At 44.1% G+C, this 71705-nt stretch overlaps 4 protein-coding genes and 2 non-coding genes across 7 annotated transcripts; 3 read left to right on the top strand and 3 right to left on the bottom strand.

Annotated features, from left to right (window-relative positions):
* Positions 1 to 725: 725 nt before the first annotated feature.
* Positions 726 to 1400, top strand: LOC123413115 (ubiquitin-like). The gene is made up of 2 exons (XM_045106065.1): positions 726 to 855; positions 939 to 1400. Exons 1-2 carry the CDS (start codon positions 753 to 755, stop codon positions 1256 to 1258), a joined length of 423 nt encoding a protein of 140 aa, XP_044962000.1. The 5' UTR covers positions 726 to 752; the 3' UTR covers positions 1259 to 1400.
* Positions 1401 to 31270: 29870 nt separating this feature from the next.
* LOC123407484 (serine/threonine-protein kinase STY13-like) lies at positions 31271 to 34035 on the bottom strand. Its single transcript, XM_045100624.1, has 3 exons — positions 33903 to 34035; positions 32052 to 33080; positions 31271 to 31969 (listed from the first exon to the last, which is right to left on the bottom strand). The coding sequence occupies exons 2-3, from the start codon at positions 32987 to 32989 to the stop codon at positions 31630 to 31632; spliced, it is 1278 nt and encodes a 425-aa protein (XP_044956559.1). The 5' UTR covers positions 32990 to 33080; positions 33903 to 34035; the 3' UTR covers positions 31271 to 31629.
* Positions 34036 to 49624: 15589 nt separating this feature from the next.
* LOC123407482 (probable serine/threonine-protein kinase PBL17) lies at positions 49625 to 54176 on the top strand. Of its 2 annotated transcripts, XM_045100621.1 has the most exons (7): positions 49922 to 49985; positions 50094 to 50567; positions 51185 to 51504; positions 51781 to 51916; positions 52446 to 52582; positions 52955 to 53078; positions 53204 to 54176. In XM_045100621.1, the coding sequence occupies exons 1-7, from the start codon at positions 49937 to 49939 to the stop codon at positions 53869 to 53871; spliced, it is 1908 nt and encodes a 635-aa protein (XP_044956556.1). In that variant the 5' UTR covers positions 49922 to 49936; the 3' UTR covers positions 53872 to 54176. The 2 variants fall into 2 exon arrangements, with proteins under 2 accessions (XP_044956557.1, XP_044956556.1); XM_045100622.1 differs by lacking the exon at positions 50094 to 50567 and having other exon boundaries at positions 49625 to 49985.
* Positions 54177 to 54529: 353 nt separating this feature from the next.
* Positions 54530 to 58076, top strand: LOC123407483 (tRNA pseudouridine synthase A). Its single transcript, XM_045100623.1, has 9 exons — positions 54530 to 54892; positions 54987 to 55104; positions 55472 to 55656; positions 55785 to 55930; positions 56418 to 56509; positions 56709 to 56953; positions 57222 to 57291; positions 57476 to 57538; positions 57660 to 58076. The coding sequence occupies exons 1-9, from the start codon at positions 54747 to 54749 to the stop codon at positions 57846 to 57848; spliced, it is 1254 nt and encodes a 417-aa protein (XP_044956558.1). The 5' UTR covers positions 54530 to 54746; the 3' UTR covers positions 57849 to 58076.
* A 1430-nt stretch (positions 58077 to 59506) lies between these two features.
* On the bottom strand, positions 59507 to 59579 carry TRNAF-GAA. Its single transcript has one exon. It is a non-coding gene; the product is annotated as a tRNA-Phe (tRNA).
* A 3178-nt stretch (positions 59580 to 62757) lies between these two features.
* On the bottom strand, positions 62758 to 62830 carry TRNAF-GAA. The gene has a single exon. It is a non-coding gene; the product is annotated as a tRNA-Phe (tRNA).
* Between the last annotated feature and the right edge of the window lie 8875 nt (positions 62831 to 71705).

Here is a 71705-nt window from a genome sequence, read left to right as displayed (position 1 = left end):
AGTGTGGTGTGCATGAGTAGGGTTACCCTCGTTATAGCGTTTGCGCTATCAACTTTCCTTTCCAACAACTATTTATTTAGCGAGTGCATGGCAGCAATTACACTGGATGTAGAACGGTGAAGACTGAAACACACGTATGTAAAGGAACCAATAGCTGTAAGGCACATGGGAATATGTACGTGCAAAAGGTCTGCAACAGGCCTGCAGGGCCACATATGCACGCAAAGGAATCAAGCTATATAGACCAGAAAAGGAACGATGCAGAGAGAATCGGGCGCCCAAAGAATTCATGATTGGACAATCTAACGATGGGGCGTTAGAGAAATCAGCCGCCTGATTTTAAGAGTTTTATTACAAAGTATATTGATCACTGAAAGTATATTGGATGTTTAAAATCCAGAGGGTTTGGCACTGTAGGCAAATATTTCCTTTGGAACACGAGGAAGGGAAGAATTCCTACATGAACAGTGTTCCTCTAAAATCCCCGCAGAATTCCTATGAACCGAACGCAGCCTACATTTCCTATGTTTTTCCTTCAATCCAGACAGTACGTACCCCGCCAGTTTCCTTTTCTCCCTCGACAAAACTACTCCACGTCGGTTTAGGTAGGCTGTCGTGGAAGAAAAGAACTCCTGTCCGCATCAGGCATCTTCCGTAGCGGCCGCGTTTCTTGTTCGCTATATATATATAGGCCGGCCGGTGCCACCAGATCAAACAAGCCAGGGAGCAGTCGATCAATCGGCCAAGAAAAGATGCAGATCTTCGTCAAGACCCTCACCGGGAAGACAATCACGCTCGAGGTCGAGAGCAGCGACACCATCGACAATGTCAAGGCCAAAATCCAGGACAAGGAAGGTATGTACCACCATCCACCTCATCCCCGGCGGCTGGCCTTCACGTATATGCTAGCTAAACTGTTGGTTATCAATGATTTTCAGGCATCCCTCCGGATCAGCAGCGTCTGATCTTCGCCGGGAAGCAGCTGGAGGACGGGCGCACCCTGGCCGACTACAACATCCAGAAAGAGTCGACGCTGCACCTGGTGCTCCGTCTCCGGGGCGGCAGCCGGGGCCAGTACATCATCCTCGACCCCAACCTGCTGCAACTCGCGCTCAAGTACAGGGAGAAGAAGATGATCTGCCGCAAGTGCTACGCGCGCCTCCCCCACGGCTCCAGCAACTGCCGCAAGAAGAAGTGCGGCCACAGCAACGAGCTCAGGAAGAAGAAGAGGTTCATCGACAAGACCACCATGATCTGAAGAAAGAAAGCACAAGATAGATTTCGTTCCATATATATATTAGCTAGCTTATTACAGTACGTTCTATAGCAAGACTTTTTTTTTGTTGACAAGACTATTTGTCTAAAGTATTGGACCTTTTATAATTAATAAGTACAGTATAATTTAGTCACAAAAGAACTGTATTTTGTTTGTCTGTTTTCATTACCCAAACGCAATTATGTTCTGAATGCCACAATAGTAATCTCTCGAACAACTTCAACAATGACGCAAAGGAAAAAACCCAAACAGCCCTACAATGGCCGGAGGCATCGAGGGGTGTATTTTTAAGAGGGGGATATCAGTAATTCAGTACTAGATATTTTGCTCAGCTTGTTGCCCTTGAAGACAGATCTTTAGTCCTGGTTTGCAATTTCCAACCCTGTTTTCTACTAGGGGCGACAGCCGAGGCCAGTACATCGTAGACCCCAGCCTCCTGCAGCTCGCCCTAAGTATAGGGAGAAGAAGATGATCTGCCGACTGCCGCAAGTGCATTACACCACCTTCTATCACAAGATATTTTTTTGAAGTACTAATCCGCATCGATTTGACGCGTGTATTAAACCATAGCCAATTTCTTTATAATTATAATGAGGATAATTTAGTCGCAAAAAAACTGTATTTTGTTTGTGTGTTTTCTGAACGCCATAACCGTAATCTGTCGACCAACTACAACAATGACACAAAGGAAAAAAACCAGTCCTACAATCGTCGGAGGGAGTGAGTGGTCTATTCCATACAAGGGCAATATCAATACACTAGTTAGTTCAGTGCTGCAAATTTTGCTCAGCTTGTTGGGCTTGAAAGGTTTGATCGATGGGCTGTCCAATGACAGAAAAATCAACCAACTTTTATACCCAAAAGGCGCTGTGATCCGTTGTGTTGCATAGCAAGGCAGGTGCCCTAGACATTGATTCAAGAACCCTCTTAGTTTGTTTTTGGTGGGAAAATTTCCAATCTATTCATCTTTCATCATAGTAATACAACGAACACCAGAAATAATACAAAATTACATCCAACTCCACAGACCATCTAGCGACGAATACAGACACTGAAGCGGACCAAAGGCGTGACACCCTCGTCGACGCTTGCTCGTCGGAGCCGGACAAAACTTGTTGTAGTAGACAATTAAAAATTTGTCGTGCTAAGATTCCATAGGACCAACGCACTAGAACAAGTACCGCCATCGTTGAAGAGTACTGTAGTAGGAAGATTTCAACCCGAAGATAGACGAACTAACATAGACAAACTATGATCAGATCTGAGCAAAACCGTAGAAGACACATCTTCACATGCCCACCGACAATGATAGGCGCACCATCAAGATGGTGACTAGGCGGAAAGAACCTTATTAAATCTTTAGGGAACCGGCACTGTCTTGTCTTGCTGAACAAGTCATAAAACCAGAACAAAACTTGAAGAACTGTCTAAAAACGAAGCCCCCTGCCGGCAAGGGCCGGGATCCACCGCGCCGTCATGACCGTTAAGCCACTGGAGACGAGGTGGACCGGCGCCGGCGCCGACGAGATGCAGAGGACCCCTAGATTTGTGTGGGGAGGAGGCGACTGCGTGAAGATGATTTAGCCTCCACGTATTCAACAACTCTCCTACTTACCGTCCATAATGTCGGATGATATTACACACGGATCCGTTTGAGCGACAAGTGATATAGACAGGAGGGAGTAACAAAATTTTAATTAACCAACTTCTTTTCCTTTTATAATTTTTTTCTCTATCTCTTCCGTTTTCTTTTATATTGGTATCAATATTGCAGCAGGCAGGCAGGACAACTAATTATGTTATTTTGTTTGCAATCAATAATTATTATTTTTATGATTCAATCTGTGATTGGGTGGTTAGAAAAACAGAGGTTACTTTAATCCATCAGGATTTAAGTCCTGATGACTGAATTTATTCTGAATTATTTTAGAATTTCCTACAATGAACGTCGAGTGAGTGGAGATATTCTCGTCGACTACGAGGCGCATACCACGATTTTGTAAAATCTCAAGATGACATTGCCGGTTCGGTCTCTGAAAGATGTTCATAAGGATAGAGTGTACATGTGTACATTTATACAGATGCGTGTATAAGCATATATATATAAACACTTGCATCTATAATGTATTCAATAATGATCATAGTTTTTAAAATTCTTCTAGGGAATGTTTGCAAGCAAGTCATAATTACAAAAGCTTTTCTGGTAAATCTGAGAAACCAATAGGTCTGCGCGCTGCTATAACGGGCTATGGCGCAGATGGAACCTAGTCTGATGGCAAGGGCCGGACAACTACTCCACGTCGGGTTAGGCTGTGTCGTGGAAGAGAGGACAAATACTATCCGGGTTACGTTCGTAGTCGTTGCGGGCGCGTTTCTTGTGGTTCGCTCTACATATAGGCCGGTAAGACGAGGCGATCCGCCACCAAGATCGAACAAAGGAAGAGAGAGGGAGCAGTTGATCAACCTGCTAAGAAGTGGAGAGCAGCGACACCATCCGCGATGTCAAGACCAAAATCCATGACAAGGAGGGTTTCCCGCCGGAGCATCAGCGGCTCATCTTCAAGGCAAAATGCCTGGAGGAGCAGCACACCCTGGCGGACTTCAACATCCCGGACGAGTCGACGTTGTACCTGATCAAGGTGCAAATGTAATTTTTAACTTACATTTGATGCTTGGTTAATACGATGAGATCTTTGCTTAAGAACCTCGTATCCAGAGCAAGGTGCATTTTTCCTGGCAAGATGATTACTGATAACGGCGTAATGGCTTTTCAGTGAATCCGCCACATAAAACAAGAAAACGCTAGTAGAAAAACTGGCATTAGCAGCTGCCTCTGAAAATAGTTGTGACCAAGTCGATGATGTACCTGATCATCCGCCACCAAGACTAAAATATGCTGTCATGGTAGAAAACAGGGCATTGGTCCAGGTCTGAAACTCATTAATTTCGGTTCACTCACGAACAGGGACACATGGGACATCGGTCTTAGTTCGTGAGGCCAGGGAGCCGGCCAGGCCTCGTTGACCATTGGTCCCGGTTCAAGACAAGAACCGGGACTAATGGACCTCGCTCCTGGCCCACAACCATTGTTTCCGGTTTGTGGCTGGAACCAGGACCAAATGATGTCCTTTAGTCCCAGTTCCAGCCACAAACCGGGACCAATTGTTGATCTATATATACCCCCTGCCCGCGAGCAGAGCAATGCACTGCTCTGTTTTTTAGCCGGTCGTGGGAGAGCTTTGTGGTGCTCTAGCTCACCTCGTATGCACATGAGCTGTTCGAGCCACACATAAGCTTTCTCCTCTCGAAGCTCCTTGTCCAAGCTCCATTCTCCTCAAGATTTGTCTAGGTTTGGCGGTCCGTCCTATCCCGTTCCAGTCCTCACCGTCGTCGATCTCCCGCGCCCATCTCGGCGCCGGCACCACCGTGGTTAGCATCTTCTTCTTATCTTCTTTCTAAAAGAAAAAAAGTTCTTACTTATATGATTTAGATATATACTTGTGTAATTTTCTTACTTTTATTATTGTTTGTTATTATATAGTGCGATGGTTTGGTATCCACCTCCGTCGGTCCTCGTCCTGTCTATGATTCGGATGTGGTATATATAATATCTTTTATAACTATTTGTTTTATTTAGTGTTTATGACAATTATGTCGACCAACGTGACATAGATTGTTTAATCTAGGACGTATGTGAACTGGAAATTCCAAGCGACATAGAAATTCTTGTCGAGAAGTTAAATTTGGTTGAAAAAGAAAACAATTACTTGAAAGAAAAATTACAAAGAGTTGAAGAGGAGAAGATGAAATTGGAGTTGAATGTTGTCGATGTCGTCGACGATCACAAGATCAAGATGGATGCATACGCTTGAAGATTAGAAAGATTAGAAAATATGACATTCATATTGAGGCTTGTTATCATTATGTCGTTGGATCAATTGGTACCTTAGTTGCGGTTATGGTCGCATTTGTTGTTGCATTTTAATTTTGTAGTTTCAATGTATGTTTTAATTAGATGCTCTAGAGAGGTATATGTTGTTCAATAATGAGAACTATGTATGAACTTTATGTATTTATTTTGGTCACTACTGTACTTTGGCTTTAATGTGATGATGAATTTCTATAAATTTGGTCTCTTCTCTATTCATGATATGTTGTAATGGTTTTTAATACATTTTATTATATAATGCATGTAGATGAACCGACAATGGTGTACGGTGACCGACGCACCTCTGAGTATATTAAGGGCCGGCATAATTTTCTCGAAGCGGCTGAGGCAAACAAGCAGAATGGTGTTATGCATTGTCCATGTACTGTCTGTGAGAATACGAAGGCTTTCTCCAACTCTAAAACCCTTCACTTCCACCTACTTGAGAAGGGTTTTATGCCACACTATAATGTTTGGACCAAGCATGGAGAAAAAGGGGTTATGATGGAAGACAACGAAGAAGAAGAGGATGATGAAAACTATCCGCCCCCTGAATACGGTGATGCTGCAAAGGGGGGAGCTGAAGATCAAAAGGAACCAGACGATGTGCCCGATGATGATCTTCGCCAGGTCATTGTTGATCCACAGAGAGAATGCCAAAGTGAAAGGGAGAAGTTAAAATTCGATCGCATGTTAGAGGATCACAAAAAAGGGTTGTGTCCAAATTGCGAAGATGACAACACAAAGCTCGGTACCATACTGGAATTGCTGCAATGGAAGGCAGACAATGGTGTATCTGACAAGGGATTTAGTTCGCTACTGAAAATAATGAAGAAGAAGCTTCCAAAAGATAACGAATTGCCCGACAGTATGTACGAAGCAAAGAAGGTTCTATGCCCTCTAGGATTGAAGGTGCAGAAGATACATGCATGTCCTAATGACTGCATCCTCTACCGTGGTGCGTACGAGGATTTGAACACATGCCCGGTATGCGGTGCATTGCGGTATAAGATCATAAGAGATGACCCTGGTGATGTTGAGGGCCAGCGCACCAGGAAGAGGGTTCCTGCGAAGGTGATGTGGTATGCTCCTATAATACCACGGTTGAATCGTCTGTTCAGTAACAAAAGGCATGCCGAGTTGATGCAATGGCACATAAAAGACCGTAAGAAAGACGGGAAGTTGAGAGCACCCGCTGACGGGTCGCGGTGGAGAAAGATCGAGAGAAAGTGGAGCGACTTACAGGTGACCCAAGGAACGTATGGTTTGGTTTAAGTGCAGATGGCGTTAATCCTTTTGGGGAGTAGAGCAGCAAGCATAGCACATGGTCTGTGACTCTATGTATGTATAACCTTCCTCCTTGGTTGTGCATGAAGCGGAAGTTCATTATGATGCCAGTGCTCATCCAAGGCCCTAAGCCCCCCGGCAATGACATTGATGTGTACCGAAGGCCATTAGTTTATGAATTTTTACAGCTATGGAATGGAAGAGGTGTATGTGTGTGGGATGAGAACGAACAGGAGGAATTTGACCTACATGCGTTGTTGTTTTTAACCATCAACGATTGGTCTGCTCTCAGTAACCTTTCAGAACAGTCAAACAAGGGGTACCACGCATGCACACACTGTTTCCATGACACTGATAGTATATATTTGGACAAATGCAGAAAGAATGTGTACCTAGGGCATCGTCGATTTCTTCCGACCAACCATCAATGTCGAAACAAAGGAAAGCATTTCAAAGGTGAGGCAGATCGCCGGAAGAAGCCCGCCCTCCGTACTAGTGATCACATACTTGATATGGTCAATGATTTACAAGTAATCTTTGGAAATGGTCCTGGCGGACTATCTGTTCCGACTGACGATGTGGGACACGCACCCATGTGAAAGAAGAAATATATATATTTTGGGACCTACCCTATTGGAAAGACCTAGAGGTCCGCTCTGCAATCGACGTGATGCACGTGACGAAGAATCTTTGCGTGAAGCTGCTAGGCTTCTTGGGACTGTATGGGAAGACAAAATATTCACCAGAGGAACGGGAGTAACATCAATGTGTGCATGAAAAAGGCGGCATGCAACCAAAGCAGTATGAAGGTCCTGCCAGCTACGCTCTTACAAAAGAAGAGAAGAAAATCTTCTTTGAATGCCTGCTCAGTATGAAGGTCCCGTCTGGCTTCCCGTCGAATATAAAGGGAATAATAAATATGGCAGAGAAAAATTTCCAGAACCTGAAGTCTCATGACTGCCACGTGATTATGACGCTTCTGCTTCCGGTTGCATTGAGGAGGCTTCTACCGGAAAACATTCGATTAGCCATTGTGAAACTATGTGCATTCCTCAATGCAATCTCTCAGAAGGTGATCGATCCAGAAATCCGGCCAAGGTTAAGGAGTGATTTTGTGCAATGTCTTGTTAGTTTCGAGATGGTGTTCCCACCATCCTTCTTCAATATCATGACGCACGTCCTAGTTCATCTAGTCGACGAGATTGTCGTTCTGAGCCCTGTATTTCTACACAATATGTTCCCCTTTGAGAGGTTCATGGGAGTCTTAAAGAAATATGTTCGTAACCGCACTAGGCCAGAAGGAAGCATCTCCATGGGCCATCAAACAGAGGATGTCATTGGGTTTTGTGTTGACTTCATTCCTGACCTTAAGAAGATTGGTCTCCCTCAATCGCGGTATGAGGGGAGATTGACTGGAAAAGGCACGCTCGGAGCAAACTCAATAATATGTAGGGACGGGCATTCTTGGTCTCAAGCACACTACACAGTTCTACAGAATTCTACCTTGGTGACCCCGTATGTCGATGAACACAAGAATATTCTGCGCTCCAAACACCTGGAGCAGTGTGACGACTGGATTAGATATGAACACATCAGGACTTTCGGCAGTTGGTTGCAAAAACGTCTCATGGGTGACAACACTATTTCTGATGAGTTGTACTCATTGGCCAAGGGACCATCTTCGACTGTATTGACTTACAAAGGGTACGAGATAAATGGGAATACATTTTACACGATTGCCCAAGATCAACAGAGCACCAACCAAAACAGTGATGAGTCCCTTATGGCTCACAGAATACTACAACACTAGTTGCAGGTATAGGTAAAGGGTTACTTGACGCGAGCGCGTTGATTGTTCATTTGGAGTTTCTTCTTCTTCCTCTTCGTCGATCTAGGATGGGTTCCGGACCGGCAGCCTGGGATAGCAAGGATGGACGTCGTTCTTTTCTCGTTTGTTTTCATCCGTAGTCGGACCCTGCTCTTCTTCATGATATTTATGTATTGTACTGATGTGACTCTGATGTAGCATGTGGCGAGTGTAAGCCAATTCCATATACTCTTCTCTTTAGTACATGTACTTGTAACGATATCCATTCTCATGAAACGACGAGATGCACTTCTATCCCTGTCAAGGCCCTCGCACCAAAATAAGGATAGGATCGCATCTTGGGCGTTACACAAGGATCAGGTTCACTCCTATCTTGTGAATCTTCTGCTTATGTGCATCAAAAATAAAGGTCATGATTCTTCTTTGGATGTTTCCCACATCATGTGGAATGAGCTTCGGTCTGCGGTTCTTGGCAAGAAAGTGCCTCATGTCAGCTGTGCTTCCCCGACAACGGCGACAGGAATAGTCGTGTCGACGGCATGAGGAATCCTTCTACTACGGCTATGGAGCCTTGTGTTGGTGTTCCCTCGAAGCGGAAAGGGTGATGTAGCACAGCGGTGGTAAGTATTTCCCTCAGTTTGAGAACCAAGGTATCAATCCAGTGGAGGAGTATCACAAGATCCTGCACAAACACAAAAAGCTTGCTCCCAACTCTATGAAGGGGTTGTCAATCCCTTATAGATTGTTCGCCAAGTGAGAACTGAAAGCAACAAAGTAACAAAGCAAAGTAAAAGCGGAGGTGTAAACGATAGATGTGAATAGACCCGAGGGTCCTAGTGTTTACTAGTGGCTTCTCTCATGAAAGCAAGTAGACGGTGGGTGAACAAATTACTGTTGAGCAATTGATAGAACCGCGCAAAGTCGAGACGATATCTATGGCAATGATTATATCTATAGACATCACGTCCAAAACAAGTAGACCGATACTGTCTGCATCTACTACTATTACTCCACACGTCGACCGCTATCCAGCATGCATCTAGTGTATTAAGTCCAAAAGAACAGAGTAATGCCTTAAGCAAGATGACATGATGTAGATGGACAATCGCATATCAACGACAGAGCCCATCTTGTTACCCTTGATGGCAACTACTCAATGTGTGCCTTGCTGCCCCTACTGTCACTGGGAAAGGTCACCACATGGTAAGAACCCAAAACCAAGCACTTCTCCCATTGCAAGAATCATAGATCTAGTTAGCCAAACAAAACCCAAGACTGGGAGAGACTTACAAGGATATCAAATCATGCATATAAGAAATCAGCAAAGACTCAAATATATATCATAGATAATCTGATCACAAATCCACAATTCATCGGATCTCGACAAACACACCGCCAAAGAAGATTACATTGGATAGATATCCATGAAGATCATGGAGAACTTTGTATTGAAGATCCAAGAGAGAGAAGAAGCCATCTAGCTACTAACTACGGACCCGTAGGTCTAAAGTGAACTACTCACGAGTCATTGGAGGGGTGATGATGATGATGATGAAGAAGCCCTCCAACTCCAAAATCCCCTTCGGCAGGGCGCTGGGAAGGGTCTCCAGATGAGATCTCGCGGAAACGGAAGCTTGCGGCGGCGGAAAAGTATTTTCGTGGATCCCCTGATTTTTTGTTGTATTTTAGGGAATATATAGGCGCAAGACCTAGGTCAGGGGGCGGCTAGGAAGACCACAAGCCCTGCCACCGCCGCCTCCCCCCTGGTGGCGGAGTGGGGGCTTGTGGGCTCCCAGGAGCCCTCCTGGCTTGGCCCACAGGCCCCCTGATCTTCTTCGGTTCGGGAAAAAATCATTTCGGGGATTTTATTCCGTTTGGACTCCATTCCAAAATCAGATTTGAAAAGAGCCAAAAACACAGAAAAACAGGAACTGGCACTTGGCACTGAATCAATAAGTTAGTCCCAAAAAAGATATAAAAGGTACATAAAACATCCAAAGATGACAAGATAACAGCATGAAACCATCAAAAATTATAGATACGTTTGAGACGTATCAAGCATCCCCAAGCTTAACTCCTGCTCGTACTCGAGTAGGGAAGTGATAAAGAATGAATTTTTGATGCTTTCATGCTACCTAGCATAGATGTCCTTTGTAACTCCTCTTATGTGACGTGAATGTTCAGATCCATTAGATTCAAAACAATAGTTTGCTATTGACATGGAAACAATAATAATTCAAGCAAACTAGCAAGGTAATCATGAACTTTCAAAATAACAAGGCCAAAAGAAAGTTATCCCTACAAAAGCATATAGTCTGGCTATGCTCTATCATAATTGCACAACGAATTTAAATCATACACAACCCCGGTATTGGCCAAGTAATTGTTTCACACCTTTACTTTCTCAAACCTTTTCAACTCTCACGCAATACATGAGCGTGAGCCATGGTTATAGCACTATAGATGGTGTCGAGTGTGGTGGAGGTTGCAAGGCAAACAAGGAGAAGATGGTCACATTGACTAGGCATATCAATGAGCTATGGAGATGCTCATCAATAGATATCAACGTGAATGAGTAGGGATTGCCATACAAATGATGTACTAGAGCTAAGAGTATGTGAAAGCTCTTAAAGAAAACTAGTGGGTGTGCATCCAACTTGCTTGCTCACGAAGACCTAAGGCAATTTTGAGGAAGCCTATCATTGGAATATACAAGCCAAGTTATATAATGAAAATTTCCCACTAGCTATATGGTGGTGACAAAATGAGAGACTCTCAATCATGAAGATCATGGTGCTTAATATGCACAAGTGTGGAAAAAGTGGTAGCATTGTCCCTTCTCTCTTTTTCTCTCATTTTTTTTGTTGGGCTCTTTGGCCTCTTTTTTTTATTTTGGTGGGCTTCTTTGGCCTCTTTTATTTCCTCACATGGGACAATGCTCCATTAATGATGATTATCACACTTTCAACTCAAAACTTAGAGCAACTATGACTCTATATGCAATGCCTTCGGTAGTGTACCGTGACAATGATCTAGCATGGCATAGACATCAATGGAAACATCATGCTAGCTATCTTACGATCATGCAATGGCAATGTAGACGTGGTGGCACATGTCATCGTGGTAGTTTCATGGCAATATATCTCGGAATGACTTTGAAAAAGCCATAGTAGGTAGGTATGGTGGCTGTTTTGAGGGAGGCTAATGGTGGGTTTTGTAAACCGGCGAAAGTTGCACGGCACTAAGAAGATAGTGATGGTGGAAGGTGAAAGTGCATCTAAACCATGGACTCAACATTAGTCATGAAGAACTCATATACTTGTTGCAAAAGTTTTATTAGTAATCAAAACAAAGCATTCAACGCATACTCCTAGGGGAAGGGTTGGTAGGTATAAACCATCGCGTGATCCCGACCGCCACGCGAAGGATGACAATCAATATACTAATCATGCTCAGATTTCATCACATAGCGGTTCACCATACGTGCATGCTACGGGAATCACTAACTTCAACACAAGTATTTCTAGATCCACAACACCTTACTAGCATGACTTCAATGTTACCATAACCACAACTCAAAACTAATTGAGATGAATCAAACTTCTCTAATTATTCAATGCACATGAAGGTGGAAGTTTTCGCATCCCTTTGGATAAATACCCCTTTTGAGACTACTTTCAAAGCATAGATCAACTACCAAGCCACGCACCGCTGTGCCCTAAAATATATAAGTGAAGCACACAGAGCAAAAATATCTCGCTTAAAAGATATAAGTGAAGCACATGTGAGCTGAATTGTCTACCAAAAGATATAAGTGAAGCTCGACAAAATCACGGCGAGTGCATGTATCTCTATCTAGGTGTGCATCAAGGATGATTGTGACACAACAAAAATAAAATTCTCCTATGATACAAGACGCTCCAAGCAAAAACACATAACATGTGGTGAATAAAAATATAGCCCCAAGTAACGTTACTGATGGATTGAAGACGAGAGAGGGGATGCCTTCCCGGGGCATCCCCAAGCTTAGGCTTTTACGGCATCCTTGAATCTCTTGGGGTGCCTTGGGCATCCCCAAGCTTGAGCTCTTGCCACTCTTTATCTCTTTGTCCATAAGAACTTCACCCAAAACTTGAAAACTTCACAACACGAAACTTAAACAGAAACTCGTGATAACATTAGTATGAGAAAGCAAACCACCACTTCCTTAGGTACTGTAGCAAAGTTAAATTCTACTTGCGTTGATGTTGCGTTACTGTATTTTCAATCTTCCATGGCTAATACCCCCCGATACTATCCATAGTTTCATCAAAATAAGCAACCAACACAACAAAAACAGAATCTGTTAACAGCAGACCAGTCCGTAGCAATCTGTATATTTCGTATACCTCTGCTACTTCAAAAATTCTGAAAAATTATGACAGTATGAAGAATTTGCGTAGAAATCAGCAGCAAAACGAATCAACTCAAAATCTCTTACATAAAAACAATGAAAATTCTTTTCGTGAGCAGAAAGTTTCTGTCTTTTCCAGCATGACCAAACGACCATCCCCAAGACTAATCATATTGGTTTTGCTTGGCACAAACGCAAAAAGAAACACAAAAAACACAATCATAACAGAATTATGAAAGTGTGGAAACACAAAACAGAAAGAAAAAGGATAGATTCGTTGGGTTGCCCCCCAACAAGCGCTTTTGTTTAACGCCCTTAGCTAGGCAAAAAAGTGATGGAATCACGTATAGTCATCTTTGGTGCTCAAACCATAAGTAGTGTGATCATTTATCATCTTAAGATCTTCATCTTTATTGGATGACTCACCACTAGCTTTAGGAAACAAAACAGGCTTGACGGTATTTTTGAGAGTGAGATTTGGAGTATTTTGCACAACGGCAAAAGCGGAACCCAAGTTGGTTATGACATCTTCTAGTTTGCCAATTCTAGAAGAATCATTAACTATAAGTTCCTTCTCCCTTAAATTTTTCAAAAAGTTTCCCACTTTGGATCCGTACTGAGTAATTTGATTGTGGATATTTCTATCCAAACCCTCAATAAGTTCAACTCTGGCAATTTTGTTTTCAATAGCGTCAAGCCTTTGCATCACGTGTTCCAAGGTCAAGGTAGTTCCATTAACCATGAGCGGGGGTGAGCCTACCAAATTCATGATAGCTCTATAGGAGTCAACAGTATGGCTCCCCAAAAAGTTCCCACCTACAATGGTATGAAGGATATACCTATTCCAAGGAGAAATTCCAACATAGAAACTGCGAAGGAGGACGGTAGTGGATTGCTTACGAATAGATCAACTTTGAGCATTGCAAATCCGGTACCAAGCGTCCTTCAAATTTTCTTCCTCATTTTGCCTGAAATTGAGAACTTCATTTTCAGGGGTGTCGTTTGGAGTGGTGGGTCTAGCCATTGATGGACTATCTCACACACAAACGAGCAGGAAGAGAGAGCGAGACGGGCGAAAGAAAACGGCAAAGGAGAAAGGCAAATGAAAATGGCAAATGTGAAGTGGGGGAGAGGAAAACGAGAGGCAACTGGCAAAAAATTAAATGCAAGAGATGAGTTTGTGAGACCTACTTGGATAGATCTTGATCTCTCCTCCCCGGCAACGGCGCCAGAAATACTTCTGATGTCAGATGTGCTTCCCCAGCAACGGCGACAGGAATAGTCGTGTCGATGGCACCAGGAATCCTTCTGCTACGGCTATGGAGCCTTGCGTTGGTGTTCCCTCGAAGCGGAAAGGGTGATGCAGCACAGTGGTGGTAAGTATTTCCCTCAGTTTGAGAACCAAGGTATCAATCCAGTGGAGGAGTATCACAAGATCCTGCACAAACACAAAAAGCTTGCTCCCAACGCTATGAAGGGGTTGTCAATCCCTTATAGATTGTTCGCCAAGTGAGAACTGAAAGCAACAAAGTAACAAAGCAAAGTAAAAGCGGAGGTGTAAACGATAGATGTGAATAGACCCGAGGGTCGTAGTTTTTATGGTGGGTGAACAAATTACTGTCGAGCAATTGATAGAACCGCGCAAAGTCATGACGATATCTATGGCAATGATTATATCTATAGGCATCACGTCCAAAACAAGTAGACTGATACTGTCTGCATCTACTACTATTACTCCACACGTCGACCGCTATCCAGCATGCATCTAGTGTATTAAGTCCAAAAGAACAGAGTAGCGCCTTAAGCAAGATGACATGATGTAGATGGACAATCTCATATCAACGACAGAGCCCATCTTGTTACCCTTGATGGCAACTACTCAATGTGTGCCTTTCTGCCCCTACTGTCACTGGGAAAGATCACCACATGGTAAGAACCCAAAACCAAGCACTTCTCCCATTGCAAGAATCATAGATCTAGTTGGCCAAACAAAACCCAAGACTCGGAGAGACTTACAAGGATATCAAATCATGCATATAAGAAATCAGCAAAGACTCAAATATATATCATAGATAATCTGATCACAAATCCACAATTCATCGGATCTCGACAAACACACCGCCAAAGAAGATTACATCGGATAGATCTCCATGAAGATCATGGAGAACTTTGTATTGAAGACCCAAGAGAGAGAAGAAGTCGTCTAGCTACTAACTACGGACCCGTAGGTCTGAAGTGAACTACTCACGAGTCATTGGAGGGGTGATGATGATGATGAAGAAGCCCTCCAACTCCAAAGTCCCCTCCGGCAGGGCACCGGGAAGGGTCTCCAGATGAGATCTCGCGGAAACGGAAGCTTGCGGCGGCGGAAAAGTATTTTCGTGGATCCCCTGATTTTTTGTTGTATTTTAGGGAATATATAGGCGCAAGACCTAGGTCAGGGGGCGGCCAGGGAGGCCACAAGCCCTACCACCGCCGCCTCCCCATGGTGGCGGAGTGGGGGCTTGTGGGCTCCCAGGAGCCCTCCTGGCTTGGCCAGCAGGCCCCCTGATCTTCTTCCGTTCGGGAAAAAATCATTTCGGAGATTTTACCGTTTGGACCCCGTTCCAAAATCAGATCTGAAAAGAGCCAAAAACACAGAAAAAACAGGAACTGACACTTGGCACTGAATCAATAAGTTAGTCCCAAAAAAGATATAAAAGGTACATAAAACATCCAAAGATGACAAGATAACAGCATGAAACAATCAAAAATTATAGATACGTTTGAGACGTATTAGTGCCCATCTATGGACCATATTTGTTCAAGCTCATTAAGGATAGCTGGGCTTCTACATTTCCTGATGAGCTCATGGTGGCTGAGCATATGGTGTCTCATGGTGTCCTTCAACTTCGTGTGAAGGAAAATTGGGACACTGGACCTATGGGTCCAGAGATTGCTGCCACCGACTCTGACGATGAACCTGATCCGGACTACACTGATGACACTTATGTTCCTCCTTCTGACCACGTTCCATCTTGGGCGGCCAAGCTCAATATGAAGTTGCAGAACCTTCTGTGCTTTCAAGTCAAGGGGCAATAAAAGGCTCATGTGGACTCCAATAAAGCTCGCAGACGTGACGATATCATCATGAGGAAGATGGGTCTGCCTATTGACAGCGGGTTTGAGGACCGGATTACTGATGAGGAGGAATGGGTCAAGAAGAACTATCCGTGGGCTGAGTCAAATGAGGCAGAAAACGACCACTTTGTTCCTCCCCTATATAATTGGGACTTCTTCCCCGTGGAGACTCACGTTATCCCTCAAAGCTCCAATGTTGCTACAAGCTCCATTTTAGCCCGATCTCTCTCCCTAGCCAACAAAACTTATTGATATTCTAGGGTTTGGTTGAGACGTCCTAGAGCTACACTTCTACCAAGAGAAATTTGATTCCCCCACTAATCCCTTGCGGATCTTGTTACTCTTTGGTGTTTGAGCACCCTAGGCGGTTGAGGTCACCTCGAAGCCATATTCCATTATGGTGAAGTTTTGTGGTCTTGTTGGGAGCCTCCAATTAAGTTGTGGAGATTGCCCCAACCTTGTTGGATTCACGGCACCTTGCATTGTGTGAGGGTGTGAGGAGAATATGGTGGCCTTAGTGGCATCTTGGGGAGTATTGTGCCTCCACACCACTCCAATGGAGACATGCTCCTACGGAGACGTACTACCCCTCAAAGGGAAGGAACTTTGGAAACACATCCTCGTCTTCATCGGTTCCACTTGTGGTTCTTTCTTACATTTACTTGTATCTACTTCATGCTTATTATTGTTGTTGTTAGCATCATATAGGTTGCTCACCTAGTTTCATATCTAGACAACCTATTTGTTGCTAAACCTAATTTGTTTAAAGAAAAGTTTAAAATTTGTTAGTTGCCTATTCACCCCCCCCCCCCTCTAGTCAACCATATCGATCCTTTCAGGATCAAAACATTCATATCATCAAAATATCAAACGAATGTCAACTTCACATGACTACTTGCAACATGATTTCTCTCGTGGCCTAAAGAACAAAAGGTGATAAATATGTTCATCATTAGAGGTATTTCATAGCATAATGGATCTGAACATATGATCTTCCACCAAATAAACCATAATGGTTACCGTACAATATTGTGTAAAGGAGATGAACTAGGGTTTTGATAGGAGATGGTGTTGGTGAAGGTGTTTATGGAGATTGGCCTCCCCAAGATGATAGGGTTATTGGTGATGACGATGGCCTCCATTTCCCCCTCCGGGAGGGAAGTTCCTTCGACAGAATCGCTCCACCGAAGGGCGAAAGTGCTCATGCCCAGGTTCCGCCTTGAGATGGCGGCGCTTCGTCCTATAAGTCCTTTCCTTAATTTTTTTAGGCCGAAGGAGAATTTATACCAGAAGATGGGCACGAGAGGTGGGCCAGGTGGCCCTCTAGACATCAGGCCGCACGAGGGGTGCCTAGCGCACACTAGTGTCTAGTGGCCGCCTGGTGGCCCCCCTCTGGCACTTCTTCGTTCGAGTATTTTTTAGTTAATACAAAATAAATCTCTATAAATTTTCAGCCCAATTGGAGATGTGCAGAATAGGTATTTGTGATGTAGCTTTTTCAGGTCCAGAATTCCATCTGCCGACATTCTCCCACTTGATGTAAACCTTGCATATTATGAGAGAAAAGGCATTAGAATTGCTCCACCAAGTGGCAAAATGCACAGAAACACTATAAATAACAGTAAAAAAACATGACTCAAAATGAACGTATCAATGGCAGCCTGGCGGGATAGTCGTGGTGTCACACTTGTGACTACGCACTGGCCAGCGCATGGATGCGCTTGGTGATGTGGCGGTTTTGCCCTGGCAGTCTTCTTCCACCATGGTGTCTACTGTCGGATGTCGATCTCTTTGATCTGGCCACTGACAAGCTCCGGTCTTCACCGTCGGAGATGTATACCGATTGGCGTACGTCGACCCTGAAATCTAGATCGGAAAGGCTCCGATCGCGCGCGCTCATATTATCAGCCAAAACAGCTTCAAGAGGTTGCAACGCGAAGCTTCGCTTTCTTATCGGAGTCATGAGACATGTCTAAGTCAAGATTTCCAAGGCATTGATATAGGTGGAGAAAGTCATGCCGACTGCGACTGGGGATCTTGAAGCGTTGGCAGAAAGGTGTAGTGGATGCGATGAAGACCGCGTGTTGGGTGTTTGGTGACTTGCAACAGCGCCCTCGGCAAGCGGGGGTGGCAGCACGGGAAGTCTACAATTTTGGTGGTGCTCCTCGAGTACATAGTCTTGATTCCCAGGGTGAAAACTTAAGGTTTGGTTTTCATTGGTTGTACCTGGCAATGACCTTCTTGAATGCATTGTCTTTCGGTGAATTCAGACATTATTCGGGTGAAAACACAAGATCATCGATCGAGCAACGAGAACGCTTGTGCTTTGTTTCCTTCTTGGAGGCATTGCTTTCGGAATACCTTTTTTGTATGTTGGGTATTGTCTCCGGTGGTGGTTAGAGTGTTGTTGTTGCTAGGAACTGATCACCGTGGGAGGGTTTTTTCTTTTCTTTTTCTTTTTCTGTTTTTAGTTGTGCGTATCCTCGCTGTTTGTAGACATCTTGTTGGTACACAGGCCGGGTGTATTAATATATTCCCTTTCTCGAAACAAATATTTAATGTTGGTTGATACAATGAGATATTTGCTTAATGACCTTGATATCAGGAGATCAAAGTGCATTTGTTCGTATCAGGATGATTACTCATAATGCTCTAATGGCTTTTGGGTGAATCCACTACATCAAACAATAAAACGGTAGTAGAAAAACTGGCATTAGCGGCAACCTCCACCGCCGGAAAACTTCCCCGAGTCCATGGCGGAGTGATTCCCCGGCGACGGAGCGGCTGTCAACGGCTTCGACCACCGTTCGTTGCACGAGTGTGATGCGCACACCCTCCACGAGGTCAACTACCCGGCGCCGCTAGATATGCGCATACCGGGCGCCTAGAGACTGAGCGTCGGAGGCGTCCCCATGACCCCTTCCTCATATGCCGTGGAACGCCACAGCGAGATCGCACGCATCTAGGCTCCTTGTTGGAGCATGTGCAGTAGGAAGAAAGGTACGCCGCCGACAACTTCCCTCTCTAGACGGCATACTTCCAGCGACACCATGCCGACCAGCTCACCTCCACCAATGGCTTTCTAGCTCCAAGGGTGTGGTACAACTACGATGACCGCCGTTAGTGGTGAAGCATCCACGGGCGCACGCTCTGTGCCTTCCTCAAGCACATCGAAGGTGGCAACGAGCCACCGCTGGAGTACCCACTGTCGTCGCTCCCGCGCCAGAGCAGGAGCTCATGGCTGCTGAGGCAAATGGCGGGATCCTCCTCCTCGTACTCCTCCCGCTCCTTTGGCACAAGGCCGCTGCTCACCACCATGAAGGTTGAGCCCGAGGAGACGTTAGAGCACTGTCGCAGACGTGGCGGCAACCTCGTTATAAAAAGGGCCGCCGCCAACCTTCACCTCCCCGTAGCCACCTTCGCCTGGTCAGGCGAAAGAAGGAGCCGGTGACACCGCTCGTTGTCAAGCAAGAGCACGTCGAGATGGGCGCGAACCTCGATACCAACCTGAAGTGGTCATGCAACGACTACGTCTGGGAGGAGATGGAGTGTGAGCGCCTGTTTAGCAGATCTCTGGCAATGGCTAGACAAATGCTATTCTCGATTGCTCAACAATTAGAAATTGTCTTGCAATGACCCACCAGCGCGTGGGATGGAGGCAGTTTTCGAGGGTAGAGTATTCAACCCAAATTTGTTGGTTCGCCGGACAGGAAGTGAGAGGATACTCTCAAGTATTAGCAGCTGAATGTGTCAGATTCAACCACACCTGAAAGATTAGTATCTGCAAGCAAAGTATCAACAGCAAAGTAGTATGATAGCAACGGTGTCAGAAACGATTTGTTGACGGCAGACTATTCCTAACGATTGTATCAATGGCGCCAGAAGTTGCCGGTAGACAGGAAATATTCTTTCCCGTCAACGACGTGCGAACCAGTATTGTAGCAGGTAGCAGCACTGTAACGAGTAGCAGCAGTGGCAAGGAATATCAGTAGTGACAGCAGTAGCAAGTAGCAACAGTAGCAAGTAACAGCAGCAGCAACAGTAGTAACAGCAGCAGAGCAAGACAAGTAACAGCAGCAGCAACAGTAATAACAGGAGCAGAGCAAGACAAGTAACAGCAGCAGTAACAGCAGCAGAGCAAGACAAGTAACAGCAATAGTGGGACAAACTCGTAGGCAATGGGCCGATGATTTGTTTGGATGATATTCATCATGCAATAGTTATAACACGGAGAGATATGTGGCTAGCTCCCGTTCGTCAATGTGATGTAGGCATGCATTCCGTGTGTCGTCATACGTGCTTAGGTAAAAGAACTTGCATGACATCTATTGTCCATCCCTCCCATGGCAGCGGGGTCCAAAAGGAAACTACGGGATATTAAGGTTCTCCTTTTAATAAAGAACCGGACCAACGCATTAGCACTTGGTGAACACATGAACTCCTCAAACTATGGTCATCACCGGGAGTGGTTCCGGTTATTGTCACTCCGGGGTTGCCGGGTCATAACACATAGTAGGTAACTACAACTTCCAAGATCGGATCTAAAACACACATATATTGGTGACAACATAATAATTTCAGATCTGAAATCATGGCACTCGGGCCCTAGTGACAAGCATTAAGCATGGCAAAGTAGTAGCAACATCAATCTCAGAACATAGTGGATACTAGGGATCAATTCCCGTCAAAACTAACTCGATTACATGATAGATCTCATCCTACTCATCACCGCCCAGCGAGCCTACGAATAGATTACTCACAAACAATGAAGAGCTTCATGGAATTGGAGAGGGAAGAAGGTTGATGATGACGATGGCGACGATTTCCCTCTCCGGAGCCCAAAACGGACTCCAGATCTGCCCTCCAGATGAAGAACAGGATGTGGCGGCGCCTCCGTATCGCAAACGCGACGAAATCTTCTCTCTTGATTTTTTCTGGGACGAAAGTGAATTTATAGAGCTGAGTTGGGGGGCGGCAGGGCCATGTGGGCCCGACAAGCTTGCTAGCCGCCACCAGGGGGTGGCGGCTACAGGGCTTGTGGCCCACTGGCCCATCCCCTCCGGTGGATCTTTGCGGAGGTATTTTTTCATATTTTCCAGAAATATTCTCCGTAAATTTTCAGGACGTTCCGAGAACTTTCATTTATGCACAAAAACAACACCAAGGCAATTCTACTGAAAACAGCGTCAGTCCCAGGTTAGTTCCATTCAAATCATGCAAATTAGAGTCCAAAACAAGGGCAAAAGAGTTTGGAAAAGTAGATACGATGGAGACGTATCAGCGTTGTGCTCTAAAGGAGACCACCGCGCGGCGCTGAGGTCGCAAAGAGGGTGGCGTCAACGTCCTATCCGACAACGATGAGGAGAAACTGGCGCAGACAGCCCCCGTCTGCAACGGTGATCTAGGGCAGGGTTGCAGCAAGGGCGGCGGCGCGCAGAACGATGACGACGACGACAACGATGACGACGACGACGGCGACCACAATGACGACGACGACGACTACACCGCCTTCTACCAGCTCCTCGGCATGAACTAGGCTAGCGGCGGCGGTGGCGTAGTTTTTTTATATTTTTATATACTTCTTTAAGTTTGTACAAATTTGAGTTAAATCGCTAAATTTCATCCAAAATCAAGTCAGTTTCTTCGAATTTGGTCCAAATTAAATTTGAAAAACGGCATGTGGGGGCACCCCCCCCCCCCCGCGCAATTTGATTTTAGCGTTGGTTCACCCCCAAGCAGCGCTATTTTAGGTCCTTGGGGGGCGAACGGCTCGATATGCTCTTCCAACATCTCTAGCAAACCCTGTATATCACCGACCCGCAAAACTCATTTACAGTTCGCGGAAAACATTTTTGCGGGCCGGCAAGCGCCGGCCGAATTGACCCCACATAGCGGAATTGTAAAACGGAATATTCGCGGATATTCTGCTTACAGTTCCACTGTGCGGTGTCTGCTCTGCCGGCGCGCGCCGGTCCGCATATCAGATGTGGTTTTATCTGAATGTGACACATATGCACATATTTAGAATTACTAATTTGCAATATAAGAAAAATGTCGATATTACAATACAATTATCATCCAAAATACAATAATTATTCAAATCACCGAAGCCAACTAAATAATTCAATACAAAACTTGTCATGAATACAAATCACACATGAATTAAATGAAAATGAATGGAAAATAGAATGTGTTACTGCCCAGCCCTTTGCCAATGGTGTTGCGGAACGTCGCATGGGAAACAAAAATTTTCCTACGCGCACGAAGACCTATCATGGTGATGTCCATCTACGAGAGGGGATGAGTGATCTACGTACCCTTGTAGACCGTACAGCAGAAGCGTTAGAGAACGCGGTTGATGTAGTGGAACGTCCCCACGTCCCTCGATCCGCCCCGCGAACAATCCCGTGATCAGTCCCACGATCTAGTACCGAACGGACGGCACCTCCGCGTTCAGCACACGTACAGCTCGACGATGATCTCGGCCTTCTTGATCCAGCAAGAGAGACGGAGAGGTAGAAGAGTTCTCCGGCAGCGTGACGGCGCTCCGGAGTTTGGTGATGACCTTGTCTCAGCAGAGCTCCGCCTAAGCTCCGCAGAAACGCGATCTAGAGGAAAAACCGTGGAGGTATGTGGTCGGGCAGCCGTGAGAAAGTCGTCTCAAATCAGCCCTAATTGCTCCATATATATAGGAGGAGGGAGGGGGGGCCTTGCCTTGGGGTCCAAGGACCCCCAAGGAGTCGGCCGAGCCAAAGGGAGGAGGACTCCCCCCCCCCCAAACCGAGTTGGACTTGGTTTGGTGGGAGGAGTCCCCCTTCCTTCCCACCTCCTTCCTTTTTTTTCTTTCCTCTTGATTTTTCTTCTCTTGGCGCATTGGGCAGTTGTGGGCTGTCCCACCAGCCCACTAAGGGCTGGTGTGGCTCCCCCAATGCCTATGGGCTTCCCCGGGGTGGGTTGCCCCCCCCCCCTGGTGAACTCCCGGAACCCATTCGTCATTCCCGGTACATTCCCGGTAACTTCGAAAACATTCCGTTAATCAAATGAGGTCATCCTATATATCAATCTTCGTTTCCGGACCATTCCGGAAACCCTCGTGACGTCCGTGATCTCATCCGGGACTCCGAACAACATTCGGTAACCAACCATATAACTCAAATACGCATAAAACAACGTCGAACCTTAAGTGTGCAGACCCTGCGGGTTCGAGAACTATGTAGACATGACCCGAGAGACTCCTCGGTCAATATCCAATAGCGGGACCTGGATGCCCATATTGGATCCTACATATTCTACGAAGATCTTATCGTTTGAACCTCAGTGCCAAGGATTCGTATAATCCCGTATGTCATTCCCTTTGTCCTTCGGTATGTTACTTGCCCGAGATTCGATCGTCAGTATCCGCATACCTATTTCAATATCGTTTACCGCCAAGTCTCTTTACTCGTTCCGTAATACAAGATCCCGCAACTTACACTAAGTTACATTGCTTGCAAGGCTTGTGTGTGATGTTGCATTACCGAGTGGGCCCCGAGATACCTCTCCGTCACACGGAGTGACAAATCCCAGTCTTGATCCATACTAACTCAACTAACACCTTCAGAGATACCTGTAGAGTATCTTTATAGTCACCCAGTTACGTTGCGACGTTTGATACACACAAAGCATTCCTTCGGTGTCAGTAAGTTATATGATCTCATGGTCATAGGAATAAATACTTGACACGCAGAAAACAGTAACAACAAAATGACACGATCAACATGCTACGTCTATTAGTTTGGGTCTAGTCCATCACGTGATTCTCCCAATGACGTGATCCAGTTATCAAGCAACAACACCTTGTTCATAATCAGAAGACACTGACTATCATTGATCAACTGGCTAGCCAACTAGAGGCATGCTAGGGACGGTGTTTTGTCTATGTATCCACACATGTAAATGAGTCTTCATTCAATACAATTATAGCATGGATAATAAACTATTATCTTGATACAGGAATTATAATAATAACTACACATTTATTATTGCCTCTAGGGCATAATTCCAACAAATGGTGCTCAATGAGATCCTCTTAAAGCTGAAAGTAGGTGTTTGCATTTTCAATCTCCTTGTAGGTGTGAAGAATAGATCTAATGCGGTTAGGGTCTCTAGATGGTTTGACACGGCTACCCACATTGTCATAGAAGAACTCCAAGTTCATGTCTCTCTCATCTTCGATAATCATATTTTGAAGAATAACACAGCATGTCACGATGTTTTTCAAGGATCACTTGTCCCAAAAACGAACGGGGCCACGAACAACGGCAAACCTAGATTGCAAAACCCCGAATGCTCTTTCAATGTCTTTCCGGGCTGCCTCTTGTGCCGTTGCGAAATCACACTGTTTCCTAGTTTGGGGGTCTTTGATGCTCGTGAAAAATGTGCACCATGGAGGGTATATACCATCTACAAGATAGTACCTCTTTGTGTATTCATGCCCATTGATAGCGTAGTTGTAAGCAGGAGCATCACCACTAGCAAGCCTAGCAAACAAATAAGATCATTGCAACACATTGATATCATTGAGAGTACCCGGTATACCAAAAAAGCAATGCCAAATTCATGAATCCTTGGATGCAACGACCTCTAGCACAATTGCTGCATCATGAGACTTGCAACAATACATTCCCTACCATGTCTTTGGGCAATTTTTCCAAGTCCAATGCATACAATCTATGCTTCCTAGCATGCGAGGCCAACCTCTTCTATCATTAGATGCCATCAATTTTTGTGTGTCTTCCTCGTTCGGTGCTCGAAGATATTCAGGATCAAAGACACGGATCATCACTTTGGCAAACTTATGCACTAACTCATTTATCGTATCTTCACCAATGCGAAGGTACTCATCAGCATAGTGAGCCAGAATGCCATATGCAATTACCCGCATAGCTGCCGAGATTTTTTGATGTTCACTAAATACCTTCAAGCCCGCGACATTTCTTCTTTGTGTAAAATACTGACAATTGGCCTCGCAATCTTGAACAATTTACACAAAGAGGGATCGACACATTCGATACCTTCTCCGGAAGAGGTGCGACAAATATGTTGGATTGTCCGCGAAGTAGTCTTGCATCAACATCTCGTTCTTGAGATGGCGATTTCAAGGAATGCAAAGACGGCCGACGGTCGATCCTCGCCGCCTCTTTCGGTTCTTGTCTTCATGCTCCTTCACGGCAAGGGTCATCATCAACGTCTGCTGCGATAGTTGACAAGCAGCATATCAACATCCGAGTCGTCTAATCGAATCGTCGAGCAAAAACTTCTCGCACGGGCTCAATTCCATCTAAATTCACAAGTACGCGCGCCATGTTAACCAACTATGCATACCGCTTGGCATAAGCACAAGTACAAACTCACCGGCTGCTCGGGGGCGGTGGCTCTCCGAGGGTGGATCAGCGGATCCGGGGAGCTGGTGCAGCGGCTCGATGGAAGAGGGTAGGGGCACCCCCGCGGCGCGATTCCGCCCGCAGATTTGGCCAGAACACCGGCGGCGGACGGGCGGAACCAATGGTGAGCGGCAGCGGAAGGTGGCAGGAAAGGGCGCGGGCTGAAATGTCTCTCCCGGCAACCGCTTTTCTGGGATAAGGGGCACCATAGGGGCGAGGCGAAAACCTGCATCTTCGTGGGTTGGGGATGGGATTTTGTCGCGCCCCTCCAAAATATTTAAGGGTCGAATGCGTTTGCAGGGTATGGTCGGGCAGCATTTTTTGGACCAACGCGTATTTTAACGATTATTTTGCAGATCGGGGCGAGTGGTGGAGCCTATTGGGCTGACCCTAATGCACAGGAATACGGGTCCAATTTAATTTTAGTACTTGTCAGTCACCTAAAAAGGCTGTGTACATCATGTTAGCCCAAAATTGGTGCATCGGGTGTCTCAAGGCTGCTTTCAGGGCATTTCCTATTTGACGCCACAGACTTCAGTTAACGTGCATTTTTGTTAACTCGTGCGTGAGGTGTTCGAACTGACTCAGCCTATCTAGGCGCTTGTGACATTTTAATAAAAAATCAATGAACTTATTTAAATATCGACGATTTTTTAAAAAATTTCATCGAATACTTTTTGGGATTGATGAACTTTTTTGAATATCAATGAACTTTTTTGTAATTTGATGAACATATTTTTGGAAATGGATGAACTTTCTAAAGATTTATGAACATTTTTTTCAATTCAATGATTTTTTTTAAATACATGAATCATTTTTGATTTTGATGAACTTTAATAAAATATATTAAACTTTTAAGAAGTTAATGAACTTTTCCTAAATAGGATGAACTTGTTTTCAAATTGATGAACCATTTTTAAAGATATGAACTTTTTTGAAAAATGGATAAACCTTTTTTCTTTAAATCTGTAAACCTTTCTTTATTTTATAATATTTTTTAATAAAAAAAGTCAAAAAAGAAAAAATGAACAGCACTTTAATGGACCGGCCCATTGTAGCAGCGCTGCAGGCGCCGGATCGTTAACGGGCGCGTGCAGCGCTGCATAGGAGCTCCCAGCTTTCAGCCTTTCACGCGCATGCCTGCGCGATGGGTTCTAATACAAGCCACGCACGCACACATTGATGTTCGTTTCCCTGGCTCTGCCCAAATCAGCATACGCACACTATTTTTTTTTCATACCAATGGGTGGATGGATCGATTAGTCTTTTGTGTGTAGACACAGAGGCGGCAGCGAGCCAGCCACCGAGGGCATGTACAATGGTTGATAAAATAGTTTTATCTTAAATCTTTACTAGCAAAAGGGTCCGTGCGTTGTAACGGGAGAAAAAATACCACATGCGTTTAATCTTTTTATAATCATTTTGATTTATTAAAATAATAAGCTAACTAACTAATGTAGTCAGTCCTATCCTATTTTGTTGAGAAAATCAACCCGTCTATTGTTAATTCCGTCGTGATGAAAAATTGAGCGGGGCAAGCAAAGCAAAACAAAGAGGCTACGTGAATTGATCAAGGGACTGTTATCTTATTTCACTCATGGGTAGAGAATGTGGGATGAGATAACAAACTGAAGGTGGTGTTCCATTCTCTCTCTCTACAACAATGCAATCTTACATTCAATACATTCATTCATCAGCAAAAAAATTCCCACAAAACAAAATTTCTTGCCGGTGCTTGGCACACGGTTGGAGGCATGGGGAGGGGATCTCACCAGATGATGAATTCCTGTCGGAGGAGGGGATACGATAAGGGGAGCAAGGGTTAGGCGCCTCTATCTGGCCATAAGGAGTCGCCGTTGCCGCGCCATAACCTCGGAGTTCCCCGTGTGAGCCATGGAGGTCCGCCTCCACCTGCAAGTACTTCGCTTCGCCGTGCCTTATCCGCGCGCCACCGCCGTTCTGCATCGAGCAGACGCATCATCCAAGTCGTTGTAGCTGTCGCGTTAATTTGATCCAGAAGCTGTGCTCGAGCGCTGAAACAGGGGCAGCAAGCGGGCAGAGGTACGACCGTGGAGGCGGGCGGGTTGAGATCGACAGAAGTGGTGGTTGAGGTCGGCCGCGGCGGCGAGTGGTGTGGCAGCGGCCTGAGCACAGGTCAGGGTGGACCAGGGTCGACGCGATGTGCTCGAGCGCCGCAACGGGGGCAGTGAGCGGGGAGAGGTACAGCCGCGGAGGCGGGTGGGTTGAGATCGGCAACGTTGGCGGTTGAGGTCGGCCGCAGCGGCGAGTGGTGTGGCGGCAGCCTGGGCACAGGCCAGGGTGGCCCAGGGTCGACGGGAGGAGGCGATGCGTACGGGTACAATTTTTGCAGCAAATCGTTTTTTCCTTTTGCGTTGCAGATAAATGATGGAGCGCGGGTTGAATAACAAAAATTACAGGGTTTATTTTTATAAAAATGTCGTAGTGGGTTTTTCGACGGAAGCAATAGCAAAAGGGCCCATGCGTTGCAACGGGAGAAAGAAATACCACACGGCACACGCTCTTAATTTATAAAAAATGTCTATAATTTGAGAATTTATAGTTACGATACAAATAAAGATGGTCATATCCTACAAAAATGCAGTTCAAAATTTCACAGGTCTTCTATTTTAACACGGCTTGCATGTAGATTTAATACGTACAAAGAATCAGTCAAGTGACCTCCAGTTTCATCTCTAATCCTGATTTTGTTGACGTTTTCATCCTCAACCCGGATGAGTACCGGTATGAAAGAAAGACGAATAATGACTTATTTATTAAGATTGCATCCTAGATAGTATTTTTATTAAACGTTTAACAGATAAAATAATATCATATTTAAATTCTACATATTTTTCTAATCAAATTCCATGTATAATATGTTAAATTTGGAGTTACGGTTTAAAAGATATGAGTATTTAGAAAACTATTTAATATATACTACGAGTTTAATGTCAAAAATAGTAAAGGTTTTTGTAAAATCACCTCGGTGGGTTTTTCGACAGAAGCGATAGCCTCTTTATTATTAGGTAAAGATTGTAATTTAAAGATGACAGAAAAATAGTCTACAATGGGTCATCTCTTAGCCTTATCTTCTATAATTAGTTATTTCTAAAAACATGATGAGATATATTGTGTTAAGAGATCACCTCTTGTCTTCTCTTAAATTAAAGAAGACAAGGCCGTTTTTCGATTTCTCTCTCCGCCACCTCATCATTTATCCTATATGATACTCTTAAGATAGCATCATTGTACATGCCCTGAGAGACGCCGGGCGCCACAGGCCGCGGCCACATCTAACGTCTAGCGTTGTGACGCAGCAACGCCCACACCGCGACCGTAGTTTTGCCTCCGGCAGGTTCTGCATGCTCTCTTCTTTGCAATTCGGAACCGATGACCTGTGCGTCTATAGATTAGAAACGACCCCAATTTTGTTAGTGTTCTTGCCCTGACTTTGTCTAAATATTTTTACAAATTGAAGTTGCAATAATTACAGGTATAATCTTGTAGCCGATAGGTTAAATCCTTATGTATTGGCAAAACTTGGAGCATTTTCTAGGGTTGTACTTCTATTTATGGTATTACTTTCTACGAAATTTTATCTCTCATTGCTAACTTATACTTAACAATACGTACTTAAATATACATATATTATCGACAAGATTCTTCTCAAAAGAAAAGCAAGAGAACATAAATTGGGAGGAGGAGATTCAATATGATTTAGGCAAGAGAAAATTGATTGACCATTACCATCCTACTTTGAAAGATCTGGTTAGAGCAAAATATTTTCTTAACGGACATTCTCTGCCAAGAGACACTGATAGAACATTAGCCATTTAAGTACTTTCATTTGATCATTTATACTTGAAGTTTAATACTATTTTTATCTTGTAGGTTAATGAAACATGATATCCGATAAAGTATTTTGGAATTAGAAATGCAATACATCCTTCTCAAGTAATCTTGATCTTTATTTTATCATTATAGAAAGAAATTTTATTTTGTTTTTGAAACTTATAGAAAGAATTTTGATGGCTACGTTTTCTTTACACATCGTCTTTGAAATTAAAGCTTTCTTAAAATAGTGTATCTGGTAACATTTGCTCCAGCTTCGTTTCCGATCAGGGGTCTGTTAGAGATTCTCTTTTAACATAACATACAAAGTTCCAATCAGCAAGTTCTAATAGTCATCAAGGTTACATCCAGAAAGCGGAAGGATTCAGTGTGGGCGGGTTCATGTCATGAGCCACCGTGTACGCCATGGACGCGCGGCCCCCACGGCCGGTGATCCGGAGCTCCCCCTTCTTGCCGTACTTGAGAGAGAAGGTGGTCATCTGCACCACACGGCGGTGGCAGCGCCGGTCGTCGCCGTCGTCGTCACCCCTCTGCGCGCAGCACTGAACCAGGCAGTACCTGCTGCCCCCTCCCATGTACACCAGCGTGGCCCCGAGGTGGCCCGTCGTCTCGAAACCGTAATCAAACAGCCTCTCCTGGCTGACCTTCCAGTCCGGCCTCTCGCTGGCCTCGCCGGCGGGACGTCGCACGACACGACGCGCCCGCGCGCCTCGTCGGAGAGCCCGACCCACGCGTCCAGCTCGCCCGTCGTAGTGCGCCTCCCCGCGGAACGGCAGCAGCCACTCGCCGTGGTAGCGGAACCTGAGGCGGTCCGCGTCGAACGAGTAGGTGCTCCGCTGAAGGTCGGTGGCGCTGCCGGGCCGCCACCCCACGACCGACGCGAACACGGTGCGCCCGTCCGGGTGCCGCGCGTGGCAGGTCACGCGCTCGGGGCTGAACGGCGGCTCCGCGTCGTCGACCGTGGACCAGGACCAGGCGGGCGGGGGCTCGTCGTCGTCGGGCAGCGGCTGCGGGCCGAGCGCCTCGACGTGCCGGTAGACCATGGCGAAGAGCCTGTCGCCGGCGACCGACGCGTAGAAGGGCTTGCTGGTCATGCCGCGGGTCGTCACCGGGAACGGGCACGCCACCACCGCCATCGTGCTGGTGTCGAACCCGGGGATCGCCGGGCTGCCGTCGGCGGTGCGCACCGCCAGGATCTTGGTGCCGTGCACGGCGAAGGACCACGCGAGCGGATGCCGCGCCTCGAGGCGGGCGATCGGGGCCGTGTCGTCCAGGTCGGGAACGTCGGCGTCGGCGTCGAGGTCGTCCTCGCCGAACCTGTAGATGCTGCAGCCCCTGTCCCAATCGTCCAGCAGCACGTAGAGATGCTGCTGCTGCCGCCGCTCGAACGGCCGCTTCGACATGTCCGCTCCCGGCGGCTGTCTTGCTCTGCTGAGAATCGCCGGCCGGAGCCCCTTCTCTGCGTGCTTTGTGCAGAAACAGGAAACGTAAATTGCTTAGGCGAACTTTTCCTCCGTATATGAAAGCCGAGGAGCGACGCCGTATTCGACTTAGGATGGGAACCCAATTCCGATTTCTGATCGCGATCAGAGGGCTAGTCGGCGAACACTGGTTACTTTGCTAAAGGCAAAAAAAATTGTTATTTTTTATAAGATTTCTCGAAGAGAAGAGATGCAATAAAGGCAAAGAAAAGCCAAACCATATACACAAACAGAGTGTTACTGAGGGGCATACAAACAGAGGCGAACACTGGTGAACAGAGCTTTTTTTAAGAGCTTATTTTGGATTAGTTGCGGAAAAAAGAAACCCAGGTTTGTTTTGAATTTTGATGTAGACAATAATTGATCCAAAAGTTTATTTAGAACTTTGATATAGACAATAACTGATCCAAAAGGAACACTGTTATTTGAATTTTGACATAGACAATAACAGAGCTTTTGACATACACAATAATTGATCTAGAAAGAAGAAGAATCTGATGAGAATAATATGGAGTGCATTTGGAGGTGAAAAGAATGGCAGTACACACAGTCGTCTCAATTCCCAAATCAACAAAACCAGGAGATAGTGACCAGTACTAGTAGGCCGACGCTTCAGGCAATAGACACAGATTTACACAACAGCTAGAAGGCAACTCAGAATATGCAGCTGCTATCAACACAAGACAAAGATAGCTCTTCCCTTGCCGAGAATACATACCATACCATATCTCCTTGTTAACATACCAGATAGCATCCTTCCAAGAAAACAGAAAACATACAAGGTAGCATCATCCATATTTTGGCAAACAATCACTCCAACCCATGCAACTAAGACAAAGATAGAAAGCAGCAATGAAGAACCTAGCTTAGCCCAGGGCAGCCATCAGACCTTCGGATAGGCAGGCACGCGCAAAGCCCGGGTGTATCAGTGTGGTCTGTACATCGAGAATGCGCCATCTCCTTTCCCATCCTCTTTCTTCCCATTTTTCATTTTCTGGTACTCTGTATCCTGGCACTAGTCTCAGTCGGTGGTCATGGGCTCGGAGATGCAGCAGCGGAACCGTGCCTTACGGACGTTGCTCACAACGTCCGTCTCGGCAGCCTCGAGCATGGTGACGACCTCGTTGAATGACGGGCGGACTTCAGGGTTTGCGTCCCAGCAACGGGTCATGATGTGGCTTAGAGCGGGCAGGCAATCTTGTGGGATTGCAGGGCGAGCGTTCTTGTTTACCACAGCAAAGGCGGCCTGAACTGCTGTCATGTTTGTGAAGGGGAGCATGCCGGTCATAAGCTCCCACAGCACAATCCCAAAGCTATATACGTCAACCTTATGATCATAAGGCCTGTGCTGGATCATCTCCCTGTAAACACAAAAGACATCAGCATATCAGAGGGCCATTTGTGCATGAATAAAAACATCAGTAGTGGCTGCAATTGACTTACGGTGCCATCCAGCGGTAGGTCCCTGTTTCGGGAGTCATTCCCTCGGTTTTTACCTCGATTCGAGCAACTCCAAAGTCTGCAATCTTGATGGATTTGTCTGCTGAAATTAGAAGGTTGTCGGACTTCAGATCTCTGTGAATAAATCCCAGGGCATGCACATATGCCATTCCCCGAGCAACATCAAGCGCCTGTTTCACTGCCAATCTCAGGGGCACAGACTTGGTCTGCCTTCGGGCAAGGAACTGCCTGACAGAGCCACCTTTTGCATATTCAGTGATGATACACCAAACAATCGACTTCCTGCACGCCCCGATGAACCTCACGATATTTGGGTGCCTTAAGGTGGAAAGCATCATAACTTCCTGCACAAATTGTTGCTCCATCAACTGTGCCCTCTCTAGATCATTTTCAGGCTTCTCCAGCAGCTTAATGGCGACATCCTCCCCATTGTATGTTCCCCGATACAGCTTCCCAAAGGCCCCCTGGGCAAAAGGAGCCCCCATGTCCAGCTTCCCCAGATCAATGGTCCACTCCTCGTAGTTGGTGAGTATCTCCGTGGGATGGGTTGGGTCCATCAAAACCCGAGCCAACGCATCCTCCTTGAGAACAGACGCAGACGCCTTGTTGGGATAGATGACGCTGTTGCAAACCGAATAGTTTGGTGTGGGGACGTCACGGAGGCCAGGGTGGTTGAGCATGACGGTGCGGGACTCGTTCGAGGCCACGCTGCTGTTGTCCACCGACATGGCGACCGAACCGCCGACAAAGTTCATCGAGTTCATGTTGTCGGCGCTGTCGACCGACATGTGGGAGCTCTCCCCGACCTTGTGATAATACGGCATGTCGTAGAAGCCGTTGCTCTCGTTTTCCAGCTTCCCTCTTCCACCGCCGATGCCAGCACCACCCAGCATATTGTGGAACCTTGCCCCCTCAATCATCTTCAAAGACCCACACACCAACAGAAAGAGTTTATGTAAACTATCCCTCTCTCCGGGAAAAAGATGTCCACTTCAGCGCCTCTGCAGCTCCCTACATGCATAGGAAAGCCAGAGCACATAACTACATCATCAAAATGCGTAACAACAACAACAACCTACATAAGGCTGCCCGTAATGGTAGTATCATAGCTAGTATCATGCATGCCAACTAAGCAATTTCGATGAGGTGGCATAGAATTAAATGAAGAAAGAGAGGGTTGGGTATCATATCATGATACCATATCATATTAAATGATGTGCTACTATGTGTCTTGCATGACAACAAATGAACTACTCTATGATACTAACATACGATACTATGCATTACCGATGTGATATCATACACTAGTATCATATGCATGATACTAGTATATTATACCACCCATTACAACCAGCCTAATATAAGGTAAATTTGCCCCTTTGTGCAGCTGAGCGAGGACTTCTATTCAGGACCTAAAATCCCATCCGTTTGTAATGACTAATGACCCACACACATACATACACAACATAAGGTGAATTTGCCCCCTTTGTGCAGCTGAGTGGGGACTGCAGGGCCTGGAAACTCCATCCAGCAGCAGCAGAGCCCGCAACGCATTCCGCCTTAAACCGACCTTCCGGTACTCTACCTACCTACCTAACCCTCGAAGGCTAAAGCTACACGATTTCCGCACGAGCATGCCAAATTCGGCGGCAGAATCCATCCACCCTTCATGGACCACCAGCCCACAATCGCCCCCGAAAATCCGAGAGCGGAAGCCGGCGCAAGCCGCGAGACCCGGCCCTCGCCGGCCGGCCGACAGGGAAAAGAAATAGTAGGCGCAACCCTAGCACAGGAGGGGGGTGAAATTGGGCGGAGCGGGCGCGGCGCGCGTACCTGGGCCGCGGGCGGAGCGGCGGGCGGGGGAGGAGGGGGGCGGCGGCGGGGGGGAGTCCGGGGGCGGATTGGCGTGCGGCGCGGGCGGGGGTCTCCTTGCCTGCCTGCCTGGTGACTGCCTGCGAGGCGACGACTCGGAAGGAAGTCGGGAGTGGAGGGGAGAAAGAAAGAGAGAGAGAGAGAAGAACAGCTCACTGTGGGATGGACGGATTCCCTTCCCGTCGGGCGTCGGCCTCACTCTCTTTTTTCTTTCTTTTTTTCACCGTCTTTTGGTGCGAGCGAGGATAATGCAGACCTGGCCAAACGGGCCGGCTCGGCACGGCCCATTGTAATCGGGTCTGGCACGGCACGTTTATTAATCAGGCTGTGCCGTGCCGACCCGTGGGATGCTTCACTAAGCCCAGACACGGCTCCGCCTGCTTCGTGCTGGACCCAAGCACGATTAGCCCATGTCGGGCCCGGCCCGAGTCTTGCCAGACACGCAGGCTGTCGGGCCGGCCCAGTTTACACGGTCTGTTTGGTCAGATCTAGGATAATGTGAGGTTTCCGCAGCCCGCCTCGGCCTGGCCTTCTGGTCCTGGGCCGGGAGTCTGGCCCGTCGACGACCCGTGAAAAAGAAACCCTGCTGCGGTTTAACTGATTTCGTAGTATAGTCTAAAATATATACTTTCTCTGTATGTAAATAATTGTGGTTGAAAAGAACTAGTCTAGTTCTTCACATGCAGAGGAAGCATATGTTAGACTTATATAAAAAACTAGAATATACAGTATATTAAATTTCGCACTACGGTAGCAACCCACGACTCATTACTACACAAATGTGATGATTTCGCTAAAAAGGACAAATGTGCTAATCGAGAATCTATTCAAGGGGGGTAACTTGGGGAAAGAGTTTCCCACGGAAGGATTTGCGCTCTCGAGGATTCAACTTTGCTAGTCATCGTCCATGCAAAAAAAATAAAACTTTGGTAGTCATAATCCTTGCAAAAAAAAAATTGCTGGTCGTAATATGCGGGCAGCCATCTTTGCCTTACTGCCTACAACCCGGAAGCAATGTAAATGAACTAGGCAAACAGCCTCATAATATCAAATATGCGATCAGGGCTTCGTAGGTTTCTGGGATTCTAAAAATTATAGGAATATAAAAAACACATGGTTCAAGTGTCTTGCCATACTTCTTCTTTCAATGCACTACGAAAAATACATTAACACTCTTATTATGGCATTAGGTGCATAGCATAGTTACCAGAAAACTAAGGGATGAAATCCATCATGTTGGACTAGACAGAAATTTTCATTTCGAATAGCATGCAAAGTGAACCTACCACCTGTAGTTTTTAATCCTGCAAACAAACCAAGCCCTATAGGAATTCTTTATCCTTACAGAATAAAACCCTTCATGATCCATGTCAATGGATGAATCCTGTTACAGTGCAATTTGCAAATGGGCGCATGTAGCAGTTTAAGCTAGGAGTCCTATTATATTTATTACTTCTTTTTATAGAAACGCTTAAATGGTGAGAGAATCAGGATTCAAACCAACGACCGCCTCATTACGATCGAGGAGCTCTAACCACCAGGCTCGCCCTTCTAGCCCACCAAGTTATTTAGCTTCCATCTTTTATTCTCGTTTCTTTTGGTTCGCAAAAGCCTGGTTTTGGGAAGCTTCCAGAAGGTTCCCAAACCATTTTCCCCGGTTCATGGTTTAGTTCACAGAAGGTTTTATTCCTTTTTTTCTATTTTCCTTTTTAAAATGCGTGATTGTTTTAAGTAATTTTGTGTTTTTTTTCAAATTTTGATGGTGTTTTTCAAATTTGATGAATGATTTTTCAAATTCAGTGGTTTTTTCTATAAAATCGATGAACTATTTCAGATTACATGATTTTTTCCAAATTCGATGAACTTTTTTTATTTCGATCAACATTTCTCAAAACCAAAGAACTTTTTTTTTAAATCATTAAAAAATCAAAATTATTAAACTTTTTTAACTTTGATGAACTGTTTTTCCAAATTTGATGAACTTTTTTTCCAAATTTGGTCATTTTTTTCCAAATTCAGTGACCTTTATTTTAAAATCAATGGACTTTTTTTCACCATCATTGAACTTTTTTTTGAATTATTTGAAAAAAAATTAAACTAGTGAACGATTTGGAATTTACATATACATTTCTGATTGATGGAATTTCTATGTTTCTTTTGGAAGTCAATGATTGACTAGTTAACCGACCAGCAGCAGCGAGCCCATGCGACCAGTCAAAGAGCAATAATGCTTAACATACGGACACATTCTACAGGATTTTACGGGTTGGGTATTGTAAGCTCTTCTAATTGGCCCCCCTGAATTTCAGCGGTGGGCCCGTGTGCCTTAATCAATTCCCGGCCAATCAGTGATAAGCAATATGTAAAATTTTTGTAAAAACTCCGTACATGTAGCATTACTGGTCAAAGAGCAGCCACGAAACACATGCGTGTTGAGCCGGGGAATAGAGAAATTTCACCCGCCCAAGTACAGATTTGTTACAAATAAAGAAGAAACAATTAAATTTAGGTAAGAAAAAAGATATAACCATATTTGATACCCGAATATTCAGTTTGGTAACTTACTACTAATTCTTCCTCCGCTTATGGTAAATCAAGGTCTAATCTGTCACATTCTGCCAAAGAAGAATTTAGAAAAAAAACCAGAAAACCTATAGGTTGATGCCAAATATTCAACCCAGAAAAAACATATTTTGATTGTGCTTCAACTTATCAATTGTACTTGATTTGTTAGATAATCATAGTCGATTGTAACATCAAAGTTCCCACCACTACATAAAAACTGTACATGAAACCTTAGCTTCAAACGGCTTCTCTATGATCAGAAAAAGGAAAGGATTGTTTTGTTCCTAGCCACTTTCATTGAAAGATCTATTAGATAATAAAAAAACAAAGGATCTTGAGTACTATTCCAAATTTAGAAGGATTACGTAGAGGGACCATTGAACAACTCGATTGCACAAAGTCGAACTAGAAGCATATGAGTATTGAATGAATGGATACTTGGAGATAGAACAAGAAAAAGCGAATTTGAATGCTACTTTTATTAGTTTCGAACAATTATAAAATTATAAAAATGAAACCCATTATTTTATAAAACAAAAAGCAATGAATCAGGTCCGACAACGGGTTTTCCAACGAGCCGTACAAGGAGCTCTAGGAACTTTGGATAGTTGTTTGTATACCGAGTTACATTTTTGTAAGATTCATGCTAATACTGGCATTCTCAGGTTCGTGGAAGGGAAGAGATAATTAAATTAATTAGGTCTTGAACTTCTACTTTCGTTACCAACTCCTAAGGGTCAAAGCAAGCCCTTTAATTCAAGTCCTTGTTCTTACATTAAAATTCTTACATAAAGATTGAATAAAATCTCCCAAGTAGGATTCAAACCTACAACCAGTCGATTAACAGACGTCCGCTCTACTACTGAGCTACTCGGGAACAAGGGGGATTCGATCTCCTATAGTTCAACTCCCGCTCTCAACCCATGAACGATATGAGTCCGAAGCTTCTCGGCTTTTCTCTTTTTTGTTGTTGAATAATGCCAAATCAAATAAAAAATCCAAAAGGAAAAAAGTAAATGAATTAGTTAATTCAATAAGAGAGAAAAGGGGGTCATGACTTGATTTCGTTGCCCAAGCGAATCCCATTCAATCGTTTACTCATAGAATGAGTTTGTCAAGTTTCCAACAATTAAAGATCCTATCTGCATTTCAATTATTTACGAAAGGACATCGATTGCTAGAACCCTCGATAAAAGAAAGAGATGTTGTGTATGAATCACTCGCCTATTCTTCCAAATTATATGTATGAGAGATTAACTTTTGGTTTCGATGTGCAAAATTAAACCACTTCCATCAGAAAACATTCCTGTAATGAATTCTCTAGGAGCCTTTATTATAAATGGAATGTACCAAATTTTAATCAATCAAATATTGTTAAGTCCTGGTGTTTACTATCGTCTGGAATTAGATCATAAGGGAAGTTTTATCTACATCGGGACTCCAATATTGCGCCTACATGAGCGCCAGGACTCCTAGTTGGAGCCTTCGACGCTCACTAGGAGCTCCCAAGTCAAGGAGCCATGAGAAACTTTATTCACGCAACCTCTCCTTCCCAACGGTTGGACCATATGCCGAGCAAACAGGAAGACGACGTTGGACCCTGAGGAGGGCCCGAAACAATAAAGTATATTCGTAACCACCGTATTATTATCGATTACACCCAAGAGACTATTGTATATCTACAAAGTAAAAAGTGCTAAATTTACTGGATCAAATCCATCACGCTGACAAGTAGTGTATACCACATAGAAAAATATGTTTGATTAGTGGAGGAAAATTCAGTTAGTATGATAGTCTCTCAATGTTGGGCTTCCTACATGTTGTTCTGAAATCTGCTAACTAGATTTTTTTTTTGTAATTTCCCACATGAATTTTTATTTCAGAACTCGCTTTAGCACTTTTATATAATACTCTCTCCGTTCGAGAATCAATGTCACTGATTTAGTATGATACTAAATGCATTATAGGCGTCTAGGTGAGCATACCAAATAATAAATTGTATAGCTGAAAAATCAGTAGAATCGTTCAGGTGAGTATACGTATGTTTCAACTTGTTACAAAATACACTGTAACCTGAACATATCTATGACCACGAAAATACCCCTAAAGAATCAATGCCAATGATCTAGACATTACTAAAAATATGTTACTTAATCATGATACACTAGAAATATAATTTAAGATATTTTGTTTGATTTGATACTTCAAAAATATATTCCATGATATTTAAAAGGTATTCAGGTGGGGTGGTCTCACCGCCTTGAGAAGGAAGACAAAGTTCATGCCGGATTGTGGTGGGACTTCCTTCCTTCTAGCTCCCCCCCCCCCCCCCCTTGACAGGTTCCAAAACATATATTAAAACGTGCATGGGAAACACACACACTCACACGCTACGCATATATATATTTAACGTTGTAGAGTTTCTGTAGTTGTCAAAACTAATTCAAGGATAGTTTTTGATGAAATGTATTTCAAATTTACCACAACACAAAACTAGTTTGGAATGATATATATGACAATTGTATAGCAAAGAATGGTATAACTAATATTTTAGCATCAAAGTTGTGTGGTTAACCATTCCAACTAAGTGAAATTATAATTATTAATAGCAAACTTGATAAAATAAGGAATATGTAAGTAAAAATGTTTAGTACAAATTACATTTATTCTAAGTGGTTTTGATATAAAGTTGATGTGACTAGCCATATTATTGATAAACTTTTCTAAACTTCTCTTTTAGCGATCCAATCATAACAAAAATTGGTACATTTAAGTTCTCTATAATCACTCCACACATTTTTTAGAAAAATATAATTACATTTTCAGCATATCTAGGTATGGACCCAGAATTTGAACATGAAGGGTGCGAAGACGCTATGGTGAAGAAAGTGGAGATATGGTTGGCAAAGAACATTTCAAAGTATAAGTGTTACCGTGTTGATGACAAAGACACTTTGTTCTTCGCGAATCGTCTCCTGGTTCCAAAAAAAGAGCTTAGAAAATTTACATGGACGAAGAACACAATTCTCTACTCTCAATACATCCAGGCGGTTCTAATATGTATCCGGATCTTAAGCAAACCTTCTGGTGGTTTTCGGTGGATCATGTCTTGTTCGTCTTTATCTGTTTGTTTACATGTTAGATCATTTTGATCTAAACTTTTCTTCATTGGCGATGGTTGTTGTTTTGGTGTGTTAGCTCTGTGGGGCATTGGCGATGGTTTTAATTCTTTTTCATTAGTTTTCGTTGTCTCTTTTGTTGGTTTCATTTGTTTTTTCTTCTTTTTTTCTTTCACTGGTTTTCTTCGTTTCTCTTTATTTCTTTATCGGTTTTTCATCAGTTACTTCTTTGTTCAACACATGTCTATTCTTTTGGTACACAATTTACAATTTTTTTATACATGCAAAACATTTTTGTTAATACATGTGAACATTTTAAATTATATCATATATCTGTTTTCTTCCTAAATGCTTGTTTTAAACACTTCTTTGAATACATGGTCAACATTTTCTCAACTAAATGGCAGACATAGTTTTAATTGTAATAAACATTTTTTTGCACATAATATACATTATATATTTACACCAATAAAAAAATTAAAATTTTCATATACATTATATATTTACATCAATATACATTATATATTGTTTCAAAATTTCAAATACATGAAACATTTTTGGTATACATCTAGAAACAGTTTTGACGGTTCACGCACAGGAGGCGTCACTGGACCGGCCCATGGAATTCTACCGCGGAACGAAAAAGATATAACACTAAAAAAGGCTAAGCATGCAGTCCCAGGATTCGAACCGGTATGACCTACTGCTTAGTATCGCACGCTTCGGGGCAAGTAAAGAAGTATTCTGTAAAGTAAAGCATCGAAGAGCTTAAAGAACTAAAACAGATGTAGAACTGGAATATTCTACTGTAGCAAACCGGAACAAGTACTGCGACGAACCGAAATTAGCTATTCTAGTGAACCTGAATTCGTTACTGAGGTGAACGTTTTTTTTCATGTAAATTTTAAAAAAGTGCCAACATTTCTGGAAATATGAACAAACTTTCGAATATAGGAACATTTCTCAAATATGAGAACAATTTTTTAAGGCAGAATATATAAGAAGTTTTTTAAACATTAAAAAATCAAATTTGTGAACAAAATTTTAAACCATGAACATTTGATAAATTTATGAACAAATATTTGAAAAGTGTAAAATTTGATGATATTCGGAATAAAAATTTGAAAACGCAAACATTTTCTAAAAAATTTAAAAGAAAATAAAAAACCCCAACATTTCAACAAATTCCGAACAAAAGCTTGAAATCGTGAACATTTTTTTATATTCTTACATATTTACGGAAACGTGAACATTTTTTAAATTTCTGAGAGAAGTCATAAAACTTGAAAACTCCATGAAATTCAGGATAAAAAATTGCAATAGTGAACTTTTTTTTACACTTCTGAAAATTTTCCGTAACATAACATTTTTTGAATTTCTGACCATTATTTCGAACCTCAAAGATTCCTCAACCTTTTTTCGAAAATGAATATTTTTTCGTCAATTTGTGAACAATTAGTTTTGAAATTCATGTACATTTTCTGAATTCGTTTTTCTGTAAGGAGAATATTTTAGAATTTCTAAACATTTTTTTAAATTCTGAACAAAATTTAAAAACATGAAGATTCTTCAAAATCCCTGTATATTTTTTCATATTTGTACATTTTTTTTAATTTATGAACAAATTTTGAAAAGAGGAACATTTTTATGAAAATCTGAAGAAAAATTAGAAATTTTTGACTAAAAATATTAAGAAAAACCAAAATAAAAATAGAAAGGAGACAAAAATGAATAAATGGACGAAAATGAAAAATAAAAACCAAAATAAAAAAGGAAAACCAGATAAAGTCTTTCACGATCGTTCTAGAAGGTTCCTAAAACCAAACCAGAGTTGGAACCGTCTCAAAATCAGGATCTTTGTACACACTATACAGCTTACATGGGCTGTCCCATTTGGAGGTAGCAATCTCAGGCACATGAGAAAATCGCCAAACAATTATACACGAACCAAACTCGAACTCACTATGCTGAACGAGAGTCACTCGTTAGTCCAGCCTATGAGTTCTATAGATATATTCACGGCACGATTATTAAAGTATCAAACTTCTTTTGAAAATTATCCAAAAATACATACTGAACAATTTGTAAATATCCGTCGAACATTTTTAGAAATACATGATGACATTTTTTAATATACAATGAATATTTTTGAAATTTATGAATATGTGCGTTGAACAACTTTAAAAGACGCACTGAACATTTTGTAGATTATAATATGTATTGAACATTTTGGGGTAATATACACAGAATAAATTCCAGAAACACAGTGAACAATTTATATTCATTGAAATTTTTTAATACACGCAGTGAACATTGTATAAAAACACGAAATGGAAATTAAAATAAATAAAATAAAAAGGAAAGCGGAAAATGGAATAAATAGAAACCAAAACGCACAAAAAGAAAATACATAATAGAAGAAAAATATATTATTGTTATTATTAAGCATCAATCTCCCCTAATAATAAAGCACGCACTGCTTCTGGCGTCCTCGTGTTTTTTTTTTGCAAAACACCCCTGTAGTTTCATCTAATTAACCTGCGGTACGTTTTTAAGTGAGGCCGAACCTTTTTTTCACATTATACACAAAACCCCCTTACTTTCGTGCTAAATAACCCGAGGTCCAAATTATATTCACAGCGAATCGTTTAAAAAAAAATTACGTACACCCCTCACATATGCGTTAATAACCTCGAAGTCCATTCAGAATAAATATGTATTTTCAAATAACAATATCTTTTAAACCGTAAATCCAATTTAAACATGTTATATATGAAACTTGATTAGAAAAATGTATAGAGTTTGAATATGTTGTTATTTTACATATTAATTATTTAAAAAAAAAATACTATTTAGGATACAATGCTAATCAATATTTGTCTTTATTTCGTACCGACTATTTGTATTGTAACATGTTAACTTAAACATCAATATTTGGGAAATGTTATAATTTTTGGACATGATATACTTGCACTAGGTTCTTTCCTTGTACATATTTTATAATCTAAGACCTTACGTACGTGTCTTTTTTTTACAGTATCCAGGCGTGTTTTTACCAATGGACTACACTTTTTTATTTTTTATTTTTCTCCCGTTGCAACGCACGGGCATTTGTGCTATAGAAGAATAATATATAGAAAACAGATGACCGCGTATGGACCGTGGCCGGTCCAACTGAAGCTTCATCAAAGCCACGGCTCTTTGAGGGAAACCCTTTTTAGCACCAAAGGCGCCGGTTACAGGCAAATTTTGCTAACCGGCGCCTGTAAGTCTGTAACGCTCCGCCATGGGCCGGCTCATTTAAAATCCTACCTGAGTTTTTTCCCTTGAATTTTTTCAAAAGTTGATGAATATTTTTTGAAATTGATGAATCTTTCTGAAAATCGGTGAACATAATTTAAAATTTAGTGATTTTTTTTCAAAATCACTGAACTTTTTCAAAAATTGATGAACTTTTTTTGAAAATCGATGAACTTTTTTTGAAAATCAATGATTTTTTGAAAATACGTAAACATGTTTCAAAAATCATTGAACTTTTTATAATCATTGAATTTTTTCAAATCTGAACTTTTTAGAAAATGATTTTTTATTCAATTTTTAAAGGACCAACGCATTCTATATGGGCCGGGCCATGAGGAGGAGCCCTGCAGGCGCTGGTTAGGACCTCGACGCCTGCGGCCGTCAAATAGAATCCGCCGGCGCGCCCCTCGCTTGGTGCGCGCATGCGATTTAACCCGCCCGGAGCGCCCATGCGCTTTGGCCAGCCTGCTGTTTTTTTTTCTGTGGTTCCTTCTATCGGTCAGTTCGTTCACAGCTGCTTTGGTGTTTTTTTAGTTTCTATTTCACTTTACTCTCGTTTGTTTCTCCCGGTTTTCTTCGGATTTTCTGTTATCCTTTGTTTTTGCATCTTGTTTATGTTTTTGCACTGTTTTTTGCATTGATTTTCATCCTTTTCATCGTTTACTTTGGTTTCTTTCTTTTGTCCACTATTTTTATTAGTTTTTTTGTTATGCTTTGATTTTCTTTTTTTATAGTTTTATTTTCTTTGTATTTCTTTGGTTACTTTCGTTTTTTTATTTACTTTATCATTTTCTTTTTGCTCAAGTCATGTCTACGTTCTTCAGTATACAATGTACAGTACATAAATTGTATATTTTTAAATGCTCAATAATTATAAAATATATGATAAATATATATATATATATATAAACACACACAAACAAACCAGATACACTTTTTGTAAACATTAGGTGTATTTAATACATACTTATTATTATGTATACACGTTTTACAATTTGCAAATACATGAAAAACATTCATACGCAAACTGAAACATTTTTTGTGAATGCGTTGAACATTTCCTAAGTACGTGATTAATGTTTTTCAAATATATTGTTTTTATGCCCATTTTATTTTTCATACACATTATAAAAATATATGTGTTTGAAGTATTTTGAATTTGTATTAATAACTTTTTAAAATGTGCGTTAAACATCTTTGTCAAATATATTTTTATATCCCTTTAACATTCTTCGAATACATGATTAACATTTTCTGATGTATACTTGTTTCCATAGATCTTGTGAAAAAATATCATACACCAGGAACATTTGCTTATACATGCGTTAACATTTTATATAAATTATTACCATTTAAAAAATACATGTTATTGATGCCTAATTTTTTTCACACGCATTGTACATTTTCCGTATACATCTGGAACATTTTTCTATACTCATTTAACAATTACTAAGTACATGATTAACAATTTTAAAATATGTGTGTTTGAACTTTTTTTTTGAATTTGTATTAATGACTTTTTTAATGTGCGTTAAACATTTGCGTAAACAAGTATTTGGAGACTGGAATGCTGTCAATCTCCGACGTGATCTTTTGATCCTGACATGGTAGGTGGCATCATCCGTGCTCGCAGACCTTTTTTACATTACAAAGTATTGTGTGTGGACGAAAAATGGGTCGCTTCGTTCGCGGTCATCCGTTTGGGTCCGCGCGGACAAAAGTGATGGCCCAACGCGCAAATTCATTGTAAAACACGCCTGTTTCGTGTCCGCGTTGATCTATTTTCGGTTTAAATTTGGAACTAAAATGAGTCGGCGCGGACGCGAAGCGAACGCACGCGCACCCTCTCGATGTCCGCGTGTGACCGGCCTGACCCAGTCGTCACACAGACACCCAGCCACCCCTGCGTGCTTATTCAATTCGCTGACCGACCCCCAATCACCTTTCTTCCATTATTACCTTGCCACAGTGTTGTTGCACACTTACTTTTCGTTGGGTGCATAGCAGATACGAACAGGCCGACGGACGATCCAAGCGGACGAAAAACGGATAAATTACCGTCCGTTTAGATCGATTCAATGTGTAAAGCCCGACCTGGCCCGCCCAGGTTTTTCGGGCCTGGACTGTCCATGTCCAGGTCTACGGTCAGCAGCTGAGAGCTGGAATGGCCCGTACGCGCAGACCGGCGCACGCAGCACCCCCGGGCACGCGACCACACGACCAATCAGCGAGCCAGCCAATCCAACCCAATCCAATCAACCAGCAAGCGAGCGAGGGAAACGCGTGTGCGGTCTACGCCCGCCCGCCCGCCCGTGCTGGCTGGCAGTGGCAGGGTAGGGGGAAAAAAAGGTCCGCGCCGCACATCGCTCCGTTTTCCCTCCCTCCCTCACTCGGCCACCGAAGAAGGAGCGCCGGGCCCGTCGGGGCTGCGCGGGTGGAGACTGTAGACCGGAGAGAGTGGCGACAAGGGAAACCGCGTGGCGCCGTGCGGTGTGGACGCGCCCGGCCGGGTCGGTGGCAAAGCGCGAAGCGCAAAGCAGAGACGTCCGTCCGACACGGCGCAAATTTCTCCTCCGTCCACCCCCACCCCCAGGACCCGCTCCGCCACTGCCCTCCCGAGTCAAACTGTCAAACATGGCCAGCCCACTCGACGCCCGTCCATCTCCGGTAATGGTGCCTGCTGCGCATGAGGGCGACTCTGCCAGCCAGCCAGCCAGCCAGAGCTAAACGCCTTGATGCGATGGCACGCAACGCGTGCCCGACGGTCCGTATCGCCGTCTTCGTTTCGTTTCGCCGGACGCTGCACGCACGCACGACGTGGACAAGACCACGTAAACTCCGGGCTGCTCCTGCTGTTTGATCATCCATCCATGATCGAGCCGAAGCTTCCAGTGGACAGGCAAACAGAGATCTCCCCTCCCGTCTTAGCCCCCGTCGATCGTCACACGACGCTCTCCAACCACATCATACCAGAGGCAAGCAAAAAAACGCGTCCACGCACGTCCCCATGTGCGGTCTTGGATTTTGTTCGGATCTTCTCATGAACGAACGAATGAATGATGATCCATACCAATCACGTTGGTTAGTTGCTGATTTAACTTAACTAGTAGACGATGCAATTTGGTGGGCCGGTGGGTGGTTCTGGTTCGTGTCGTGCTGATTGATTCGTTGGGGCACCTGGGATCAGGGACATGTCTGCCCCCTTGCTTCGCAACTTGTTCCGGAACGGTCCATCGATCATCGATGATGCCTACGTTGTGCTCCTCCTCGACCTCCTCCTTGGGCTAGGTTAGGTTAGGTGAGGTGCAACCACAACAACAACCTACTACTGTAGCTAGCTAGCTAAGCAATATACTACCCCGTGTTGCAAGCAAGCTACCGCCTCTTTAATTCCGCGTCTTCTTTTCTTGTCTCACGTTCATCGTGCGGTCAGCTTCGCCATGGCGACGCGGTTGTGATAATTAAAGACGGCCACGCTCGGCTCTGGTCAATTTTGGCTCGCCACATCGAACCATACACCTTCTCGGGTGTTTATGTATCATGATAATCCTTGTGGCACACCATCGCTGGTCGTTAGTGTAAGAACGTCTGTAACACACTCCGGTATAATGCCAACCCGTAAAAACCATTTACAATTCACGAAAAACTGGTTTTACGGGTCGGTGCGGGTGCGGCAGAGACAGACCCCTTAAAACAGACCCGTATAAAAGCATATTTGCACAAGATGCTATTATACGGGTCGTCAGTGCGGCGGCTGTTTGGGCGTCACCGCGTCGACCCGCAAAACGGAAAACCACGCAATAAAACATAGTTGAAATTTGGCAGCGATTTTGGCAAATGAATTCGAATTTAAACAATGAAGCATGGTTCGCGCGTGAAATGAGAGCACAATGAATTCGAATTTAAACAATGCGCTGGGCAATTTTTTCCTACACAATAAAAACAAAGTCAAACTAATGAAACCATTGTACATTATGCAAACTAATGGAACCATTTGGTTGCAATCAACTCACATAGTCGGATTCGATAGTTCCACTTGGAGGAGCATTGTGGACTTGTTCCAAGCAAGCTGCCCAACGGCTACAAAGTCGACTTGATCACGTCCCAATGACCTTGGAGTGATCGAAATGTCTGTGTTGTCCTGTTGGGATACTTGGCCATCAATTGGAAGTACTCATCTTCAGTTCTTTGCCAATAGGTCTTGACGGTTTGAGACACACTCGATCCATAGACACCGCACTCCAAGTCTTTATCAACATTTGATCTTTCAAGATCGTAGTTCTTTGATCTGACGCTTTTTTTCCTCATCTATCTCCTCCACCTCGTCTTCACCACCGTGGTCATCAACGCCACCCTCTAATTCATTATAATCGAAACCATCGATCGGGGCTTGATCGATGTCGACTGCGTTGGTGGCCAACAAGTGCATGAACTCGGCAGCGGTATTGTTCGAACCACGGCTACATCGAGTGAAAGCACATCACGATAGGTGAATAATCGAAGCAAAAATAACTGAGAGAAGTTGCATACCTTCCGGACATTTCATCGAACACCTCGCTTGCGGTGGAAGCAGCGTCGTAGGAAGGCAACGTCGGGGAACGTCTCGCTAGGGTGGATGGAGTGGCCGTCGGGGAACGTCCGAAACCTTGTTCATCTTCCCCGCCGACGGCCGGCCAGATCGCGCAGCAGCAATGGCGCCCGACGCGCCTTCTCTTCCGTCTGGGCCAGCCGAAATGCCGGCCTGCACGACAATGTTGCCTTGCCGCTTGCGGGCTGGCGCGTTGGCGACAGCGGGAGCGGAGGCGACATGGCCGGCGACGAGATCCGTCGGACGGGATTGCGCGTGTGCGACCTCCACGGTGACGAGATCCATCGGTTGGAAGGCTTCCATGATGACGAAGAATGCTGGTGATGAACGTCCGGAGCATGCGGTGGGCGGGGCAACGACTGCCAAGGAGGGGGGGGGGGGGGGGCGGGGGGAACGACGTGGAAAGTTCCTTCGCGCCAAATCTCGTTGCGGATAAGGGGCGAGCTCGGGTCAGCCTCCCACCCGGGAATTTGAAGGTTGAGGGAACACTTTTGTGGCGCCCCACAAATTTTTTTACGAGCCGGACGCGTTTGCGGGGTCTGGTCTGGCAACATTTTCCGTCCCGACCCGTATTTTGACGGTTATTTTACGGGTCGAGGCATTATACGGGGTCTGCTAGAGATGCTCTAAAGGACAGTCCTTGCTGATCCCTCAAAACAGTTTAATATAGCCTTCGCCCAATAATATAAAAGGGATTTTAACACTTATATTATGTGACAGAGGGAGTAACTCCTCAAAAGAGAGTTAAACCAAACCTAATTGAAAACTGATTCTGCATAAGTTAAAAAATATATAAGAGATTCTTCGTGTGCGCCTCAAATATAAGCGTTCACAACCATTTTTCGAAAAAAAAACACTCCTCACCTGCTAGCCGGCGTCCACACCGAGGCCACCCTTCTTGTGTCTACCGACCACCCCGCCCCCCCCCCCCCCCCCCCCGCTAACACCATGTAGCAACTGATGTTCTTCGCCCCCACTTTGATTTGATCGTCGATCGCCATTGTTGTTGAAATCGACGCATCTAGGCCCATCGTCGGATTTGACACATCCAAGTCCTAGCGCCGCCACATTTTGTCGGGGTTCGTTTGTTTATAACAAACAAGAATTGAGACGAGCCTGGTAGTGTCATTTTCTCTTTACGGATACCGCGTATTGGACTACCTCAAAACCTAGACAAAAAGAAATCATCTCGGGCTTTCTCGATGATGACGATGCCACTTTTTCTTGCATAATCGTATCCGCGGTGGCGATTTCTCATGGGGATTCTTCGCCGACCACCCATGCACGAGCTTCCGCCGGCAGAAGCGCGCCCCAAGTGTTTGTCCGACCTAGTTACCACGTACTCCCTCGTTCCCAAAATAAAATGTCTTAACTTTGTAGCTCATCCGTCCCATAACGTAAGACTTTTTTTGACACCGGGAGTGCTAAATGTAGTAGAAAGCCATACTAGGGTCGAGACATTTATTTTTGAGACGGAGGGAGTACTGCTCAGTGTAGTTAGTAGTAAATCCAGCATAGTTAGTTAAACAAAGGGTTACTTCCATTGGCATCCACCTAGGAGCAGCAGGAATACTAAGGGGCTGTTTGGATTGTGATTATCCTTATCATATCTTACCATATTATTTTTGCCACACTTGCCTTACTTGAGTTGGTTAGCCACTCATTGGCTTGCCTAAGGAAATCTTGCCACACCTTTTATGTCTATGACATGTGGGGTTTAGTACTCATTAAAAAAACGCTTGCCTTAGGTATGGCTAGAACCAAACACTCACCTAACTTGGTCAAACTTGACCAAGGTAAGTCATGACAAGGCGTGGCTAGGAACCAAACAGCCCCTAATAACCCACTGTCACTGTCCAATAGCCTCTCTCTCTCTCTCTAATCATGTGCACTAACCACAATCAACCATACACAAAGCAAGGCAAGGCAAGGCAAAGAAAAGAAAACAAACCCCCCCAATCGCTGCGCGTTGTCGTTGCAGCGCAGCGGCGGTTTATTTATTAGTATATCAGTCCGAAAGCGCAGCAGCTTCCTTCGCCTCCCTCCCCCTCCCTCTCCCTCTCTCTGGCACAGCTAACCCGGCGCCTCTTTTCCCCTTGCTTCCATCCGTCCGTCCGTCCTTCCAACCCCACGCCCCGAGAAAAAAGAGGAGAGGAAAGAAAAAGCTGCCGCTGCCAGTCGAAAAGGCCGCGCCGCGAATTTCGGCGACGGACGGACGGATTCGCGCCGCCCTCCCACCCCACCCCACCTCGCTCCGGCGGCCTGGAACGGCGCGCGCGGGCGACTGCGGCGGGAGCGGGGGCGGGAAATTCCCAGGCCGGCTGGCGCGGCGCGGATCTGGCCGGAGGGCGGAGATGGGGAGGCGGGAGTAGGGGGAGGGGCCGGGGGGAAGTTGGCGCGCGGCGATCCCGGGGCGGCCTCCCATGGGGGGATGCTTCTCGCTCGAGGAGCAGCGGCTCCAGAGCAGGACAGGTTCGTTACCGCTCTCTCTCTCTCTCTCTCTCTCTGTGCCCCACCCATGCGCGCGCAGCTTACCTCTTTCCCCCGGATGGGTTTGCTTTGCTTTGCTTGCTGGAGTAGGCGTGCGGGTCGGTGGCGGCTGGGTTCTGCCCAATTCCAGCCCGGAAGCGTGGATTTGGGGGATTATCTTGCTTTGTTTTGGGCGCGGCCGCAGGCATGCAGGCAGGCAGACCATGTTGTTTCTTGGGAGCCGGCGTGATGCTACTGTCCCTGTGCCTGTGAGCTCCTGTAACGAGCGGTGGAGAATGCCGGCCGCACTATATTTAGCGCTGGATTTTTGTTGGCCTTGGGTACCAGTGTCCTCTATTTCGAGTCTTATGACTGAGCTTGCATGGAAGGCGTGCTCTAGTGATATGCTGATGGTGGCTGCCGATGTAGCTGCAGCCCGAAAGCCAATATCCATGGGAGTAGCGGTTTGTGGTGCAATGAAAACTCTGCTTAGGCTAACTTTTATTGATGACAGAGCCTGCAAACCGCCGAGGCGAAATTTGAGTACTCTTATAATGCCAGGCGTGGTTTCAGGCACTCTTCGGCGTGAGTATAAAGTCATCTCTCCTTGCTGATAGTCAGGCATAAAGCGAGATGTTCCATGCTGATGTTTGAGAATTTGCATAGGAGCTGCTTTGCCCCATAGGGAAGGGGAATTAAAGAGATGGCATATTCCGCCCGGCCTTGGACATATGCACGCCAATGCTCTTTTAGAACTATTCTTGAGATGGAGGCAATTCCCTGTCCATGTCAAGCCCTTAGCTCCACATTCAGGACCTGTTGAGCACTATTGCTGTTGAGTGAACTTGGACATGATCTGTGGATGACTTTCATCATTGTAGGTCTGCCCGTGCATTGTATTTTCGATATGGATAGTCATCAAGTTTTTTGTCTCTGTTCTTCTAAGAATGCATTTTTAGTTTCATGCAATTGTTCACAAGCTTGCTGATAAAAATATAACGTTCTGGTCAGCATAGCTTACAAAATAATGTGGTGCAGCCAGCTAGGGGTTTCGGTGGAATGGCATTTGTGCATTATCTTTGATTCTCTGCCCCCACCAATCCATGCAGTCCTTGCCTCTTTGAGTTCATTGGCATCTCCATACCCTTTGTTTTGGTGCACTCAAGTTATGCTCCTAAGTACTGTACACAACACAATGACAGGCACTTCGGCTGAAGCTGGTGGACCTGATGGGTTGAGGAAGTGCAAATCTGATTCTAAAGCTATTTCAAGTGTTCTTGCTCCTCCGAAAGATGTCGAGGACCTGCAAACAGAAGGATATGGGAATGTTAATATCTTCACATACAACGAACTGCGAGCAGCCACAAAGAACTTTCGGCCTGATCAAATTCTTGGAGAGGGTGGGTTTGGAGTTGTTTACAAAGGTGTCATTGATGAAAATGTTAGAATAGGTTTTAAATCCACACAGGTTGCTGTGAAAGAACTAAACCCAGAGGGCTTTCAGGGAGACAAGGAATGGTTGGTAAGTCTCCTTTCTTCCTTACATTTTTCTGAATCTTGGTATATACATTAAGAAGTCATGTTAGTTTCTACATTATGTGAAATCTTCATGAACCTTTCGTAGCTGACTGAATTCTTCCGATCATAAGTTATCTTTTTTATATATCTTTTAAATTTAAATGAAAATGAAATTTAATAGGTTGAAGTAAAGAACATACTACTATAGTTGACCATAGGTGGGTGAATGACTGTTACACTACACTTGTCATTGTTTAATGGTTCTCTGTTGTGGTTCCAGGCAGAAGTCAATTATCTTGGGCAACTTAGTCATCCAAATCTAGTTGAACTGATTGGCTATTGCTGCGAGGGTTCACATAGGTTACTTGTCTATGAGTACATGGCTTGTGGCAGTCTTGAGAAGCACCTTTTTCGACGTAAGCTCTAACTCACCTTCTTGAAAATCCACTCCCGTGCTCTTTATTAGCTGTCGTTTGTAGCATTACCTGCGCCCATTTACTACAATTAAATATTAGTTTTGAACACAGTTTGGTTTTAGAATAGGCAGTCAACATTTTCAAACCATGATTGGTAATGAGTAGTAGTGTCTGCTTTCAAGTAACCTGCTGCATTTGTCAAGTTTGTCAGGTGACAACTATGCACGTGATCTGAATTGTTCAGTTGGTTCGTGATAGCATAGTATGATCTACCATCTGCATACACATGGCAACTTGTCAGACTGTCAGTTAAACAATAATTACCATCCACCAACACAGTAAAAAAATGTTTGCCTGCTAGGTTCTGAATCTAGCTTTGCTTCCTCATTGATTAATATATCGAGCGAACATGTTTAATTCAGCATAAAAAAATGTGAACTATGTTAGTATATGTTAACATTAGTTATAGGCATATTTTCCATTAAATGGAACATTTCATTGATTATATCTTCTTGGCTGTAAATAACAGGGGTTTGCCTTAATATGCCATGGTCAACTCGCATGAAGATTGCGCTCGGTGCAGCAAGGGGGCTTGAGTATCTCCACGGAGCTGAGAGATCCATCATCTATAGGGATTTCAAGACATCAAACATCTTGCTAGACGCGGTTCGTATTTCACCTTTGATATTGTCCAATTCAACCAGTGTGATGCCCGTTGATATATCAAGCTTTTTTGTGTTCCCAGCTGAGTGTCTTATGGCAAAACATATCTTCGTTTATGAAGATTTGTTAATGTTAATATCCAGATGTGTAACTCTGTATTAATGCCAAATGAACAGCCAAATGATCATATGTTTTACGCTTGTTGCTCCACAATGCTTCTGCAGTTCTGCCTGACATGACACCATCATTTAGAAGTAGATGACGTCTCATCAACTGTATCCTCATTTTTATTGTAGAAATTCAAGGGACTTCATGACACATGATGTTATGTTTTGAAGAATAGTGTCTCAGTCTCACTCTGTGTTATCCTTACAGGATTATAATGCTAAGCTTTCAGACTTTGGCCTAGCAAGAACCGGACCTAGTGGAGACCAAACCCATGTCTCAACTCGAGTCATGGGAACCTATGGCTATGCAGCTCCTGAATATGTGATGACTGGTGAGCCAATCCTCTGCCAGAAGGAAACTTTAGTGAATATATTATATGTGTGATTTCAAGAATGAATACACAGTGCATTTTATGAACAATTTCATGTCTTAATCCAACCATTTGTATTCTTACAGGCCATTTGACAGCACGGAGCGATGTTTATGGCTTTGGTGTTGTGCTTCTTGAGATGATTATTGGGAGGAGGGCTGTGGACAAGAGTCGGCCGAGCCGTGAGCATAACCTAGTTGAGTGGGCACGCCCCCTCCTTGTCCACAACCGGAAGCTCTTCAGAATCATTGATCCTAGAATGGAAGGTCAATACTCCACAAAGGCTGCCATTGAAGTGGCCAGCCTTTGCTATCGATGCTTGAGCCAGAACCCTAAAGGGCGTCCTACTATGAGCCAGGTTGTCGAAACCTTTGAGGAGGTTCAAAGCATGCCGGAATGCCAGGACATACTCCTGCAGAATTGTATGACCGGATCTGTGACGCTATACGAGGTCCCGAAGGAGCCTGTTGAGCATGTCGAGACAGAGAAGGCGAAGCAAGAACCAACAGCAAAGACTGATGCCGTGTCCGTGGCCGTGCCACCGACGAACGGAAAGCCAGTGCCCCAGAGCAGGAGGACGCGGCCAGCAAATGGCAGGAGCAAGAGCGAGCCACCTTTGGAGTGCAAGCTGTACATCCCTTCGCCTGACTCTGACGGGCATCAGTTGGGGCTGGAAACCCTGGCATCGCCCCCTTCCAGAAACAGCAGCAGGGATGATCCTCCTCCTGTGGACGAAGATCTGTACAAGATATAAAGTAATAACAGCACTTTTTGACGAGGCTCAAGCCTCCGTTGCCCGTGTCCGTCTCGTGTCGCCATCCATCTTGTTGTCAAGATCGATCAGTCAGTCAGTCAGTCAGCTGGTGTTTTTTGTTTTTCTTCTGATGGCAGAACTACCAAGCTAGGGTTCTTGTTCTTGCGGTTAGCGAATTGTATGTAGAGAGAGAGGCGTCATGGGAAAGCATGTAATGTGTGTTCCATGATGGTGTTCGTGCTGTAAACTCGAAACAGTTGTCTGGGAAAGATCCACACCCAAAATGGAAATGGAGAGATTTGTCTTGTCGTTCGTTCACCCATTTATGTTCGAGTTAGTTTGCATACATATTTGATTGTTCTCCATTTTGTAATAATTTGTAAACATGAACAGGTCCTGCTGAAGAACAAGGCCAATATGGTAAAGAAGACTTGGAAGGTTCGGTGACAAACTGGAACTAAAACTGTGAATTTGAGTTGTGGAGTTGGGATTCCCAATTCAGGTTATCCAGACGGTTTCCTGTTTTGATGTCATGATTGGGTTGTGTTTGCCGAAGTGCTCAGTTCAATTTTCAAATACGAATTCGGTTTTCAAATATGAGTTCAAATTAGGCTACAGATATGAGTTCAAACAGTGAGATGTCAGGAATCCTGCTCATATACCAACTCTGAACCTGAACTTAACTGAACTTTCTGAACTCCTCCGAGATCTGTGAGTTGCTGGCAACTTAGCCGGTCGCCGCCGCCGCCGCACCCATATCCTCACACGGCGCCGGCAGCCACCACTTGTCCCCGTTCACGCTACCGTCGCCGCCGCCGCAATCCCTTGGGGCCCTAATCCCCAAATCCATCTGCATCGCCGAGCCCGGCCCGTACATGCTCGCCAAGTTCCGGCCCCTCATGTCGGCGGCACCGACGGCGAAGGCCGCCCCGGCCGTGGCGTTCTCCACGGCGGCGGAGCGGGACGGCTACGCGCAGTACAACCACACCGACGCGTGCCAGCACCTCCGGTGGACGGCCAGGTGGCCTCCTCTCCCCTCCCCCCTTCGCCTCATCTTCCCATGGCGCCTGGTGTATGGCTTTGCTTGCTTACTTGTTCCGACTGGGACTGGGCAGGGAGAGCTACGAGTACATGTACGCGCGGCCGTGGAGCAGGGTGGTCGACTTCTACGCCGAGCTCGTGCGCACCGGCGCCGGGGCGGCGGGCCTCGCCGAGCTGTTCCGGAAGGACGAGGTCCGTGGAAAACATTAGAATTTGGCACCAAATTTAGATTCTGAAGTCCATGGTTTGGTTGACGATTGGATGGATGAAGAAGTGTTCATGTCAGTGGCAATTCTTTTTGTATTTCGATTGACAAATGCTGATTCTTTTCCAAACTAAGCATACGTAGTGCTTATGCTAACACAAAATAACAACTGAATATCACCCAAAAGGAATTCCAAGATCGGTTGCTTGGCCAAACGCTTGAGTGTTTCGCATTAACCTGCCACTGTTAATGTAGAAGCGGCACGGTTCTGACTAGAAACTCTGAGACCACTCGTAATAGTGCATATGATGATTTATGCTGGTTACCAATGCCTATCAGATTTTCCTTCCGCAGAAAGATCACACTCGTGATACGAATGGAGAGGAGCCTTTAGCATCATCTGAAGAACAAATGTCTGTTAAGTCCTCCAAAGGCCGAGGAGGCAGGTGGGAAAGAGCAAACTTCAAGATTGTTCTTTCGTATCATGGGGGGTCGTTTGATGGTTGGCAGAAGCAGCCTGCCCTCAACACCGTTCAAGGGTAAGAATAACCTCATTTCCGTGAGTTTGTTTTGCAGTTTTCTTCAACCTTTTCTCTTCAGTTTCTTTATATTTCAAAGTCGAAATAAAACTACTGAAGCTATTTATTTCACTCTGTATTGGTTGCAGGTTGGTGGAAAAACATCTTGGACAATTTGTCGACGAGAGAAAAGCTAAACAACTTCAAGAGAGATCGTTGCCGGTAGAAGGCTGTGCCACTGTTGCTGGGCGCACTGACAAAGGGGTGACTGCTCTTCAGCAAGTCTGCTCATTTTGTTAGTTAACACTTGAGAACACATACTGATGTGTTCCCTCTTTCTACTTTTAATCATGTCTATAAACTTGTTATGATGCATATCAACTTGTCTTGAGCCTGAAAGCTTATGGGTAGTTATTGTTAGAACTACGGCATGCTTGACTTTAAACTGTGGTTCTCGATTGATAGGAGCAAATCATAGAAGTTATTTGCTTCCCGTTGACCTACTTTAGCAAATATTTACCTGTGACAGCATACTACAACTCTGGTCAAAAACAAAATATTGCCTGAACATTATTTGTGTGCAAATCAGTTTTAATGTTCCTTCGCAGCTGACTTCACTCGAGCAATGCATGCCATGTATTTGTAACTGGGTTTGACAGAACTTACTGGTTGCCTAAACTCACTGAAGTTAGTTTGTCCATGTGTGCATATGTGAAATTTACTTCAGTAGTCTTGATCCACCACTTCTGGTAACTGATGTGAAATGCTTACTGTTGCCTTAGATACGTGGAGAAAGGACATACAGCCTGACGATATAAAAGACTCAATAAATGAGGCTGCACCAGATAAAATCAAATCTTTGGTTGTGTCAGAGGTATTTCCCCTTGCTAGTAATATGAATGCTAGCAATTGTATTCGATATTGAGTTATTGACCAGCCTCGTTTAGTAGCTATTTTCTGGTATGAGACTACCAGAGCATTTTTTTGTTTTTGTGTTTGAACGTTGTGAGATTACCTTGACGCCCACCATACAGGATGTTATGCTAAATATTAACGGATGCCCTAATTTGCAGGTTTCACGTGAATTTCATCCTAATTTTTCAGCCAAATGGAGGAGATACCTGTATATATTTCCTCTTGATGAGGATGCTAAACCAATATCAGGGGACGAGTTATCCTCTATGATACTAGAGAATCCTGAATACAAAGCATCTCGGAGCTTTGATGTGGCCAAGGTTGACAAAATCATTAGGCAGCTAGAAGGAAAAATGCTATCTTACAAAATATTTGCACGTGATACCCAAGCTTCACGTAGCGAGTAAGTTTCATACATCATAATATGCTTTGATTTTCAACTACAGAAACGGTCCCTCATGTGGATTAGCGATGGTTTTATCACCTAATTCAGACATGGTTGTTCACAAGAGACCTTCCTGAATTTGTGTGTCACTCTTCATTAGTGCTTGTTATCTGACGTGAGCATTATGTGTTCCTTTTAGATGATCTTCATGTCTCTTATTTTATTGATGTTCTCGAGCTCAATATACTAATCAGTCACTTCACTTGATGCACTGCTGTTTTTGCAGCGGCCCAGCTGCGGAGTGTTTTATGTTCCATTCTCGAGCTGCATTGACCAAACTGTATTCTGCTGATGAGGTGATTCTAGTATGCTCATTTTTGTTTTTACCTGATGCATACATTGCATTTATCAAATGGAAGAGAACTATCTACCCTCGCTGGCTGGGATTTACCTTGGTCTGAATTTTCTCCTTATAGTTGCATACACACATACATCATCTCAGTTGAAACTTAAATCGGTTCTTGTTTTTCACATTTGTAGAATTGCAAAGAAGGCGCGACAGTCATGTGCATTGAGCTAGTTGCGAACAGATTCCTACGCAAGGTAATAATACAGCACACTGCTATAAGTCCTACTCCCTCCCGTTCCAAAAATAAGCGTCGTGATTGTAGTTCCATTTATTTTCAATCACTCTCTGAATTCTGATCTGATTTGCGATGAACAGATGGTTAGGGTGCTTGTCGCCACCACCATCAGAGAGGCTGCTGCTGGAGCCGACGAAGATGCCTTGCTGAACCTGATGGACGCCACTTGCAGGCGCGCAACGGCGCCTCCAGCACCCGCGGAGGGCCTCTGCCTTGTAGACGTTGGCTATGAAGATTTCGACGAACAGAGGTGCTTCATTGTTGACTAAAACTCTCCAACATGCTAGAGCGAAAAGCACAATATGCTTGATTGTTCGATGAGTGAAGATCAAACCATTCCGGTTCTGATCGCCGATCCTACTCCTATGTGCCTCACATGTCGACGCTTAGCCTATACATGCTTCTCATTTCTGATGTACCCGTTCGGAATTGCCATCCGGAGGTGCAGCCCGGGAATCTTTTGACACTGAAATCATAGATAAAACATTTCTGATTAAGAAGAATGTCATGTATACTGGCATGGGACAATCCATATTTGGCAGGGTCATCCTTTGTCAGGAAGTGGCTTCGCCTGCTCTGAGATGTTTCAAGTCCACCCGTGGATATAACATATTAACACTGAATCTGTCAGAGGTACGTATTTGCATTGCACCATGCATGGTGATGCCACTGTGTATAAATAATCGCAGTACAAGAATATTGCTAATCAAGGGGTGAAAAATTGAGCTCGCTGGCTGATATTGCCAACTCTTCATGAGAAATCTCATCTTCAACCTCGCAGTACAACCCTAAGAGCATCTACAGCCGGACGCCTCAAACAACTCATACGCACGCGAACCAATCCGATCAGTGACCGGACAGAAGAGAGAAGAAAAAAAGTGATATAACTGGACTCTTTATATGTTCGGACTGTCCACGGTCCCTCATATCCATCTCAAATATAAGGAGGATACGAGGGCTCGCAGACGCACCCGGTCAGTCCGTCACGTAGGACGCGATCCCACCTCAGACAATCTTTTACTTTTTCTTTATTCATTCCTTTTTTTTTTCTCTCTCTTCCTCTCCACCAATCACATGCAAGTGACCGGACGTATGAGGAAGAAAAATGAGAAGTGTGGCTGCATGGACGGAGAAATAGAGGACACGTCCGGTCACTGACCAAATGCGTCCGCGGACGTTTAGGAGGTCATATTTGCTATGTCCGGTTGTAGATGCTCTAAGGATCCCAAATGGACTAGACCCGTTTCTTGAAGACCAAGATCCACCTTCACGATGTCCTTCCTGTGATTCTTTGTCTTGGTATCGCATAGGAAGATTGACAATTGATGTGTATCTTGAGTCCAAACTGTAATGACTCTCATGTTTAATGACGCTTGAGGCGTTTGGAAGTATTGTTTGAATATGTGTTTGAAAATTAAGTGAATAAAATGTAATATATATTTGTGTGGGTTGGGGTGGGGATGGGGGTGGGTGGGGAGGGGGTTATTATTTGTTAGTGTATGCACCTAATTTTGCAACGAAAACATCCTAGTCAATATCTCCTCAAGATTACACCAATATCATGTTGAATTTAAACCCTCTCACCGCATTACCTTTTATTCCTCCCTTATCCGGTAATTTTGTTTTTCTAATCTTCTTTTCACATAATTTGCTGGATTTTCAAATATGTTTGGAAGAATAAAACATCCTAGTCAATATCTCCTCAAGATTACACCAATATCATGTTGAATTTAAACCCTCTCGTCGACTTCAAGATTGACAATATTTGTGATGTATGCTGAATCAAATCTCACACAAAATGGCAGCCTATGGTGGAACTTTTAAGATATGTGAATAATTCTTCCAAACATATTTGAAAATCCAGCAAATTATGTGAAAAGAAGATTAGAAAAACAAAATTACCGGATAAGGGAGGAATAAAAGGTAATGCGGTGAGCGTGGATCGAACACGCGACCTTCAGATCTTCAGTCTGACGCTCTCCCAACTGAGCTATCCCCGCTCCATGTATTTTTTGTTAGTTCCAACTATTTAACATTTCATGTTTCCTTTACACCAACGTTCTTCAAATTTTGTTGCTCATGCAGGCCCCAAATTCTCCAGGTAGCAGCGATCAGTCAATTTATATCGGTATTAGGCATCCCTTGGAACCTTAGCATAGACTTCTCGACATATATTTATTTGTACGTACTTGACAATGTCTTTTCTTTTACATGATGAAAGAAGGAAATCTATTATGTGTGGAACAATTGTAAGAACACAAGTGGTTTAGGCAGTACCAAGAGTAGAGCCAGGATTTAAATATGAAGGAGGGGGAAACACTGGACATAAAAGACAAAATATTACAGTGTATTAACTCACGACAGTGTCAATGATAAAGCACAGAAATACTGTTTAGAGGCTATAAAAAAATGATAATTCTCCACAGGAATAAAAACCCACTCTCTTTGTTTTAAAATAAATAAAAATTCCAAATATATCAATAAATAAAATATTTCAGCAACTACATCTTTTCCATGGACAATACATGCACAATGGCCAAATCCAAGGCAAAAAAGGAATGCATGTTTATCCTATCGTGGCACAATAGATAACACAAATTTCAGTTCAATTTGCAAAGAGAGCCTTGGCTCAGGGGTTGTACATGCACATGGAGTTTTCCTTCAATTATTGAGGATCAAGTTTGACGTGTGGTGAAACCACTCATAAAAAAATAATCTTGCTACTCATTTAAAAAATTCTGAGGACCATGTTTATCTTGGTACTCATACTAAAATGGCTGTATGCATCCCTAGTTGGTGCAGAGGTCGGAAAGTGAAATGCAACTTCTGTCAGGATAAAGAAACTATTAAGCACCTCTTTCTCGATTGTCCCATGGCTCAACTTTTATGGCGCTCGTTGCACATTACTTTCAACATTAGTCCACCTAATAGTATAAACACGTTATTTGGGACGTGGTTAGAGCGGGTTGATGTTCAAACTGCTAAACTTATTCGTGTTGGATCATGTGCACTATTTTGGGCTGTATGAAATTGCAGAAATGACTTAGTGTTTAACAGACAACGCGATATTCATTTTTTGCAGGTTATCTTCATGGCTACTGCCTTGATCCGCATGTGGTCGTTACTCACTCCCGCGGGAGCCAGGGAACCTTTGGTTACTGGGTGTGTCCAATGGGAGATGGTAGCTCAGGGTATCTTCAACCGATTTGGATGACGACATATTAATATGATAGGTGTTTAGTCATCTAAGCCTATTATCCTTTCCGGCTGGGGCATGTCAGACTCCTTGTATCTTTTTATTTTACTATTTGCGACACCTTGATGTACTTTGTTGAGACCTGATTTTTATTTTAATATATGACTGCATGCATCCCTCGATGCAAAGGCCGGGGCTATGCCTCCTTTTCTAAAAAAAACTTGAGTTCAATACAACGTATAATTACAAAGAAAAGAAAGAGTCAAACTTGTTACTTGTTACTTATTACTTGTGGCACAATAGATAACACAAGTTTAAGTTCTGTACATAGTATAATTACAGGGAGGACAAAGTATAAACATAAGCTTCAGTTCAGTACCGAGCATAACACAAACTACTCAGTACGAAGAGAAGGAAGAAGCAAAATATACTGTTTTTCATATGTGTACAATTAAAAATTCAGAACAAACTTGTGGCCCGACAACTCAGCTACATGAAAATATGCATAGTTACTTAGTTAAACCATAAACTAGGGAGGAGAATTAGGGTTGGTTCCTTGCCGTGTCAGAGTGAGACGGGTGTGGTCGAGTGGTGGTTTGGACTTTTAGGCCTGCTAAATTGTGGTTTTCATACTTTCGCATCATGTGTATGTTATAGCGTTACAAGTTACAATGTTATAGCGAGCGCACCGTGCTAATCACATGATTAGCATCGTAGCGGTCGAATTTGCCAAAAGGTAGTGTCTCATTTCCTAATACTCTATAACCGTGTTATAACGGCGAAATAACAGCTACTTTTTTTTGTTGGGTACAACCCTAAGGATCCCAAATGGAGTAGAGCCTTTTCTCCAAGGCCAAGATCTGTCTTCACGATGTCCTTCATGTGATTCTTCGTCTTGGTATCGCACAGGAAGATAGACGATTGAGGTGTATCTTGAGTCCAAACTGTAATGACTCTCATGTTTAATGACGATTGAGGTGTTTGGAAGTATTGTTTGAATACATTCTCAAACATAATATGTTTGAAAATTAAATGAATAAAATCTAATATATATTTGTGTGGGGTGGGGGTGGGGTGGGTAGGGAGGGGGTTATTATCTATTAGTGTATGCACCTATTTTTGCAACGCAAACATCCTAGTCAATATCTCCTCAAGATTACACCAATATCACGTTGAAGTTAAACCCTCTTGTTGACTTCAAAATTGACAATATTTGTGATGTATGCTGAATCAAATCTCACACAAAACGGCAGCCCATGGTTCAACTTTTGACATACTTCCTCCGTTTAGAAATACTTGTCGTAGGAATGGATGTATCTAGATGTATTTTAGTTTTAGATACACTTATTTTTATATATTTATGCGACAAGTAATTTCGGACGAAGGAAGTATGTGAATAATTCTTCCAAATATATTTGAAATTCCAGCAAATAATGAGAACTGAAGATTAGGGAGTCTGAAAAATATGACAAGATAATGAAGGGAGAAAAGGATGATATTTGAAAATCCAGCAAATAATGTGAAAAGAACATTGAAAAAACAAAATGACAAGATTAGGGAGTCAAAAAAGAAAATGACAAGATAATGGAGGGAGAAAAGGATGATGCGTTTGTGATGTATGTTGAATCAAATCTCACACAAAACGGCAGCCCATGGTTGAACTTTTGACATACTCCGAATGTGAATAATTCTTCCAAATATATTTGAAAATCCAGCAAATAATGTGAAAAGAACATTGAAAAAACAAAATGACAAGATTAGGGAGTCAAAAAAGAAAATGACAAGATAATGGAGGGAGAAAAGGATGATGCGTTTGTGATGTATGTTGAATCAAATCTCACACAAAACGGCAGCCCATGGTTGAACTTTTGACATACTCCGAATGTGAATAATTCTTCCAAATATATTTGAAAATCCAGCAAATAATGTGAAAAGAACATTGAAAAAACAAAATGACAAGATAATGGAGGAATAAAAGGTAATGCGGTGAGCGTGGATCGAACACGCGACCTTCAGATCTTCAGTCTGACGCTCTCCCAACTGAGCTATCCCCGCTTTATGTATTTTTCGTTAGTTTTATATTTGTAGTATACTATAACTTCATATTTGCCTTTATATTAACAGCCTTCACATTTTGTTACTCATGCAGGCGCCAGAATCTGCACGTAGCAGCGATCAGTTAGTGTACGACAGTAGTATTACGCATCCCTTGGAACCTTAGCATAACTTGTCGACAAATACTCTCTTCGTTCTAAAATAAATGACTCTATTTTATACTAAAGTTAGTATAAAAATGAGTCATCTTTAAGTCATTTATTTCGAAACGAAGGAAGTACTATTTATTTATACATACTTGACAAATTTTTTTACATGTCGAAAGGAAACCTATGATGTGTGGAACAATTGTAAGAACACAGTCGATTTAGGCAGTAGTAGTAGTACATACTACAGAATGGTCCCATTTCCTCAATAACAATTTTTAATCAACCTCCAAAATTTCTTCTGGAGGAAACTAAAGGCTTTGCAGCATCAACCACCAAGAACTAGCCCAAGAATCACCCGCAAGAAAAAGAAAACTATCCCGAGAATGTCGCGCTCCAACTCGCTCTCATCCCCAGGGCCGGGCCGGCAAAATCCGAGGCCCTGTGCGAAATTAAAAATAGAGCCCTATCTCATTAAAAAATGAGTTAACGTGCAATTATAGCAACCAGACTATTGTTTTTCATAATGACACAAATCTGTATTATTAAAACACAAGATAAAAAAAGATGAATAAAATAAAACAAAATTATAAAGTAGTATATATTAATTGGAGATCACGCATCAATGTCTGGATATTAGACAAACTGTTTAACTCACCTAATTTTGGATCATGTCCGGTTGAACTGCTACACTATGATCTTTAACCGAGGAGGTAAATACCGATCTCTAACGAAGTAACGATCCCTGTCAATAGTTAACTAGGAAATTCAGAATTAGGAGTAGGAACCAAAGTTAATCGAAAAGGAACGGATCGATCGATGAGGCGGCGACTTTGAAATTCGCGAGAGGAAGCTTTAAGAAGGCAACAACGACAGCGGCCTAAATGTAACGCCCCGGACACACCCGCCGGCGGTCGTTACTCCTGGCGGGATCTAGACTGGCCCCACATATCAATACTAGTCTTTTCTACGCACTTTGTCCTCACTCATGCGCACCCGGGATCGGGCTCCCGGAAAAGAAGGAATTCCTTATTGATATGAGTAGTCTATCATCCCTAATAAGCCAGGCTATCACATACACCACCACTCAGAGGAACCGACGTCCTCGTCGAGCCACAGGAGCGTTCCCTCTTGGTACAAACGTCTGTGCATCCAGTCCAGTACATGTACCATGCCGTGTGCCACGACGGGTCACAAACGTCATGAACAACATGACCGCACACCTGTATCACATCCTTCAACACACGACCAGCATCTCGGACCTTCATCTACAACAGATCCTCGTGATCACAATGATACCAAGTGCGGTAATACCCCCGAACAATCTACACCAGTACTGGGGACATCGGGGTTATCTCACCACTACCAGTATTGAAGCAATAACGAACACCCTCCGTTATTAGATACTCAAAAATCTGAATGTTGGCGATGTGCGCGATAATCCCTGGAGCTCAACTCCCCTGATACTTAGAGCAGATAGGAGGCACCAGGACAAGATTCCGTCACATCGAAATCATATAGATTTCACAAATACCCGCGTGATCCTAAAATTTTTTTGAGCGAGAAAAGGAGTAGAGTTAAAGATTTCCTAAGACGGGAACCTCATCAGAGCATAGAAGAGGAGAAAAAAGAGTCATACTCTCCGATATAACTAAGACTCAAAACATTTTCTAGACTCGACTCGACCAAATACGATCACACAAAGGCTCCTATGGTCGTAAGGCTCTGATTACCAAACTTGTAACGACCAAGATGCGGTCCTTTCCGATCTGGGGTCGAGGCCCCCGAATAGGAAAGAAGCGCATCTAAGCGTTTCGCAAGCAAGTAACATAGCACAAATAATAATAAAAGTAGACAATTCGGGATTCAACTGTCTTCTTATTAATAACTCAGAGTACATCACAGATACAATCAAGGTAGTTCCGCTACGGACTACAGAACATGAAAATGCTATACTACCCTGCCTGCAGGCCCACGATCACGACCACGCCTCAGTCCTCTGGATAGTTCACGTAGAGGCGGTCTGTCTCCTCGTCGTACTGCCACGCCAGCTGGGTGCCGTCGGGATCATCTGTCTCTGGGGTACCTGTACCTGTTGGGAGTTTCGGAGGAATCCGTGAGCCACGGGGACTCAGCAATCTAAGACCTTGGTGCTAGAACTAGTCATGTTATTAGGTAGGGTAAGGGTGAAGTGTATAAGGCTGCAGCATCCTAAGCTTGATTAAGTGGCTAACTTACGCGAAGTAATTGTGAAGGTGGTCTACACTAGCGGTCGGGAATACTTGATCACTAAGTGATCCTGAACACCTACCTATGGCATTCATAACCCCACCGTGTTCCCGATCGAAGAGAGACCTTCGAGGGGGCAGTCACGGTTATGCACACAGTTGACAATTTTATTAGCTTTTGTTTGAGTGATCTAATACCGGATGTTAACAAAATATTCCAAGTTGCCACATAACCGCGGGCACGACTTTCCGAAAGATTAAACCCTGCAGGGGTGCTCCAATTAGTCCATCACAAACGTACACAGGCCGCAAAGGCATCCTCTATCACGAATCTCTTGATCTCGTCGGATTCCTTAGAGGAAAACCTCAACTCTGGGGGAAACCAAAGCTTCACTGGGATTCCTATACGCAAGATATACTGCTAAGGTAAGGCATGGCTAGCAGGACCTCCCGGTGTGTCGACGACCCGATAAGAGCCGCGTATCTCAGTCTTAGGACAACACCGTCTATGCAAAGTGGACAAGGACCAAACCTCAAGTTTCCCTGGGGTGGTCTTGCCGACTGCTAGGTGGTTGGACCAACACTCATGAGGAGCACTGACCCGGGTTGTTGATTAAATTCCTCGGGGTAGCTATTCCCTATGCAGGTTATTAGGTGGTTAGCAAATAAAACCAATGTTGGGTCCTGCCGGACAAGCCTTAGCACTACGCGATTTATCGAGGGGGTCCCCATAACAACCCCGAACGTGTTAGGAGCGATCATTATGGAATCAAACACCGGTAACCGGTATCTAAGGCGGCAATAACGGAACAAAGCACCCGGCAAAAGGCTAGGCCTTCCGTCATTTACCAAGTATATAGGTGCATTAATTAAATAACAGAATTTAAGATAATGATATCAAGCTCATGTTATCACATGAGTCAAAGCACCTGCAACTAGCAATGCTAACATTAGTAGCTGAGCAAGCCTACTTAGCCATCCAAGTTTTGCTAGGAAGGATCAGTGTTTGGGTTCATGGCATAACAAGAGGCAATTTAATTCAGTGGTAGGCAGCGAGCAATATGACATGGAAACGAAACTAGCATAACAAGTCTAGATATGGAATCAAGGTCATATCATCTTGCCTCTGATATCCTCAGCTTGGAATGGTTCTGGTTCGTCCTGCACGTACTCTCCTGACTCCACGTATTCGTTCTCCGAGCCTGGTGCTACCCAACATAAGAATAACAACTAATGAATAGCAGCACCACAAGATGCAACAATCACATGATGCATGAGATGAAAAATGAGCATGCACCACTATTTCTATCACTAGAACAAGCAAAAGAAACTACTACAATTTTCTGGACAGAACTACATACTAAGCTATTTTGACATGAATGAGGATGGCATGAACAGATGCGGCTCGTGAAAATGATGCAAAACCATATAAAGAACATTGCAAACGGAGCTACGGATCAACGGGAATCAACGAAACAAGATATGAAGCTCTACGTGGAAGAATCAACACTACACTCACAATTGGCACAAATCTGGTATTCCCAGGTTGCCAAGACATGTAACAACCCAACATGAATGGATTTGAGCAAGGAAGGACACCACAACATCAACTAAGCACACACAATGATCAAAATGACTATACAACTCAATCTGTCATGATCTGAATCTTAGCTCTTTGGGAGCTACATGCAACATAGCTACAGACCTCCAAATATGAAAAATAATATATGTGGCTGTAGTCCACCAAGAACACTACAAGCAACAGCAAGAATCACAGCAAAAGGAATTAAACTCTAGAAGATACAAGGCCACAAACTTTCCCAAAACCATCAGATCTCAGGGACAGTGAAAATTCCTGCACCTGAATTTCTGTCTTTGTTCTGAAGCTTTTTGACAGCAATCAAAACACAATCTACTGGAATCCAAATGAGATGAAATTTGACAGGGAGCTTCACAAACACATTAGCTCCAAAATCCTAGCACTGAACTAAGGCTAGTTCACAACACAATGACCAGCACATCCTAATCTATAGGAGAAGAAAATGTTTCCAGAATTCTAGACTTAGTGAAATTCCAGATTTCACTAAGCTGGACTTTTTCAGCCACAAGCCCACTTTGTCTAGGCATAGTTTGCATGCAAATAACACCAATTGATAAATGACACCACTATGGTGTAGAGCAAAACCCCTACTTCTATCACACAAAAACACATGCCCTTGGGCTCCACCTATTCCATGGAAACCAAGATCAAACTTGCAACAAATTTGAATATGTCCACTCCATAAAGTATACCAATGGCAAAAGTAACTTCACCACTGGATTCCTTGGGAGTTTCTACCCTAATATCATATATAAAATGTGGGCATCTACTTGGAACAAGTGACCACAAAATTAAGGGAGAGAGAACTACTCCAAATCATGCGTAGGGAATGGGCATCATTTCATGTAGGTCCTACTAAAACATCAACTACAAAGGTTGAGCTCATGTGCACAATGACAAAGTGACATGGGGGTTTGAACCCCATGTTTGTGTCATGCACATCAACTTCACAAACCCTACTACTAAGCTTCCCACACAAACAATATACCATGCCCTCTCACATATGGACATGTGGAGGTGCATGGCTTTGCTTGCCAAGGTGGATTGCTTCTCACACACACATCTACTCCACATCACCCACAAGTACATCTTGCTCAAGATCAAATCACATACCTACACATGCTAATCATAGCTTGCATCACATGGCCACCATACACACATCATAACCCCCATAAGATGCACTTACATATGAAACTCTAGTCATCACACACACTTCACAAACACTTGAACCAAAGTATAACATGAAGGTAAAATCGACTAAACAAGTAAACTTGGAAGCAACACACACATGCACTCCACTATGCTTGCAAGCACAAGATTATACTAGCACATGCATCTACTTGTGCATCATCTCATGGTGCCAATCACTCACAAGGTGCACACACAACATGATACTTGCACGCACATGCACATCACCATGTGCACACATACACACACACACATGCACATCACCATGTATGTGCACAACACACCACCTTCACACCACTGGGCTACGCTACGATGCTTGAACAGAGGAGGGCACGCGAACAAGATATACTACTCCTGCTGACAGACGCGAACACGATAACTGACAGACGCGCCGGCGGCAGAGAAGGAGCGCCGGCGCCTCGTCGTGCTGCTACTGCTGCTGCACCACCGAAGGAGCCACCACCACATGCAACGAGGCACTAAGAGGGGGAGGAACCCCTCTTCCCAACACACACACATCCACTACATCACCTAGCAAGAAGCACGCACACACACATCATCACACGACAGCGGAGCACCTGCAAGTACTCTGCTCGGCAGAGATCATGGCGACAGGGGGGGGGGGGGTCGGCATGCTCTGCACGACAACAAGACTGTTGCTGCTGCTGCGCCTGAAAGAACTACATCTACCGCTGCTACATCAGCTACTACTACTTCTACACACCACGGGATCGCCACCCCACTGCACCAACATCAGCTGCAGTACTGACGAACTACAACAGAGGGAACACGGCGACAGGTTTTCCTCGGATCCGACCGATCTAGGAGGGAAGAAGGAAGGGGAGGTGCTAGGTCTCACCTTGGGAGGAAGAGGGGCCGATCTGAAGGAGGAGGCCGGCCGGAGGGGAAGAAGAAGTCGAAGACGTCGCTGTGCAGAACCGAAGAAGAAGGAGAAGCAGAACACCAGGAGCACGACCTTGGTGAGCTCGGGGCCGTCGGTGTGGTCGATCCCCGGGGCTCCTAGCACCGGGAATGGATCGCGGGGAACCACCCCGAGCTCCCGGACATGGCGACGGCGGCGAACGGAGACGGGGGCGCGGCGGATGCCGGCGGTGGCCTTCTACCTCTCTCTGCTGCTCCTACCAGGGACTTACCTGACAGAGGAGAGGGGGAGAGAGATGGGGAAAGAGATGGTGGCGGCGCGAGATGGGAGAGAAGGAGGAACCCTAGATGAGGGGAAGAGGGCACGGACGCCAACGCGTTTAAAAGGGGGAACCTCGACGTCCGTGAGACCTCACGGCGTCGCGCGTGTTCTCTCTGGCGCCTGACGGGCAGCTCGCGCGGGGAGGAAACGGCGTCAGAAGGAGGGAAGGAGGCCGCGGGCGTGGGCTCCTGGCGCGAAGGAGGGGGGTTAGATGGGCCAGCAAAGTGGGAGGGAGCCCACATGTTGCGGCAGATAAGGGAAAAGAATTCCCTTAGATATCCTATTTACAGAAAAAAAGAGAAGAAGAAATGCACAAGGAAATATACAAGTGATAAAAATATCACAAGCACATTCCTGGAGATAGAAAAATAAGACCTATTTTAATAAAACAGAAAAGGGATTTTAGTGGCAAGCAAATATTTACAAAGACAGTATTTATACCACTGTTTTGTGAATATATATCACCTCTCAAACAAAGTTTAAAACAACAAATACCTACCTCCACAATCACCACAAAATATACTAAAACATGGACTTTTTTAAACAAGGAAGGAACAAGTTAAAAATTGGGCTTGAGATGAAAAGAGGGAGAGGGTTTGAAGCCTATGCAAACTACATAGTTCCTACTAGCAATTGCACCACTCCATCACTCACATGCACTAACAACACATGTCATATTCATCACACCACAACCACACATGGAGAACAAGCACAACAATACAAAGGCAAGGATGAATGGGATGGAATGAATGCATGCATGCAAAACAAAACAAAACAAGGGAAGCATTACATGAAATATCACATGCACATAATCTCATGTCAATGACAAATTGGACCCACATTGAGAAGGTTCCAAATAGGGAAGGATTACATCTGGGGCACTACAAACTCTCCCACACTACAAAGAAGATCTCACCCTCGAGATCTAAGACTGAAAGAAATCGGGAAATTCAGAACGGAGGTGATCCTCGCGTTCCCACGTAGCCTCTTTATCGGAATGGTGAGACCACTGCACTTTGAGAAATTTGAAAGTCTTGTTACGGGTCTTGCACTCAGTCGCTTCGAGAACCGCAATTGGATGCTCACGATAAGAAAGGTCAGGCTGAAGGTCGATATATTGAAGATGCACAGTGCGCTCGGGGGTCTTGAAACACCTCCGAAGCTAAGAAACATGGAACACATCATGGACATTTGCAAAGGTTGAAGGAAGCTCGAGCTGGTACGCAAGGTCGCCCCTCTTGCCAACCACTCTGAATGGACCAATGAAACGAGGCGCAAGCTTGCCTTTGATGCCAAAGCGCTGCATACCCTTCATAGGCGACAGCTTGAGATAGACAAAGTCATCAAGCTCATAGGACATGTCACGGTGCTTGCTATCGTAATAGCTCTTCTGACGGGACTGAGCTGCTCTGAGGTTGTCGCGAATGATCCGACACATCTCCTCAACTTCTTCTGTCATATCATTGCCAAGGATCTGACGCTCGCCTGTCTGGGACCAGTTGAGCGGAGTACGACACTTCCTGCCATAGAGAATTTCAAACGGAGCCTTGCCAGAACTAGCTTGATAACTATTGTTATACGAGAACTCCGCGAAAGGCAGACAATCTTCCCACTTCATGCCAAAAGAGATAACACAGGCTCTCAGCACATCCTCAAGAACTTGATTCACTCTCTCCACTTCACCACTAGTCTGAGGGTGGAATGCTGTGCTGAAGCGGATCTTCGTGCCCATAGCAGACTGAAAGGAGTCCTAGAACTTGGAAGTGAAGATACTTCCGCGATCTGAAGAGATCATCATGGGTACACCGTGCAAAGAGACAATCCTGGAGGTGTACAACTCTGCCAACTGAGCTGCTGAAATGGACTCCTTGACTGGAAGGAAATGAGCCACTTTACTCAATTTGTCGATGACGACGAAGATAGCATCATTGCCCTTCTTGGACTTCGGAAACCCGGTGACGAAATCCATCTCAATGTGATCAAACTTCCACTCGGGAATCGGCAAAGGCTACAAGAGGCCTGCTGGGCGTTGATGTTCTGCTTTCACTCTTCGACATACGTCACACTCGTTTACGAACTGTGCAATTTCACGTTTCATACGAGTCCACCAGAATGTCCGCTTCAAGTCATGGTACATTTTGGAGCTTCCAGGATGAATAGAGAGCAGAGAGTTATGAGCTTCTTCCATGATCACCTTCCTGAGATCACCTTTCGGGACGACAAGGCGATCCTCGAAAAACAACGTGTCCCTGGCATCAACATTGAAACACTTATACTTGGGGAGACTCTTTCCCACGCCAATCTTGACCTTTTTCACCATAGCGTCAAGTAGCTGAGCTGCTCTGACCTGATCTTCCAAGGTAGGAGAGATCTGAAGGTTCGCAAGAAAACCCTGAGGGACTAGCTGAAGATTGAGCTTCCTGAAAGACTCAGAAAGACCCGGCTGGAGAGGTTGCAGAATCAGACTGTTGCAATATGCCTTCCCGCTCAATGCATCTGCCACAACATT

This window comes from Hordeum vulgare, chromosome 7H, assembly GCF_904849725.1.
Source record: "Hordeum vulgare subsp. vulgare chromosome 7H, MorexV3_pseudomolecules_assembly, whole genome shotgun sequence".
Lineage (NCBI taxonomy): Eukaryota > Viridiplantae > Streptophyta > Magnoliopsida > Poales > Poaceae > Hordeum > Hordeum vulgare.
The sequence above is the reverse complement of the archived record's forward strand: the minus strand, read 5'-3'. Positions and strand labels throughout refer to the sequence as shown.

What these genes read in the sequence shown, in the direction of transcription:
- LOC123407482 (XM_045100621.1), top strand. Translation starts at nt 49,937, where the DNA reads ATGGGGGGATGCTTCTCGCTCGAGGAGCAGCGGCTCCAGAGCAGGACA. An exon ending in TGAGAAGCACCTTTTTCGAC is followed by an intron (nt 51,917 to 52,445) that starts GTAAGCTCTAAC and finishes TGTAAATAACAG; the next exon opens with GGGTTTGCCTTAATATGCCA. An exon ending in CAAACATCTTGCTAGACGCG is followed by an intron (nt 52,583 to 52,954) that starts GTTCGTATTTCA and finishes TTATCCTTACAG; the next exon opens with GATTATAATGCTAAGCTTTC.
- LOC123407483 (XM_045100623.1), top strand. Translation starts at nt 54,747, where the DNA reads ATGCTCGCCAAGTTCCGGCCCCTCATGTCGGCGGCACCGACGGCGAAG. An exon ending in CACCTCCGGTGGACGGCCAG is followed by an intron (nt 54,893 to 54,986) that starts GTGGCCTCCTCT and finishes GGGACTGGGCAG; the next exon opens with GGAGAGCTACGAGTACATGT. An exon ending in CGAACAGATTCCTACGCAAG is followed by an intron (nt 57,539 to 57,659) that starts GTAATAATACAG and finishes TGCGATGAACAG; the next exon opens with ATGGTTAGGGTGCTTGTCGC.
- LOC123413115 (XM_045106065.1), top strand. Translation starts at nt 753, where the DNA reads ATGCAGATCTTCGTCAAGACCCTCACCGGGAAGACAATCACGCTCGAG. An exon ending in CAAAATCCAGGACAAGGAAG is followed by an intron (nt 856 to 938) that starts GTATGTACCACC and finishes AATGATTTTCAG; the next exon opens with GCATCCCTCCGGATCAGCAG.
- LOC123407484 (XM_045100624.1), bottom strand. Translation starts at nt 32,989, where the DNA reads ATGATTGAGGGGGCAAGGTTCCACAATATGCTGGGTGGTGCTGGCATC. An exon ending in ACCTACCGCTGGATGGCACC is followed by an intron (nt 31,970 to 32,051) that starts GTAAGTCAATTG and finishes TTGTGTTTACAG; the next exon opens with GGAGATGATCCAGCACAGGC.